The 72,089-nt window shown below is 43.1% G+C and overlaps 1 protein-coding gene and 1 long non-coding RNA gene across 2 annotated transcripts in view; both read right to left on the reverse strand.

Moving 5' to 3' along the window:
- Window positions 1–5,831: 5,831 nt before the first annotated feature.
- Window positions 5,832–31,890, reverse strand: LOC147025450 (uncharacterized). The gene is made up of 4 exons (XR_015059535.1): window positions 31,626–31,890; window positions 7,962–8,081; window positions 7,792–7,851; window positions 5,832–6,355 (listed from the first exon to the last, which is right to left on the reverse strand). It is a non-coding gene; the product is annotated as an uncharacterized LOC147025450 (long non-coding RNA).
- A 23,493-nt stretch (window positions 31,891–55,383) lies between these two features.
- The window catches only part of LOC147025451 (uncharacterized), a 122,934-nt gene continuing 106,228 nt past the window's right edge, over window positions 55,384–72,089 (reverse strand). The window contains exons 22-25 of the mRNA XM_085886445.1: window positions 67,090–67,212; window positions 66,867–66,919; window positions 57,709–57,776; window positions 55,384–57,607 (exon numbers count right to left, since the gene is read on the reverse strand). Coding sequence (XP_085742571.1) covers window positions 66,869–66,919; window positions 67,090–67,212 — 174 coding nt within the window. The 3' untranslated portion in view covers window positions 55,384–57,607; window positions 57,709–57,776; window positions 66,867–66,868. The remainder of the gene's footprint in view (window positions 57,608–57,708; window positions 57,777–66,866; window positions 66,920–67,089; window positions 67,213–72,089) is intronic.

The following is a 72,089-nucleotide window of genomic DNA, read 5'->3' on the forward strand; positions in this document are numbered from 1 at the left end:
TGTGAACTTTGTACCCCAAATAACATATTTACAGTTTTAGTGAGGGTATACTTCAGATAACCTTCTGGTGACTTCCTAAAACATCACAGAAAATTACAAGTGGCCTTGGTTCTTAACAACTATTGGTGTATTGAGCTTCACAATGTTTTTCTTTGAGATAGAAAATGTGATCTCTTCCGTTTGACCATTTCCAGTTTGGTCTTGCAAGTTGCATTACTGAAACCTGGTCATCATTGTGATCACAATCAATGGCGACCACTTCTCCTGGGTACAGTGTCCCTTCATATTCCACTGCAAATCAGTCACTAACGTTTATAGTGGTGATATCACTTCCAGATTCAATGCTGTTGTGCCCATCCATATGGCGGATCCTTTCCATCCGTGATGAGATTGTATCCGCTGACAGTGAGACCATTTTCATCAATGTTAAGGTCATTTTCATTGATGGAGGGGTTCTTTCCATCTTCTGTGATGATGAATGATGCTACATCATCATTTATCACTTTCAAAAGATGTATATTGGCCATTCCACTGATTGGCTTTGCATTCTCAAATACAGTCTTCAGATCAAGTTCTGCATTTTTCAGGTCAATTTCCGTTGGCGGCAGCTCTGTGATCATCTGGATAGTGTTTTCAATTATCAGACAGCACACGATAAATCCACATGGAAAGATGCATACAGTCATGGCCAAAAATATTGGCACTCTTGCACGTTTTTCAAATAATGCACCATTTCTTCCATAAAATTGTTGAAATTTTTGAAAAAAAAACTTTTGGTATCCACATATGTATGTATTTCTTTGGTTTGCAGTGGAAGAAAACAAAAAAAGCTGAAACGATGACTAAATCTTATCTTATTTTGCACAGAAATCCCAAGATGGCTCAGACAATATAATTTTAACCTTTAAGAAGTTGTGAGAAATAATTGATTTCAAGCAGGTGATTCTCCTTTACTTTGGAATTGAACTCACCTGTGTTGAGTTGCAGATGACTAAAATATAAAAATCACTCATTCAACCAGTTTGATAAGATAAAATGAGTCATTCTGCTATTTTGTGTCACTGTGTATACCGCAATGAGCATGGAGAAAAGAAAGAAAACCAGAGAATTGTCTGAGGAGGTTAGACACAAGATTTTCGCAAAGCATGGACAATTTCAAGGTTACAAGTCCATCTCCAGAGACCTTGATGTTCCTGTGTCCACCATACACAATGTTATCAGAAAGTTTAAGGCCCATGGCACTGGAGCCAACTTCCCTGGATGTGGCCGCAAGAGAAAACTTGGTCAAAGATTGCAGCGAAGGATTGTTCGAATGGTGGAGAAAGCACCTCGATCAACTGTCAAACAGATTCAAGCTGACCTTCAGACACAAGGTACGACAGTTTCATCTCACACCCTCTGTCGCCAACTCAATTAAAGGAGGGTCTATGGTAGGAGACAAAAGAGGACCACACTGCTGAGAGAGAGACAAAAGAAAGCTTGACTGGAGTTTGCGAAAACACATCTGAACAAGCCAAAATCCTTCTGGGAGAATGTCCTATGGACAGATGAGACAAATTAGAGCTTTTTGGTAAAGCACATCGTCTCTATGTTTTCAGAAAACAAAATGAAGCCTTCAAAGAAAAGAACACCTTCCCTAATCAAACATGGAGGAGGTTCAGTGATGTTTTGAGGTTGCTGTGCTGCCTCTGGCACTGGGTGCCTTGAATGTGTGCATGGCATCATGAGATCAGAAGATTAACAAGGAATTTTGGAGCACAATGTTCAACAGCACTCTCTGAGGTTTGGAGACCGGATTGCAGCGAGCTCATGGTGGGTGGTTACACCTACTATTGGAAGAGTCATTCTGATGATAACCATATCCAAGGAGTTGCAGTAGCTGTGTCCACGAAGCCGATTCCAATGGTAATTGAGCTAACACCAGTCAACGAGCGTATTATGAGACGAAGGAGTCGTCAGTCCTTGGGTGTCATTTCTCTGGTCTCTGTATATGCTCCAACTGAGGCGAGTGACCTCACTGTGAAGGACACATTTATGCCACGTTCGAGCGAGTCTGTGGTTGATCAGTGCCCCAGGTGAGACAGCTCTTCTAGTCTTGGGGGATTTCAATGCATTGACTGGAACAGATCGGGATGGTTATGAGACATGTGTTGGACCACATGGGTCTGGAACTGTGAACCAGAAGAGCACTAAGTTCCTTGACTTTGCAAGAACTCTTGGACTTAGGGTGGCAGGTTCATGGTTTCAGTGCCCACAAGCTCATTGCAGGACTAGGTATGCCAACGCTGGTGGTGTGGCAAAGGAAATTGACCATGTACTCATTGATGGTCGCTGGAGGATGATCCAGAACTGCAGGGTCTACCGGAGTGCTCACTTCCTCAATACCGACCACAGGCTTGTTGTGGAAACTCTGAAGTTGCAGCTTAAATCTGGGAGAATGGTACCACCCCAGCGTAGGCTGGATGTTGACAAGCTCAAGGATGAGAGGGTAGCCGAGGAGTTTGCAAACAGGCTGAGTGGAGACTTGGGGATGGGGGGGGGGGTCTGGGTTCTTTGGGGAATCCTAAAGAGTTGTAGAGTGCCTTCAAGACCACCATCCTTGATGTTGCAGGTGGATGACTTGGAACTCACCGGAAGGTGAAGAAGAATTTTGCCTCTCAAGGGACACTGGATACCGTAGACCAGAGTTGCAGGGCCAGGCTAAATGGCAGAGCTGAGCTGTTCAGAGAGCTGAGGCGTAAAACTGTACGTGCGTTAAGGGTGGACAAAGAGGCCTAGGGTAGAGGAATCTGTGAGGGGGTAGAGAATCACCTGTGGTCAGGTGATTCTCGTCCTGCTTTCAGGGGAATTTACACATTGCGTTCCTCCAAACCTATCCCTCGGTGTACTGCAGTTAGAGCAGACGGTGGTGGGCTCTTGACAGAGGAGACCGAAGTGAAGGCCCGCTGGGCCAGTTACTTTGAGTGGTTGCACCAGGCTGATCCACCAGCTGTCGAGTTGGATGTCAGGGGTGTTACTATCCCTATTGCTGACCCTCCAATAACTGTGATCCACCTTCGCTTGTGGAAACACAGGTTGTGGTGAACCGGTTGAAATGTGCTAAAGCTCCTGGGATCTGTGGCAGCCATGCTGAACTTCTCAAGGTTGGTAGAACTGCTGTGCTCGTGTCATTACACTCAGTTCTGTGCTCTGCATGGAACACAGGCATCATCCCAACTGACTGGAAGAAGAAGCTTGTTGTCCCTCTCTGGAAAGGGAAGGGTGATCGCCAGGACTGCATCAACTACCGAGGGATGACGTTGCTCTCAGTGCCGGGCAAGGTCTTAGCTCGGATAATTCTTGTTAGGGTTCGCCACCATCTGCTTGAGCACCAGCGTCCAGAGCAGTCAGGCTTTACACCAAAGAGGTCAACGATTGACCGTATCGTTGCTCTTCGGGTCCTCACCGAATGCAGACGAGAGTTTCGGCAGGGGCTGCTTGCAGCCCATGTTGATCTCTGCAAAGCATGCGATTCATTGATTAGGGATGCCCTCTGGAGGATTCTTGGTCTTCGTGGGGTGCCACCACAACTGCGGAATCTGATGTCTGAACTGTACTCTGGAACTGAGAGTGCTGTAAGATGTGGTGATACCATCTCTGACTGAGTTCCAGTTGTATCTGGAGTTCAACAGGAGTGTGTACTGGCCCCCACACTTTTCAGCACTTGTATGGACTGGATTCTGGGGAGGATGTCAGAGAGAAAAAGCTGCACTGCATCATTTGGAAATATCAAGACCTCTGACCTTGATTTTTCAGATGATGCAGTCATCATTGCGGACATGCTAGATATCCTTTTGCGGGCCCTTGAGATGCTGAATGAAGTGTCGGAGCCGCTGGGATTACGGGTTTTCTGGGTCAAAACTAAGATACAGACTTTCAATGACATCTTGGATGTTGCTATTTTGTCTGTATCTATTTGCCGCGAGGATGTTGAGGTCATGGAGAGATTCACTCAACTTGGAAGTATTATTCACGTCTCTGCTGGCTGTGAGCTCGAGAACAATTGACTTCTGGGTCGGGCCGGGGGAGTCATGGATTCACTGGATCATGGGGTTTGGCAGTGCCGGTACCTGTGCAGGAGGACGAAAGTCCGAGTCTTCAGGTCTTTGGTGCTTCCAGTCTTGCTCTACGGATGTGAGACTTGGACTCTGACCAGGGATCTGAGACGTCGACTTAATTTCTTTGGTACCTGGTTTCTTCGGAGAAAACTTGGCTATCGCTGGTCAGACTTTGTGTCCAACAAGCTGTTGTTGAGAGAGACTCAAATGAGATTTGTTTCCTGCATAGTCTGTGAGTGTCAGCTGTGGCAGTATGGACATGTGGCTCGTTTTCCTGATGCTGATCCTGCTTACCATATTCTCTCAGAAAGGGAGCCTTGTGAGTGGAGGAGTTCAATGGGCCGAACACGTTCCTTGTTGTTGCAGCAGGTTGATTGGTATCTCAATGAGATGGGGAGGGGCCAAGCATTTGCCTGGGGGATGGCCAGATGGAGGGTCCTGGAGTTCCGCCGGAAATTGAACACAGCAACACACTGCTCCAGCGCATGCTCCCATACCTCACCTGACCTGATTGTTCAACCCAGTGTCAGAAAGCTGGGTCTCCGTGGAAGGTCATGGGTGTTGCCACAGGACAATGACCCCAAACACTATTTAACAAGGACAAATCTGTCCAAGAGCCACGTCCTAAAGGTTTTGTCTTCACCAGAAGAAGAACAACAAGAATAAGAAGAGGAAGAAAAAAAAGAAAAAACCAACAACTTCCGATATTTCATCACGTGCCCTGACAGAGCCAATAGCGAGACCCGTCATGGACGATCGTCATTCGTGACAAGAAAATAGTGTATTTACGAAATTACAATACATTAAATGGAATAATCTTTAAATAGTAACGTAAACTTTTCGAAACTTAAAAGCAAATGTCCGAATATATTTAAAAGTTCATGATAGACGCTCTCAAAAGGCACCCTCAATGCGAGGATGTGTACAGGTGTTTAGTATTTAAGGAGATCCGGATCCTGTATATAAAAGAGCCGAGTCCTAAAGGTTTTGTCTTCACAAGAAGAAGAACAAGAAGAAGAACAACGCAGAGCTCCCTTAGAGCCACGTTCTCGCAACACAGGAAAGGTTCAAGCCAAAACGCTGGACTGTTCTGAAGTGGCCAGCAATGCGTCCAGATCTAAATCCCATTGAACATGTGTGGGGAAATCTGAAAACAGCAGTTGGGAGAAGGCACCCTTCAAATCTGGGAGAACTGGAGCAGTTTGCACAAGAAGAGTGGGTCAAATTGCCAGTAGAGAGGTGTAGGAAGCTCATTCATGGCTCCAGTTAGTGTTTGACTGCATTTATTTTGTCCACAGGCTGTGCTACCAAATATTAAGTCGAGGGTATCGATGCCATTTCTTTTTATTTTCTGATTTTAAAGGATATATTTCATTTTTAATCAAAAACAAAGGTTCTGTAATATTAACAGTGAAATAAAGAATTGTGGAGACCAAATAATTTCGTCAATTTCAACTTATTTTTGGAGAAAATTGTGAGTTATTTGAAAAAAGTGCAAGGATGCTTATATTTGTGGCCATGACTGGACATGGTCCATGCATCACTGCACTGCATAAAGGGTAACTTTGTGTTAATGTGTGATACTGCCTCTTGATATTCTGTTATACTGCCCTCTGTTGCAAGCTGATATTTTCTCACTGCTTACACCACAATAATACTATTTTCTATTTTATAGACATGATAAAGCATGGTTGCTCATATTACAATTTTCATTCCATCACCTCCATAATTGTTTGGGTGTACATGATTCCTCCACTTGTTTTCACAGTAAGGATGATATGTACAAACCATGTTACAATTGCTGGATTTTTAATCACAACAAATTTAACATTGGGAACAAATTACACATTTTTGGTTGCTCACATTACATTACTCACTATTGGCTTAAGCACTGCTTTACAAAAACATTGTTCAACTAAATATGCAAATATTATTTATTGACATTCAACATTAGTGGCATATGTATTAATGGAATCAACAAATCATTGGAGTATCACCTATTAAGTAACCAACAAGCCAAAAGCAATTTAACCAATAATTTTTGAACAATGTTTGAGTCAAAACATCATCCCACTTCATTGGACCATTTCTCCAAAAATTCCAATGAAAAAAAAAGAAAAGAGTATTGCATGTTTATGCCACAAACTTGGATGTGAAGAAAGCAAAATAAGACAAGTCTGGAGACGGCGATGGTTCACGAGCAATGTACACGGTTCACCTTTTTTTTTTTTGACCTTCGAGGGGACGCCATGGGCAAACTGGTGGGAATCGGGAAAAACGTAAATGATGAAAGTTGTAGTACTCGAAGAGCACTACTTGCATACCAACTTTCATTCGAAGCAGTTGAAAACCCTAGGAGCTCGATGCCCAATTTATTGATTTTTTTTCATTTTCTAAGATCGTGACCTTGTGACCTTGACCTTGGGACGAAAATGAAAAATCGAGCTCCGTGTGGCTATGCAGGTGCCACAGGGCTAACCAAATACCGAAACCCCTGCCAGATTTGATAAACCCCTTCGGAGAAGATGTAACTTGAAACTGGCTACCCCCTAAAAACACATGTTTTTTGGGCGTGGCTCAGCCCATAATGGGCTCACTACGCCCATTCTCCGGAAAACACAACTAGATCATGATACAAACCTCGCACCCTAATTTTATCAAGATCAGATCAAAACCCACGGAGCTATGCTCGGGACAGACAGGCAGACAGACACACACCCATAACAAATATAGTGGTCACTTACCGACTCGTGAACCAATTAGTGACTGGTTTCAATTTCAGACTTCATTTTTTAGGGACTTGTCGACTTTGTCATTTACTTGCCCCTCTGTGCTCTTGGAACAAGATTCTGTGCAAATGTGCACATAAGTATGGAATGCATGTATGTATGTCTGTGCGTGTGTTCACATACAGTATGCATGTAAGTAGGTGTGTACACGTGTGAATGTATGCGACAAGATACGATACACATAATCTTTGAAATAAATGACCATTTCGTGTGTATGAATAAGTGCACAAGTGAAGATTATCTTTGCAAATTAAGATCAACATTTCGATAGATCTGGTTGAAGTGGTATTCCATGTATCCCTTCCCTCTTCAAATCAGGTACTTCTTGATGTTTGACATTTATGCTTCTTCACAAGAGACATTCCGAAAACCTTTAAAAAAAAAAAATTCTCTTCTTCGTCTTCTTCAACTACCCTAACAACCAATACCTACTCATAAGGTTGGTCAGTGGGAACGGTTGTGGCCAAAGTCTTTCAAGAACTGGTTAACCAATCATTTTGTTGACTGCTAGGAATTTGAAATTTGTTCAGGGTACTGGCGATAACTCACCAACTCTTTGTAAGAGACATAATAGGATCTTTAACGCCAAACAAATCCCCCAATGCAAGCTGATGGTCCAACAGCCTTGTCCTTCAGTGGGATGGCACACACATCAATACCTGGCCTTTCATGCAAAACACCATGTTGACCGTTAATATCTGGATCGAGATTGCAATCCAAGTTAAACAACTCCGTGCAAGCACACCAAAGCAATCCTCCTGACCTGAAATCTTGAATCTATGGTACAAAAAAGAATTAAGGTGCAAAATGTGATCGAGATACGACAGGGCTGATATTAATTTCCTTGAAGGAATACCATTTCTATTGCTAGCAAATTTCATGTCATGATATTCCACCTTACTTACACGACATGTTCATCTTCGGGACGACTCTTCCCCTTCTTGTCACGTTTGCCGAACATTTTCCTTCGTTGAAAAAGATTGAAAAGTCAATTTCTTGCACATTTGTTGATGCAGATATTTGCAAACACAAGTTAAAAACAAAAAGTGAAGCAGGGGAAAATAAAATTATTTACTTTAGCCAGTTCCAAAAAGTGGTTTTCTTTGGACGTGTGGACGGCATTGACTGGTCCATGTGGGTGGGCTGGTTCAGAACAACGTTTTGTGAACCAGGAGACTTGTTGATGTTTGCTTCCCTAAAAAAGAACAGTTCTCGTAAATCCACAACTTTGTACATCTGTGCCAAACTGGGTGTCATATACATTCTCCATTTCAAGAGCTGACACTGCAATGCCCCCTCCAGAAAACCTCACATAAAATAAAACAATATCCAGAAAAATGTACAAAAAAACAAACAAAAAAAGGGCAAGGGAAGGGTCCCTTCAAATCTCGCTTTGCCTCACCAAGCATGATGTATATTTCCTATGAGCCGAGAGTTTGTCCGAATCTCGATGATCCCCAACGCAGAGAGTGAGCTCATCAAATTTGATTGGTCGAGATGTTGTAATATTTTGTCCAAGTACTGCTAAACTGGAGGGTTTTGGAAGTGTCAAAAAGCATTTTGGCATTCTCGTGTTCAAGATTCAAATGCAATTGAAACTACAGCGAAGTCAAAGTGTCAAAAAGGCATTTTGTTTTCTGCAGGGTTAAAATATATAATTCAATTGAAATAAAGTTTTAAACGTCACAGAAAGAAACCTTTTTACAGAAGTTTTCCCGCTGTTGATGCAGCATCTTTAATACCACCTTATTTAACAAGTTACATTAGTTATTTGTGCCTGGTGGTTGTGTCCTTTATGATGTCATTAAAAACAGTAAGTTTCCTGCTTGGAATGATTTTCAAATTATATTTTACTGACAGACAGACAGGCAGATGAAAACGATTACCTTACTCCTCTCTGCAATTCCACTGTTACTCACGTCACATGTTTCATGTATCGAGGCCCCTATTTGTATCATAATTTCCTTACTTAAAGTGTTTGAATCATTAGGTTTTCCACAGTAGTTACATTATGCCCAGACATAACTCAGCACAGGAGGAGAATTTCAGAAACTTCTTTGGTGTGAGTTACTTGTGCAAAAAACAGTCGGTGACTCAGGTTACATTTTTCAACACCCCAACAAGTGTCCTCTTACTGAATGATCATTGAAATAAGTGATATATTGTTCATTTTCCGAAACTATTGGAGCATTTACACCACCTTATTTAACTAACACATCGCATGAGTTATTTGTGCCAGGTGTTTGTTTACTTGATGACATCACTAAAAACAGCAGGTTTCCTGTTTGGAATGATTTTCAAATGATATTTAACTGATATGCAGGCAGACATCTGAAAATGATTACCTCACTCCTCTGTGCGCTCGAGGCGAGATTCTGTTCAATTTGCCAATTTCAGAGCCAAACTACTCCAAATCTACAGGTTCATGCTCCAATTCATTTTCTCGTCTCGAAAATTACGACATCAAATTGAAACAAGAAAACAAGACAAAGAGCAATCAGAGATTGCAGACCCTCGCCAGGAATTGTTTTGTGTGGCATTTATGTACTGTAATTAATAAGAGACATAATTAAAACTGCCACTTTATAACTGCAAGCAGTGATGACCGGGTTCCAAGATGTCCTGCTTTGATCAGACACCTGACCCTAGACACAACGGACCCAGGACATTTTTTATTATTATTCAATTGAATTCAGAATTGGATTAAAATAAATTCAATTCAAATCAAATGGAAAATCAAATCGGAATATTCCTGCATTAGAGTAATCAGAAGGAACCCAAAGAAGCAAAAAGCAAAGGATGAAGTCATCAGGAGGATCCTCAGGCCTCAGCCTCAGCGATGAGGCCTCAGCCTAAGATGGGGCCTCAGCGAAGGCCAAGCAGGCATTACGCCAGACACCCCTCTGCAGAAATCACAGCCTGCCAAACGCACGTGCAGCAGTAATTTCCACCCACTGAACAGAAAACACACCCAACACGACGACCACACTGCACGGAACACGTACCAAGGAGATGGAAGAAACGGCACCCTCAATGCTGACAACTTGCAAAGCACACACGGCCACGCCCTTTCCAACCCATTTTGACATTTAATAATTATATCTATTTTCTTCTTCAACTCAACCCTACATACAATAATTATATCCAATCCTTTCCCTCAATTCCCTGAGACAGACCAGGGCTGGCACCATGCATCCCACCGCCTTTGATAACCGCGAACACCATGCTCGATGGCGGGTGGACCCGCGTGCTGGCCATATGCTTAATGCCGGACTCTCGCGCAGCCATGATACTTTATCATCGTGCAGAATAAGGCACGAATAACACACATCTTTGGTCGGGTCTGCGCATGAGGTTACAATAACATCTTACCATCGGTCTTCGCTCACCATGACGGCAAAAATGTCTCCCGCTGACAGCAGACATCCTCCCGCACCTCCGCTTCAATGCAGCTGTTACCAAGCAGAGGCATGCTGTGCGGCCGGATCGCTCGGGCCATGTGGCACACCATGGAGCAGGCACATTGACCAGCGCCAAACCGCGGGTCGCTGGGGCATGGCAAGGGATTCAGTGCAAACTGATTCACATCACGGGGTTCGGTGCAAGGCGATTCATGTCACGGTGCTCGGAGCGAGACGATTCTGCAGCTTGGAACCATCTGGCCGGAAGTGAAGGAGAGCCGCTTACAGTCACGGCAGCCGGCCGGTGTGCTGGCCGGGGCCCAACCAGAGCACCCAATTTGGGTGACAACACATCGCTTCGGGTCGTCGCCCCCGCCACGCACCACCGGATATTTAAAAGGACAGGTCGCGGTGCAGGGGGAGAGTCGTCGTCGCTCCGAGTGTGCCGTTCCTGCTCGTCATTCCTGATGTGTAGTTCCAGAGTCGTCGTCGTTCCTGAGTCATTCAAGCATCGTTCCTTTCTTCATTCCAGTCAGCTCATTCTGTCTGGCTTGGGATCTACAACCTACCCATTTGCCTGCTGGCTCCACCCTTCTTTACCAATTCGCCTGCTGGCTCCGCCTCTCTCCCCACCCATTATCTTTTGGCTCGACCCAAGTCCCTCCCTTCACACCCGATGGCCATGTCTCATTCTCTGGACCGACGCTAGCTGCACAAAGTGCCACGAAGCAAGAGACGACACGCCAGCTGTCAGGGAGGTATCGCTCAGCAGAGTATCCCCCACCAAAACTTATTGGGGGCGCGATAGGGCAATCGTGCAAGGTATTGAGTGACCGTTAGCCTCATCTACTCACCTTTTTCTCTTCATCGACTCCTCTTCGTGTGTGTGTGTGTGTGTGTGTGTGTGTGTGTGTGTGTGTGTGTTTGTCATGGCACCTGTCCTCGTTTAAGTTAAGATTGCACAAGAATTATATCAGGATAACTCTGCTCTGTGTCTGCTTTTCTAAGTTGCTTGTATATTGCCGCACCTCTCACATTTATTCCTATTCCTGCTACAGACGACAATAAACAACATTCACTGTGCCCCATACCTTTCCTCGCCTGCCTGTTAATAAATCCTCTTGTAGAAATGTTCCGAGCTCGTTTTTGTCTGTTCTTTCATTGGTCCAGCATGGTCGTATCCTAACTTAGCCGGGACTTTATTCCCAACGATCCGTTCCTTTTAGCCGGTACATCCTCAGCAGTGTCGCTCGGCTGCATCTGATCCGGCAAAGTGATCCGGTTCGGACTAGGCGTACCGAGGGCATGTCCCCCCAGTAATTAGATCACGTGGTTATTTTTAGGTAACCGGATTAACTTGACGGAGGACCCTAAGTCATGTGGTTGAGTTATTGGCATTCACAGTCGGTTAGCGACCCGCCGCGTCTCGGAATTACCTGTGTGCGACGGCCTGCAATTCCGTGAAGTCTGGTGGGATCCTGAGATGGCTCCCCCCCCACCCCCTCCCCCCCCCAGTGGTCTTCTCACCCGACCCCGAGCCTGCAACAATATGTTTTCGGGTAAATCCAATATGGCTGCCAAACCATGCGACCTCTGACATATGTATGAACCTTTTTTTCTCATGGATAGGTGGTCTATATGCATAAAATTTCACCTCAATTTGTTCGGCCATTTCAGAGAAGATTTTGGAAGACTTTTTTGAAAAAAAAGCAATGTGGCTGTCGTATCACGTGACCAATGATGTCGTCAAAATTATTTTTGTGGACCATTTTAACTCTGTCTGTTTTTTTGTTCGTCTGTCTGTTTGTTTGTCTGTTACTTGCAAAATCAAAGATTTTTCAAGTGTATTGGTTGGTCGATTTTGTTATTCTGTTTGTTTGTTTGTCTGTCACCTACAGGTCAAAATTTTCAACCGATCTTCACAAAACTTCACTACATGATCGAATTTGGTATAAGGAAGAAGCCTAATGTTTTGGAGGTCAAAAGGTCAACATAGGCCCAAGGTCAACAACTAAGGTGGTATTTCTAAAATCCCAATTTTCATTCGATTGACCTGAAATTTGAAGAGGATTTATATTTCAGTTCACTGAATTCAACCAGCCAATTATTTTTGAGGTCAACATGAACCAAAAGGTCAACATAGGCCCAGGGTTGACAACTAAGGTGGTGTCTCGAAAATTCTTAATTTTCAACCCATTGACTTGAAATTTGAAGAGGATTTATATTTCAGGTCATTGAATTCAATTAGCCAATTATTTTTGAGGTCAACATGGACCAAAATGTCAACACGCCAAAGGTCAACAACTGAGGTGATATTTCTAACATCCTCAATTTTCATCCGATTGACTTGAAATTTGAGGAAGATTTGCATATCAGGTCACTGAATTCAACGAGTAATTATTCTTGAAGTCAAATTTGTTTTACGGATTTTGCAAGTATCGTGCTCTGAATGATGTCTTCTTCTTTTTGTCTGTTTGTTTGTCTGTCTGTTTCTCTGACTGTTGCCTCCAGGTCGCAATTTTAAACTGATCTTCATGAAACTTCACTACGTAGTAGAGTTTGTCACATGGAAGAAGCCTATTGTTTTTTTTTTCGCTCAAACGGTCAACATCGGCCAACGGTCAACATCTTAGATGAGGTTTCTAAAATCCTCAATTTTCATCCGATTGACTTGAAATTTGAAGAGGATTGATATTTCAGGTCACTGAATTCAGCCAACCAATTATTTGAGGTCAACATACACCAAAAGGTCAAGATAGGTCCAAGGTCAACAACTAAGGTGCTATTTCTAAACCCTCAATTTTCATCCAATTGACTTGAAATTTGAAGAGGAGTTGCATATCAGGTCATTGAATTCAACCACCAATTATTTTTGAGGTCAAATTTGTTTTATGGATGTTGCAAGTATCATGCTCTGCATGACGTCGTCTTCTTGTTTGTTTGTTTAACTGTGTACATGATATCTCAAAAAGTTGTGGACGGATCTGGATGAAATTTTGTGGACAAGTTCGATGTGTGACAAGGACGAACAGATTAGATTTTGGTGAAGATCTGGATCCGGATCTGACTACTAGAATTTTTTTAAAGTGATTCTTCGTCATTGAGAGACAGGGACAAAAACGATATATAGCACAATATCTCAACAAGTTGGGGACGGATTAGGAGAAACTTGGTTGACAGGTTGGGTGTGTGACCACGACAAAGTGATTCGATTTTGGTGAAGATCCAAATCCGAATCTGGATCTGATAATTTTTTAAGTGATTCTTCATCATTGAGAGATGGGGCTAAAAATGATACATAGCACAATATCTCAAAAACCTGTGGACGGATTCAGATAAAACTTGGTGGACAGGTTGGGTGTGTGACCTCGGCAGAAAACCACAATTTTTTTAATTTATAAAGCGATTCTTCACCATTGAGAGACTTGGCCCAAAACGAGATTTAGCATGATATTTCAAAAATGTATTGGGCCAGATATGTTCTCGTGGATCAGGCATTACAGGGCGGAGGTATGCACTCAACTCAGTGTCCTTCTAGTTTTACTTTTTAGATCACCCTTCCCTTGTGTCTCGTGGGTTTATGGGTCATATGCATTGCGTGGGATTTAGACAGGTCTTTATTCCCATCCTTTAGCCATTTCATTTACTTTCCTACACACAGGAGACTTCCCTTCACACATGCATTCACGCATTGCAACAGAGTAGCTCATTTGCATAAGTGTGTCATTTCGCGTTAAAACCACTATCATCAAACGGACACTTCACTTCAACCTTCTCCAGACTCAGACCACAATGCTGCAGCATTTCTCCAACCACAACACCTTCATAAAATACCCATAGCATCGGACCACAACATAGTCACATACTCTCGCCATTAACCACGACAACAATGACACCTCAACCACCACTATGCTCACTGCTGCACCACCATCACCACTGATACACACTGCCTTTTGGGACCAACAGGGAACAAGGCAGCGGCCCAGACTATTAGAGATACTAAGGTCTAGAACTTCTGTCGTCGAGCTCAGGGCGCGAGTGTGGGTCTCGGCTCAGTTCAACGTCATGTGGATAGCCTTAGCGTTCCGCTCATTTATGGCACTCATTGGGTGTCCGGCACGTGTTCGTGGCCGGATAGTGCAACCAAATACCCCGGCGCAATATTAACCTCAGAGTTCCATCAGGTGGCTGAGTTTGGGGTGAGTGAGGACATTTCCACTGCCAAGGCAACGCATGGGCAGAGCTAGCGCTGGGAACACCCATCGCTACGCCTGTTCTGCTCTCAGCAAAATGGAACAGAACGAGCTAATGAAGCATGGAACTAGCAGTATTAATCCAATAGCATTTACACATAGAGACCTCTTTACACTCATGGTTGTCTATCCTCTCACACATTATTTTCTTTGTTTCCAAACCCCCTGACCTGACATCTTTACACCTTCCTACCACATTTCACCACACTCCTCATTTTACACCTCCCTCCGACCACACACAATAGACACCCTCAGTTTTCCTCCTCCCTTTACCCCTCCTCAGCAACTGGAAAGCATTGGTCCATTGATCGTGCAAGGTAACAAAGAGGTCGCACACACCTCATTCTTTTCTATCTTTCTTTGCTCTCACCTTCCTTGGAATGATTCTGATAGCACCTGTCATGTTAGGACAAGAGAACAATGTGGAAGTACGAGATGGGTTAGCTCTGCACTGTGTTCTCTTTTGGAAGTATGTGTAATTTATTTTGCCGCACCACACCAATCCTTGCATTCTCCTGCTGTACATATCTCTGTGTATTAAAACCTTGGATTATTGTTCCACATACTTTTCCTCACCATTGATTGTAATAAATTGCTTATATTATAAATGTACCCAGTTTGTCATGTCTTTTCCTTCTTTGGTTCAGCATAGTCTGCACATAGTGTTAGCCGGGAAGTTTTACCCCACCGATTGGCTCTTGAAAGCTGGTGCGAACTCGTCACCTCCGCTTGGCTGCACCTGATACGGTAAGTTAACATGAGTACGCATCGAGGGCATGAGACCACCCCTTGGTCTGGACTTCCACAGGTTAGGTACCCACGCAAAGTAGTGAAACCCTGCCAATAATTGGCAGTACCAATCCACGTTCGTGGTTGTTGAACAACCTGCCAGAGCGTGGTGTTATCCGTGCTCGGTGGCCTCAGGACTGGGAATTCAGGAGGAAGTCCAGTGTTTCCCATCTGGGTGAGCCTTGAACCCTGGATAAGTAACAATATGATACAAATCACGCCAAATAAGTAAAACTTGCTTCAAATTAATCCAAACATCTGGGAAAATTGGAATTTTTTTCAGTTATATTTTAAAATAGAATCAGATTGAACCCTGTTTACCCAGGCGATGTATAAGGCAATCACTCCAGACTTTTCTTGATTTATTTGCTGTTGATAAATATTCCGCGATATCTTTGCTGTGAAGAAACATGATGATTTTGAATTTCACAATGTTCTCCAGAGCTACACTACCGGTCAAGAGTTTTATAACACCCCCATTTTTCCAGTTTTTACTGAAATTTAAGCAGTTCAAGTCCAGTGAATAACCTGAAATGGTACAAAGCTGAGCGGTAAACTGCCAGAGTTTAAAAAAAGTTGAGGTTACCAACAACTGAAAAATAATGCAAATTTCAGAATTCCCTTTTCAGGGAACAAGTAATGGGTTAGCAACTGCAGCTGTTCTGCAGCAATGGAAGTAAATTAAACCTTGAAAGTTGATGCAAACAATTCCTACAGGTGTCCAAATTTCTTTTGATTAGTTACAAACCCTCTGTCTGGATAAAAGCAGTGTTGGAACAGACTGTGTTGTTACACCCTCTGAAGTATTATTTTGACAATATTGCACTGCAGGAAGTAGTATATTGCCATCATAATGGCGAGAAAAATACAATTAACAAAGGAAGACAGACAGACCATTATAACCCTTGAAAGTGTCGGTCTTTCCTTTCGAGAAATTGCAAAGCAACCAAGGTGTCAGTGAGTACAGTTTCCTACACCATCAAAAGGCACTTAGAAACTGGAGGAAACTCTGACAGGAAGAGGTCTGGCAGACTCAAAGCCACAACACAATCAGAAGACAAGTTTCTGAGTCAACAGTTTGCGTGATAAGCGGCTCGCAGGACAGCAGCTTCAAGCACAGATTAACACTGGTCGAAGTTAGGAAGTCTCAGTTTCAACAGTGAAGAGAAGACTTCGAGCTGCAGGTTTGACAGGTCGAGTGGCAGTAAGAAAACAATTGCTAAGATGGCAAAATAAGAAAAAGAGGCTTGCCTGGGCCATGAAGCACCGCTAGTGGACTACTGAAAACTGGAAGAAGGTCTTATGGACCGATGAATCAAAATTTGAAATCTTCGGTTCATGGCGCAGGGTTTTTGTATGCGTCGAGTAGGTGAAAGGATCGTTCCTCAGTGTGTGACACCAACTGTCAAACATGGAGGAGGAAGCGTGATGATCTGGGGCTCTTTTGCTGGATCCAGAGTCGATGACTTGCACAGAGTGACTGGCACCCTGAATCAAAAGGGCTACCACAGCATTTTGCAGTGCCATGCAATACCCTCTGGTCCACGCCGAGTTGGTCAAGGTTTCATCCTACAGCAAGATAACGACCAAAACATACCTCCAGGCTATGTCAGAACAACCTTGAGAATAAAAGAACAAGACGGTAGGCTTCAAATCATGGAATGGCCAGCACAGTCTCCAGACTTAAACCCCATCGAGATGGTTTGAGATGAACTGGACACAAGGGTGAAAAGGTTCATACATACGCAAATAAGTGGATGGATGTACTCGATGAAAGGTGATTGATTGCAAATCAAAGGTCTAAATGGTCAACTTGTAAATGTGCAATGGTCAAAGGTCTGAAATGTTGAAAGGTCTGAAAAGGTCGAAATGGTCCAAAGTGTCGAAGGGGTCTCAAAAAGTCAAAGGGGTCTAAAGGGTATTGAAATGTCTGAAATGTGTGAAGGTTTAAAGCAGGGGTTCTTAACTGGGGGTATGGGAACTAAATGCTGGGGGTATGGGACTCGATCTCTGAATATTTGTATATATTTGATTTATTAATTTTATAGTTGGTTCGAATGTTAGATTGTAATAATGTAATAAAACTCAACTATAAGAAGTAAAGTTGCTGATTTATAATCTGAAATAGGTGAAACAAAGTTAAATTGTAAAATACTTGAAGCTCTTTGTATATTTGTAATTTCTCAGTTATTTTTTACTTATTTTTTTTGAAGATATTTATGATAAATGCTTATGATTGTCTTTCATGTTCTATTCCTAGCTCTCCATATCTTAAATAAATTCAAGCTATTGACATCTTTGGAATTCATACTGTCAACGAATAGGACTGGTGATGATGATGATGATTTCGGCAGTCAAGCGAAGGAGGTATGGGACCATGTTGGGCAATCCATTGGGGGTCCGGAATCATCAAAAGGTTAAGAACCCCTGGTTTAAAGGGTATAAAGGAGTCAAAGGGCTCTGAAGGGTGCAATGAGGTCTACAGGATCTTTGGGGTCTTCATGGTCCAAACGGTCTTAAAGTTTCTTAAAGGGTCTTTGAGGTTGGAAAGGGTTTTATGGGTCTTTGGATTCTTATGGTTCTTTGGGGTCTTTAAAGACTGAAGTGGTGGATGAAAATACCTTGAGGACAATCCCCGGGTTGGGACTTGGTCTGTGTGGCAAATGTGGTGGTTGTCGGCCTAGCTGTCTTGACAAAAAATACAAATATACACAGACAGACAGATGACAAATTTTATTTATGAGATTTTGAAGCAAAAGTTTCTGTTCTGAGCCAACCGCTGCCCAGCAGGCATTTCACAGATTATCCCCTTCACAAATCTGACGGCAGATTGCCAACACATTGTTGTGGATCCGGGGTTCGAAGTTCGCCATGAGGGGGACCACCGGGTCCCTCTCAAAGGCCCGGTCCTGAGGCCACCAAGCATGGATAACTCCACTTACCGGCGGCTTGATAATTATCCATGAACGATGTTTGGTACCACCAATACTGGCAGGGTTTCACTACGTCGAGTGGGTACCTTACCTGTGTATGGCCACACCAAGGGGGGGGGGGGTCTCGTACCCGCCATGCATAATTGCATTAATTTACCTGATCAGGTGCAGCCGAGCGGAGCTGCCAAGTACGCACTGACTAACAAGAGCCAATCGGTTCTTCCCGGCTTGCACTACGTGTGGATAATGCTGGACCAATGGAGGAAAAAACATGACGAGCTTGGTACATTTATAATATAAGCAATTTATTACAAGTGAGGGTGAGGAAAAGTTCCCATTTGTGGGGCTTGGGCATGCAGACCGCATCGCTGCTCGCTCTGTGTACCCTGGGCATTTGTGTGTCATGCTCAATGGTTGCGGTGCAGGTGATCTCTTTGCTGATGCCAGCACTCCGTGTGCCCTGGCAGAGATGAGAGAAAGTTTGAGGCGTTTGCGACCTCTGATTTACCAGGCGTGGTCGACAGACCAACGCAAGCCCAGTTGCTGAGGAGAGGGAAAGGAGGGAGGAAAACTGAAGGTATCTAATGGTGTGTAGTCAGAGCAGGTGTGATGAGGGATGTGGTGAGGGGTGGTGAAATGCAGAGGAAGGTGTAAAGATGTGAGTCAGGGGAGTTATAGAAACAAAGAAAATAACTTGTGAAAAGATAGGCCCAATATGGGTGTAAAGAGGTCTGTACGTGTAAGTGTTTAACGAGCAAAGGTGGCACTTGGTCTGGTGTCTCCTGCTCGCAGATGGACTCTGTTCCATTTCCTGCGTCAAGGTCCGTATGTTCCATCAATCTCCGCTACCCCAACAACAAGAAGAGCAGCCAGAGAACCCAGCACACCTTTATAATCCCCCCGGTAGGGGTGGTGCTTGAGAACGGAACAGGTGGAGCGAAGGGTGTTCTCCAGCGCCCTCATTGGTGCACGGACCATTATCCCAGCGCAAGCTCCATCCATGCAAGGATTTGGTAGCGGAAATGCCCTCATTTGCCCCGAACACGGCCACACAACTGAGCTCCGAGATTAACATGGTGCCGGGGCATTTGCTTGTGCTCTCCGGCCATGAACACGCACTAGACACCCAATGAGGGCCATAATTGAGCAGAAGGCTTGAGCTATCCTCATGACATTGAAAGGAACTCAGCGCAATCTTGCGCTTCAAACTAGATGCCAGAACGTCCAGAGCTGAGTATTTGTGATGGTGCGGGCCACTTTCTTGCTCCCTGTTGGTCCAAAGAGGTGGTTTTTGTCATCGGTGGTGATGGTGGTTGAGCGATGGCAGTAGCTGTGCAGTGGTGAGCATAGTACTGAACTTTCTCCATGGGGATTTGTGGTAGTGGTGGTCGTTCGTTGTGGTGTGAATGGTGAGTGCAGGCGAGCATGACTTGGAGTCCGATGGTGTGGGGAAATAATTATGAAGGTATTGTGGTGGTCGGAGGAATGTTGCGGCGTTCTGGTTCGAGTCTGGTGAAGGTTTGAGGTGAGTGTCTGTTGGCTAATGGCGCACGATTTAACTGTGAAATGGTGCACATATACTCATGAGCTGCTTGCATGAAGGAGAGGTTCATGGATGCAACAAAGTAAATAAAATAAAGGGTGGGAATAAAGACCTCCCTCAAGGCCACACAATGCATATGACCCAGAAACCCATGACACAAGAGGAAAGAGCTATCTGAAATGAACACATGAAATAACTGTCTCGGGACCGCTATATGTTGTGTGCCATTGCCACGGTTGAGCGCCGGCTTCGCAGAACCACAACAATAAGACAACAGAAATTGCAGTTACATGAATGCTAGATTTGTCAGTGTATGACTCAACAATAGTTTCATGTTCTAAATCACTTAAAGTGGCATTTGGACCAGCTTTGTGAACAATGTGTTGTGGCTGCGATGGAGACGATGTCAACCTGTGCTTTCAAAATGGTCACCAAGTTCAGACCCATTCACCTTGGTTCAGGGTCGAATGTCGAAATCTGTAACGTCAGTCTGTATTCTCTTTTATCCATTGCTGCTCTTCTTGAATAGCACTTGCTAATCTTGTGTTAGCTGTTGATGTCTGGATTGGTTTCAGAGCTTTCAGCGGATATCGAAGTTTGCGGCCTACCATCATTTCAGCGAGGGTACGTTGCATTAGAGGATGTGGTGTTGAGCGGTAAATCTGCAGAATGCTTCGAAGTACATCTCCAAGTGTTCTTATCTGTCAATTGAGTGGTGAGACCTTCCTTGATCACATGGGGTAACCTTTATACTCCACCATTGCATTGTGGGTTATAGCAGGTTGTGCGACGATGCTCTCTCCAAACCTCGGCGCCAGAATGTTGTATCTCGACGGATAAGCCACACCGACAACTTCCCGCAACATGTCTCGTATAAGTTTGAGACATTCTTGGAGCACAGCGCAATGATAAGAATGATAAGCCACAAAATTCACTATCTTCTGGAAGCTCTGCAACCAATCCAGACATCAATAGCAAACAAAGGATTAGCAAGTGCTATTCAAGAAGAGCAGGAACAGGTGAAAGGGTACACCACACTGATGTAGCAGATGGAGACACTCTACACTGACCCGAGGGGAATGGATCCAAACTAGGCAACCCTTTTTAAGCACAAACTGGCATCACCTCTATCACAGTCACAACGTATTGTTCGCAAAGCCGGTCCAGGTACTTTTGTTCTGGATGGTTCTCATTGGAATTCCTGACGATGTGTTAGGTCCCACCAGGATGGTCAACCCCATTTGAATTCAGATGGGAACTTTGACATTGTTAACCTGCCTGATACTTTTACTCCTCATGCAGACCTGACCAGACAAGCACCTCAACATCTGAGACGCAATGGACGTCCTCCATGGTACTTATCTGACTTTGTAACAATCTGAATAATATCAAGCTCAATTTGATTTGATGGAAACTTGAACAGGTTCCAAGACTTTATTTAATTCATTGCCATCGTTGATCATGTTTTGGTTTCTTGCTTGCTAAGCTCGTCACTGAGACCCTTATTACAGAGACTGTAATTTTTAACTTTTGGAGAAGAGGGAAAATATGTTGTTTGCATAGTCACGTGATACACAAGCAGATCGCAGGTAACATGACTTGTCTCGCCGGTATTGAGATTACGCCATGTTGGTTGCCGAACACGAGTGGTGTTCACTCTGGTTCCATGTGTTCCTGTGGTTTTTCCGTCGAGATTCAACAAGCAGCATTTACCACACGGAGAATGTAAAAACAATACCAACATTGACCACACGGAGAATGTTAAAACAATACCAATATTTACCACATTGAGAATGTAAAAAAAAAACATTTACCACACGGAGAATGTAAAAAAACCCAACATTTACCACACAGAGAATGTAAAAAAAGTACCAACATTTACCACACGGAGAATGTAAAAAAACACCAACATTTACCACACGGATAATGTAAAAACAATACCAACGTTTACCACACGGAGAATGTAAAAACAATTCCAACATTGACCACACGGAGAATGTTAAAACAATACCAATATTTACCACATTGAGAAGGTAAAAAAAAAAAATTTACCACACGGAGAATGTAAAAAAACCCAACATTTACCACACAGAGAATGTAAAAAAAGTACCAACATTTACCACACGGAGAATGTAAAAAAACACCAACATTTACCACACGGATAATGTAAAAACAATACCAACGTTTACCACACGGAGAATGTAAAAACAATACCAACATTGACCACACGGAGAATGTTAAAACAATACCAATATTTACCACATTGAGAAGGTAAAAAAAAAAACATTTACCACACGGAGAATGTAAAAAAACCCAACATTTACCACACGGAGAATGTAAAAAAGTACCAACATTTACCACACGGAGAATGTAAAAAAACACCAACATTTACCACACGGATAATGTAAAAACAATACCAACGTTTACCATATGGAGAATGTAAAAAAAAAACAACATTTACCACACGGATAATGAAAAACAATATCAAAGTTTACCACACGGAGAATGTAAAAAATACCAACATTTACCACACGGAGAATGTAAAAAATACCAACATTTACCACACGGAGAATGTAAAAAAAATACCAACATTTACCACATGGAGAATGTAAAAAATATCAACATTTACCACATTGAGAATGCAAAAACAATACCAACGTTTACCACACGGAGAATGTAAAAAAAAACCAACATTTACCACACGGATAATGAAAAACAATACCAACATTTACCACACGGAGAATGTAAAAAAATACCAACATTTACCACACGGAGAATGTAAAAAAAACCAACATTTACCACAAGGAGAATGTAAAAAATATACCAACAATTACCACAGGGAGAATGTAAAAACAACACTAACATTTACCACAAGGAGAATGTAAAAACAATACCAATATTTACCACACGGAGAATGTAAAAACAATACCAATATTTACCACACGGAGAATGTGAAAAATATACCAACATTTACCACACGGAGAATGTAAAAAAAAAAAACCAATATTTACCACATGGTGAATGTAAAAACAATACCAACATTTACCACACGGAGAATGTAAAAAACCCAACATTTACCACAAGGAGAATGTTAAAACAATACCAACAATTACCACAGGGAGAATGTAAAAACAATACCAACATTTACCACACAGAGAATGTAAAAACAACACCAAAATTTACCACAAGGAGAATGTAAAAACAATACCAACATTTACCACAAGGAGAATGTAAAAAATATACCAACAATTACCACAGGGAGAATGTAAAAACAACACCAACATTTACCACAAGGAGAATGTAAAAACAATACAAATATTTACCACACGGAGAATGTAAAAACAATACCAATATTTACCACACGGAGAATGTGAAAAATATACCAACATTTACCACACGGAGAATGTAAAAAAAAAACCAATATTTACCACATGGTGAATGTAAAAACAATACCAACATTTACCACACGGACAATGTAAAAAATACCAACATTTACCACAGGGAGAATGTAAAAACAATACCAATATTTACCACATTGAGAATGAAAAAAAATACCAACATTTACCACACGGAGAATGTAAAAACAATACCAACATTTACCACATCAAGAATGTAAAAACAATAACAATATTTACCACATTGAGAATGTCAAAAAATACGAACATTTACCACACGGATAATGTAAAAACAATACCAACATTTACCACACGTATAATGTAAAAACAATACCAACATTTATGACATGGAGAATGTAAAAACAATACCAATATTTACCACACGGAGAATGGAAAAAAAAACATTTACCACACGGAGAATGTAAAAAAAATACCTACATTTACCACACGGATAATGTAAAAACAATACCAACGTTTACGACACGGAGAATGTAAAAACAATACCAATATTTACCACAAGGAGAATGTAAAAAAATACCAACATTTACCACACGGAGAATGCAAAAAAATACCTACATTTACCACACGGATAATGTAAAAAAATATCAACATTTACCACAAGGAGAATGCATTAAAAAAACACCAACATTTACCACACGGAGAATGAAAAACAATATGAATATTTACCACACGGAGAATGTAAAAAAACACCAACATTTACCACAAGGAGAATGTAAAAGCAATACCAATATTTACCACAGGGAGAATGCAGAAAAACCCAATATTTACCACATCGAGAATGTAAAAAAACCCCAACATTTACCACATGGAGAATGTAAAAAAACCCCAACATTTACCACAAGGAGAATGTAAAAAAAAACAACATTTACCACAAGGAGAATGTAAAAACAATTCCAGCATTTACCACATGGAGAATGTAAAAAATACCAACATTTACCACACGGACAATGTAAAAAACCCCAACATTTACCACAAGGAGAATGTAAAAAAAACAACATTTACCACACTGAGAATGTAAAATAACAAATATACCATCAGAGATGGGGAATCCCCCGCCATTGAATGAAAAAGGTCATAAATGTTCCAGATAAAAAGAGGTGAATTGGAAACAAGACACCATTTGGTCATCATCTCAAAAAAGTTCCCCAGGGGTGAGGAATGTAGCAACCAAAAATAATTAAAATCAGAAAAACGGTTTTCCATTTATTCCAAAAAACATTTTTTTTCAAAATGGCCGCCCCAGTCGGCGATCTTGGATCCGGCCAAGCCCAAAATCAATGGGGTTCTTCATTTTCAGGTGGTTCATGTGTGAACCAAATTTCAAATCGATATGGCGAACAGTTAATGAGTTTTCGCACTCACAGCTATAAATGTTGACGCCTGGACGGACGTACGGACGGACAGACAGCCGGACGGACAGCCGGACGACCTGGGTGAAAAAACCAACATTTACCACACGGAGAATGTAAAAAAACCCCAACTTGTACCACACGGAGAATGCAAAAAAAATACCAACATTTACCACATGGAGAATGTAAAAAAATACCAACATTTACCACAAGGAGAATGTCAAAACAATATCAACATTTACCACATGGAGAATGTAAAAAACCCCAACATTTACATATGCAGAATGTAAAAAAAATACCAACATTTATCACACGGATAATGTAAAAACAATACCAACATTTACCACACGGAGAATGTAAAAACAATACCAACATTTACCACACGGACAATGTAAAAAAAATATCAACATTTATCACACGGAGAATGTAAAAACAATGCCAACATTTACCACACGGAGAATGTAAAATAACAAATTTACCATCAGAGATGGGGAATCCTTCGCCATTGAATGAAAAAGGTCATACATGTTCCAGATAAAGAGAGGTGAATTGGAAACAAGACACCATTTGGTCATCATCTCAAAAAAAGTTCCCCAGGGGTGAGGAACGTAGCAACCAAAAATAATTAAAATCACAAAAGCGGTTTTCCATTTCTTCCAAAAAACATTTTTTTTCAAAATGGCCGCCCCAGTCGGCGATCTTTGATCCGGCCAAGCCCAAAATCAATAGGGTTCTTCCTTTTCAGGTGGTTCATGTGTGAACCAAATTTAAAATCGATATGGCGAACAGTTAATGAGTTATCGCACTCACAGCTATAAATGTTGATGCCTGGGCGGACGTACGGACGGACAGACAGCCGGACGGAGAGCCGGACGACCTGGGTGAAAAAACCAACATTTACCACATGGAGAATGTAAAAAAACCCCAACTTGTACCACACGGAGAATGCAAGAAAAAAACTAACATTTACCACACGGAGAATGTAAAAAAACCCCAACTTGTACCACACGGAGAATGCAAAAAAAATACCAACATTTACCACAAGGAGAATGTCAAAACAATACCAACATTTACCACACGGAGAATGCAAAAAAAAATACCAACATTTACCACACGGAGAATGTAAAAAACCCCAACATTTACCACAAGGAGAATGTCAAAACAATACCAACATTTACCACACGGAGAATGTAAAAAACCCCAACATTTACATATGCAGAATGTAAAAAAATACCAACATTTACCACAAGGAGAATGTCAAAACAATACCAACATTTACCACACGGAGAATGTAAAAAACCCCAACATTTACCACATGGAGAATGTAAAAAAAATACCTACATTTACCACATGGATAATGTAAAAACAATACCAACGTTTACGACACGGAGAATGAAAAACAATATGAATATTTACCACACGGAGAATGTAAAAAAATACCAACATTTACCACAAGGAGAATGTAAAAGCAATACCAATATTTACCACAGGGAGAATGCAGAAAAACCCAATATTTACCACATCGAGAATGTAAAAAAAACCCCAACATTTACCACATGGAGAATGTAAAAAACCCCAACATTTACCACAAGGAGAATGTAAAAAAAAACAACATTTACCACAAGGAGAATGTAAAAACAATTCCAGCATTTACCACATGGAGAATGTAAAAAATACCAACATTTACCACACGGACAATGTAAAAAACCCCAACATTTACCACAAGGAGAATGTAAAAAAAAACAACATTTACCACACTGAGAATGTAAAATAACAAATATACCATCAGAGATGGGGAATCCCCCACCATTGAATGAAAAAGGTCATAAATGTTCCAGATAAAAAGAGGTGAATTGGAAACAAGACACCATTTGGTCATCATCTCAAAAAAGTTCCCCAGGGGTGAGGAATGTAGCAACCAAAAATAATTAAAATCAGAAAAACGGTTTTCCATTTATTCCAAAAAACATTTTTTTTCAAAATGGCCGCCCCATTCAGGAGATCTTGGATCCGGCCAAGCCCAAAATCAATGGGGTTCTTCATTTTCAGGTGGTTCATGTGTGAACCAAATTTCAAATCGATATGGCGAACAGTTAATGAGTTTTCGCACTCACAGCTATAAATGTTGACGCCTGGACGGACGTACGGACGGACAGACAGCCGGACGGACAGCCGGACGACCTGGGTGAAAAAAACCAACATTTACCACACGGAGAATGTAAAAAAAACCCCAACTTGTACCACACGGAGAATGCAAAAAAAATACCAACATTTACCACACGGAGAATGTAAAAAAATACCAACATTTACCACAAGGAGAATGTCAAAACAATATCAACATTTACCACATGGAGAATGTAAAAAACCCCAACATTTACATATGCAGAATGTAAAAAAAATACCAACATTTACCACACGGATAATGTAAAAACAATACCAACATTTACCACACGGACAATGTAAAAACAATACCAACATTTACCACACGGACAATGTAAAAAAAATATCAACATTTATCACACGGAGAATGTAAAAACAATGCCAACATTTACCACACGGAGAATGTAAAATAACAAATTTACCATCAGAGATGGGGAATCCTTCGCCATTGAATGAAAAAGGTCATACATGTTCCAGATAAAGAGAGGTGAATTGGAAACAAGACACCATTTGGTCATCATCTCAAAAAAGTTCCCCAGGGGTGAGGAACGTAGTAACCAAAAATAATTAAAATCACAAAAGCGGTTTTCCATTTCTTCCAAAAAACATTTTTTTTCAAAATGGCCGCCCCAGTCGGCGATCTTTGATCCGGCCAAGCCCAAAATCAATAGGGTTCTTCCTTTTCAGGTGGTTCATGTGTGAACCAAATTTAAAATCGATATGGCGAACAGTTAATGAGTTATCGCACTCACAGCTATAAATGTTGATGCCTGGGCGGACGTACGGACGGACAGACAGCCGGACGGAGAGCCGGACGACCTGGGTGAAAAAACCAACATTTACCACACGGAGAATGTAAAAAAACCCCAACTTGTACCACACGGAGAATGCAAAAAAAAACCAACATTTACCACAAGGAGAATGTCAAAACAATACCAACATTTACCACACGGAGAATGCAAAAAAATACCAACATTTACCACACGGAGAATGTAAAAAACCCCAACATTTACCACACGGAGAATGCAAGAAAAAAACTAACATTTACCACACGGAGAATGTAAAAAAACCCCAACATTTACCACATTGAGAATGTAAAAAAAACCAACATTTACCACATTGAGAATGTAAAAACAATACCAACATTTACCACACGGAGAATGTAAAAAAAATTCCAACATTTACCACACGGAGAACGTAAAAACAATACCAACATTTACCACACGGAGAATGTAAAAAACAATACCAATATTTACCACACGGAGAATGTAAAAAAAACCAATATTTACCACATGGTGAATGTAAAGACAATACCAACATTTACCACACGGAGAATGTAAAAAAAAAAACCAATATTTACGACATGGTGAATGTAAAAACAATACCAATATTTACCTCACGGATAATGTAAAAACCCAACATTTACCACACGGAGAATGTAAAAAAAAACCAACATTTACCACATGGTGAATGTAAAAACAATACCAACATTTACCACACGGAGAATGTAAAAAAAACCCAATATTTACCTCACGGATAATGTAAAAACCCAACATTTAACACACGGAGAATGTAAAAAAAAACCAACATTTACTACACGGAGAATGTAAAAAAAACCCCAATATTTACCACATGGTGAATGTAAAAACAATACCAATATTTACCTCACGGATAATGTAAAAACCCAACATTTACCACACGGAGAATGTAAAAAAAACCAACATTTACCACACGGAGAATGTAAAAAAATACCAACATTTACCACATGGAGAATGTAAAAAAATACCAACATTTACCACATGGAGAATGTAAAAAAATACCAACATTTACCACACAGACAATGTAAAAAAATACCAACATTTACCACATTGAGAATGTAAAAAAATACCAACATTTACCACATTGAGAATGTAAAAAGAATACCAACATTTACCACAAGGAGAATGTAAAAAAATACCAACATTTACCACATGGAGAATGTAAAAAAATACCAACATTTACCACACAGAAAATGTAAAAAAATACCAACATTTACCACACGGAGAATGTAAAAACAATACCAACATTTACCACAAGGAGAATGTAAAAACAATTCCAACATTTACCACATGGAGAATGTAAAAAAATACCAACATTTACCACAAGGAGAATGTAAAAAAAACCAACATTTACCACACGGAGAATATAAAAACAATACCAACATTTACCACATGGAGAATGTAAAAAAATACCAACATTTACCACATGGAGAATGTAAAAAAATACCAACATTTACCACACAGACAATGTAAAAAAATACCAACATTTACCACACGGAGAATGTAAAAACAATACCAACATTTACCACAAGGAGAATGTGAAAAATATACCAACATTTATCACACGGAGAATGTAAAAACAATACTAACATTTACCACATTGAGAATGTAAAAACAATACCAACATTTACCACAAGGAGAATGTGAAAAATATACCAACATTTACCACACGGAGAATGTGAAAAATATACCAACATTTACCACATGGAGAATGTAAAAACAATACCAACATTTACCACACGGAGAATGTGAAAAATATACCAACATTTACCACATGGAGAATGTAAAAACAATTCCAACATTTACCACATTGAGAATGTAAAAACAATACCAACATTTACCACACGGAGAATGTGAAAAATATACCAACATTTACCACACGGAGAATGTAAAAACAATACCAACATTTACCACATTGAGAATGTAAAAACAATCCCAACATTTACCACACGGAGAATGTAAAAACAATACCAACATTTACCACATTGAGAATGTAAAAACAATACCAACATTTACCACACGGAGAATGTAAAAACAATACCAATATTTACCACACGGAGAATGTAAAAAAAACCAATATTTACCACATGGTGAATGTCAAGACAATACCAACATTTACCACATGGAGAATGTGAAAAATATACCAACATTTACCACACGGAGAATGTAAAAACAATACCAACATTTACCACACGGAGAATGTGAAAAATATACCAACATTTACCACACGGAGAATGTAAAAACAATACCAACATTTACCACACGGAGAATGTAAAAACAATACCAATATTTACCACACGGAGAATGTAAAAAAACCAATATTTACCACATGGTGAATGTAAAGACAATACCAACATTTACCACACGGAGAATGTAAAAAAAAACCCAATATTTACGACATGGTGAATGTAAAAACAATACCAATATTTACCTCACGGATAATGTAAAAACCCAACATTTACCACACAGAGAATGTAAAAAAAAACCAACATTTACCACATGGTGAATGTAAAAACAATACCAACATTTACCACACGGAGAATGTAAAAAAAAACCAATATTTACCTCACGGATAATGTAAAAACCCAACATTTAACACACGGAGAATGTAAAAAAAACCAACATTTACTACACGGAGAATGTAAAAAAAACCCCAATATTTACCACATGGTGAATGTAAAAACAATACCAATATTTACCTCACGGATAATGTAAAAACCCAACATTTACCACATGGAGAATGTAAAAAAAACCAACATTTACCACACGGAGAATGTAAAAAAATACCAACATTTACCACATGGAGAATGTAAAAAAATACCAACATTTACCACATGGTGAATGTAAAAACCCAATATTTACCTCACGGAGAATGTAAAAAAAACCAACATTTACCACATGGTGAATGTAAAAACCCAATATTTACCTCACGGAGAATGTAAAAAAAACCAACATTTACCACATGGTGAATGTAAAAACCCAACATTTACCACACGGAGAATGTAAAAAAAACCAACATTTACCACATGGTGAATGTAAAAACCCAATATTTACCTCACGGATAATGTAAAAACCCAACATTTACCACACGGAGAATGTAAAAAAAAAACAATATTTACCACATGGTGAATGTAAAAACAATACCAACATTTACCACACGGAGAATGTAAAAAAAAATACCAACATTTACCACACGGAGAATGTAAAAACAATACCAACATTTACCACACGGAGAATGTAAAAAACAATACCAATATTTACCACACGGAGAATGTAAAAAAACCAATATTTACCACATGGTGAATGTAAAGACAATACCAACATTTACCACACGGAGAATGTAAAAAAAAAAAACCAATATTTACGACATGGTGAATGTAAAAACAATACCAATATTTACCTCACAGATAATGTAAAAACCCAACATTTACCACACGGAGAATGTAAAAAAAAACCAACATTTACCACATGGTGAATGTAAAAACAATACCAACATTTACCACACGGAGAATGTAAAAAAAAAACAATATTTACCTCACGGATAATGTAATAACCCAACATTTAACACACGGAGAATGTAAAAAAAAACCAACATTTACTACACGGAGAATGTAAAAAAAACCCCAATATTTACCACATGGTGAATGTAAAAACAATACCAATATTTACCTCACGGATAATGTAAAAACCCAACATTTACCACACGGAGAATGTAAAAAAAACCAACATTTACCACACGGAGAATGTAAAAAAAAAATACCAACATTTACCACACGGAGAATGTAAAAAAAACCCAACATTTACCACATGGTGAATGTAAAAACCCAATATTTACCTCACGGATAATGTAAAAACCAACATTTACCACACGGAGAATGTAAAAAAAACCCAATATTTACCACATGGTGAATGTAAAAACAATACCAACATTTACCACACGGAGAATGCAGAATGAGACACAAGACAAAAAACACCGGTCAGAGTGGAAGATGAGTGAAATCCCAAATCGGGGTCAACTTATACTCGACATAAAAAGATAAAATCGCTTGATGTTGTGAAAAACCGAGTGTGAGAAACCTTCGTTGGGTTTTCTTCCAAAACAGAGGCATCTTGGAAACGCCAATAAGGGTTTGAAGTAAAATCTCGAGTGAAAACACGTCCAGCACCGCGAGAGACGCACGTCGAACAGATCGATCGCTCAAGCGAGAAACGAATCACAACGAGCGCGATTGTGACGTTGCATTGTTACCACGTGACTTAGTAACAATGACGTCATCAAGTGAAGCTCCTCGGTTCTTCAACAACAAGGAGGTGAAGCGCGATCGGAATCATCGTTTCCAAGTCTTCATCGTCGTCGTTTATTAATTTTGAAATAAATAAATCGTTATTTATTATGGGGAAGAGTTGCCTTGCTGGGGTGTGTTCAGTGACGAAGTTTATTGCTGAGCGAAGCACTCCATTCGAAACGTTCGAGAAGGAACGACTGGCTTGGCAAGCGCTATCGAGCTGCTTGGTATCCTGAACACACGGCCTGGGAGAAAGTCCGTAACGACGCTGCTGCTGATTACATTGTCATGGAGTACAACACAGCTTAATTTTTTTAAATCTATTTTTAATCCCGAGTTATTATTCGCGAACCCGAACGTGACGGTCCAAGTCGAGATGAACAAGTATCAACAGAAACGTCATCACGACCGAAGGTCTGCATTCTGCAACTTCCAGGTCAATGATCCTTTTAACGTGTTGAGCTCCTGATGTGGAACCAAGTGGTTATCTGTGGCGTTGTTGTCGATAACGTCGGTGAAATGATGTTTCTTGTGAACTTGAGTGATGGTCGTCGGCCAACTCAGGTGACGTCATGAGGAGCCAAACATCGAACCGCCTCAAGTGCCTTTTGTCACACACTTTGTGATGAATTGAAGGATGTGACGCGTGATCACATGTCGCGTGGCTCGCACACGGGACAGATAAAACCGAGATTCCGCGCGGTCGGTGGGATTGTCCCTGGGGCATTGTCATTTACGGCGGTGGTTCACTTGGTGCTCGTTGAATGGTAAGAATTGAGAGTATACCGGACTCCGTGCTAATTGCTGATTTATTTTGTGGTGATCAACTGCACGTGTATACCTTGCTGCACATGTACTCCTTGCTGCACATGTATTTCTTGCTGCACATGTATTCCCTGATGTGTCTGTAGAAGCGGCTTCAATCAAGTGAATTTATGCCTACACTCCGAAGGTTTTTCCCTCGCATTCATTTCAATTTATTTCACTTGATCCCTTCGGCTCCCTCAACCGACGAGAGACAAGATCTACAAGCCGGAGAGGTTCGATGCAGACCCAAACGCCACTGACTCGGAAATGAAGTGGTCACATTGGTTCCGTTCCTTCTCACACTATCTGACCATTATTGAAGAGGGAGCCGACAAATTGGCCGCACTTGTAAAGCATGTCTCGCCCAGTGTATTCAGGCTCTTCTCGGAGTGTGACACCAACGACGCAGCGATCGACGTGCTGCGGGCGCTCTACGTGAAGCGCAAGAACGAGGTATACATACGACATCTTCTCAACACACGCAGGGAAGCAGCCGGGGAGACAATTGATCAGTTCCTGCAAGCTCTGAGGCAGTTGGGCAAAGACTGCAGTTTCCGGGCTGTAACCGCCGAGGAACACCGAGATGAAGCGACCAGAGAGGCGTTCATCCAAGGGCTCAGGTCAGCCCACATACGGCAACGCTTATTGGAGAAAGCACAACCCACACTTGAAATGGTAGCTGACCAGGCCCGAGCTATGGATACGGCTCAGCGGCAATCTGAGTCATATGGGACACCGGTGTTGCTAATGAACGCTGCTACGGCGGAAACTCAAGGAACCCCCCGGGACACCTCCGACACTGAGGATGGAGATAAACCCAAGGAATCGGATACCCAGACCTCGTCAAACTCCTCAGCAACTACTTCGGTTGGTAAATGCTTCTTTTGTGGGTATAAAAGACACCTCCGCAACAAATGCCCCGCCAGAGATGCCACATGCATGAACTGTGACAAGAAAGAGCATTATGCCAGGGAATGCAAATCTACTCTTAGAAGAAATAAACCCACTTCTGCGGCTCTCTACTCACAAAAGAAAGTAACAGCAGCTTCACCGGGGAATCTATCCAAAGTTATCATCAACGTACGAATTCACGGGTATGTGGCTGAGGCTCTGATTGATACCGGTAGCTCTGAAAGTTTCGTCAACAGCTCGCTAGTGAAGGGTAGGAAATGGAAGATCCACCCGACAGACAATACGGTATGCATGGCCTCCACATCACTGCAGTCCCGCGTGCGAGGGTACTGCAATGTTGAGTTGGACGTAAAAGGGTACACGCATTGGGATGTAAGGGTACTGGTGCTTCGTGATTTATGCGCTGATGTAATTCTGGGTCATAATGTCCTCAAGCAGCACGCGAGCGTCAAAATACCCTTTGGAGGAAGCAAACCTCGTCTAATTCTAAATGCTCTGACCACCGCAGAGGTATCGTCCCCCCTGCTGTTTGCTAACTTGTCGCCGGTCTGTAAACCGATAGCGATCAAATCGCGACGATATACCACTGCCGATATGAACTTCATCACTTCTGAGACCAAGCGATTACTGGAAGAAGGTATTATAGAACCGAGCAATTTGCCATGGCGCGCGCAGGTTTTGGTGACCACCAACCAGAACAATAAGAAACGAATGGTTGTCGATTCCTCTCAAATGGTCAATCGCTTCACCCAACTCGATGCCTACCCTTTGCCGCGCAGAGACGAGATGGTCGAACGTGTGGCCAATTACAAAATATTCAGCACCATCGATTTGCGAAGCGCCTATCATCAAATTCCCATTCGAGAGGAAGACAAACCTTACACTGCGTTCCAGGCAGGTAGACGCCTCTACCAATTCAGGAGGATTCCGTTCGGTGTCACGAATGGAGTAGCTTGCTTCCAACGAGTTATGGACGACATCATCTCGGATGAAAACCTCAAAGACACTTTTGTTTACGTGGACAATGTCAAGGTGTGCGGTAAGGATCGGGGGGAACATGATATGAATCTGGACAGATTCTTGAGCATTGCGAGAAAATATAATCTGACCCTCAACTACGAGAAATGCGTATTCTCGGCAAGGTCAATTAATCTTCTCGGCAACACAATAGCCGACGGCACGATAAAGCCCGATCCTGAACGATTGCGCCCACTTCGTTAGCTACCCCCACCTCATGACCTGCAGACAATGCATCGGGTGATCGGGATGTTTGCTTACTACGCAAGATGGATCCCCCAATACTCTGAAAAAATACATCCCCTGGTGCATTGCAAAAACTTCCCACCAGATGTCGCTGTTGTAAAAGCTTTCCACAGCCTCAAAGATGATATCAGTAATTCCGTGGTATTATCGATCGACAGCTCGGTGCCGTTCGTGGTGGAAACGGACGCTTCCAATCACGCGATCGCCGCGATGCTCAATCAGTCCGGCCGACCCGTCGCGTTCTTCTCGAGAACTCTCTCTGGAAGCGAGCAGAGACAGTTGGCGATAGAGAAGGAAGCGTACGCTATTGTCGAAGCCCTACGTAAATGGAGACATTATTTACTGGGCAACCACTTCACACTCGTCACGGACCAGCGATCCGTTGCCTTCATGTTTGATGGGAAAAATAACGGGAAAATTCAGAACGAGAAAACAATGAGATGGCGGATAGATCTATCTTGTTATAGTTACGACATTGTTTATCGGCCCGGGAGGGAAAACCCTGCTGCAGACACCTTCTCTCGGGTCTACTGTTCGGCGACAATCAGTCGGGCTTTGCAAGACCTTCATGGGTCTCTGTGCCACCCGGGGGTAACCAGAATGGCACATTTCGTGCGCAGACAAAACCTTCCCTATTCTATTGAAGATATTAAACAAATGAATGCTTCATATATACCTGGTGTTGGCTCAATGGTTAGGGTGGTGGCTTGGAATCCTCTGATCCTGAGTTCAAACCCCACTCCACTGTTGAATTCATACCAGGTGGGGTTGACTCTGCCTGTCATCCTTCCGAGGTCGGCAAAATGAGTGCCAGCATGCTGGTATACTGTGTCGGAGTGGCGACCCGTCCAGGATTGTGTCCAATAGCCAAGGAGACTGCTTAGGCAGCACCAACGCTCTGCATGGAGTATGGTCCCGATGGATGGATGGATGGAATGCTTCATGCCCTGCTTGTGCTGAACTAAAACCCAGATTCTATGGCGCCGCTCGCGGCAGATTGATCAAGGCCACTTCTCCCTTCGAGAGACTAAATATCGACTTCAAAGGACCCCTGCCGACCGAGACAGACAACAGATACATATTCACTGTTGTTGATGAATACTCAAGGTTCCCATTCGCATTCCCGTGCTCGGATATGATCTCGGGCACTGTCGTGAAATGTCTCTCTGACCTCTTCACCATGTTTGGGAAACCTTCATACATACATTCAGACAGAGGGCCGTGTTTCATGTCGGCCGGGCTAAAACAGTTCCTAATTGAGCACGGCAGAGCAACTAGTCGAACGACGGGTTGCAACCCACAGGGTAATGGGCAGGTGGAATGGTATAATGGAGTCATTTGGAAAGCCGGAACCCTGGCGCTGAAATTGAGAGGACTGGGCCCCGAGCGGTGGGAGGTTACCCTACTCGATGCTCTGAATTCCATACGCTCTTTGCTCTGTACGTCCACCAATGCTACTCCTCACGAACGAATGTTTACTCACCAACGACGTTATGTTGACGGCCAATCGGTGCCCAACTGGCTAACCTATCCCGGAACAGTGTTCATGAAGCGCCCGGTACGACAAAGCAAGTATGAACCAATGGTGGAATAGGTCGAACTCATCGATGCTAATCCTGAGTATGCTCATGTTAGACTTCCTGATGGCAGGGAGACCAGTGTCGGTTCGCCATCTGGCTCCCGCAGGTACTCCTCCATCTGGTACTCCTCCCTCTGACATTCCCTCCCCAGGTGTTTCCCCCCCAGGAACTCCACCCGGGAATGGTGGCGACGGGGCTGCCGCGTTCCACCCGAGAGCGATCGAGGAGTCATCCCCGGCACGAGTCGAGGCTCCCCAAGAGGACCGGAAGCCTCCTTCAAGTGAAACCACCATTTACTCCCGGGGAGGATGACGGATAAAACCCCCTCGCCGACTCGATCTGTTAAGGGGATTATCGTCATCCCTCGATGGCACCTTACCATGCTCCTATAACTCAAAATAATCCTCACTGCTTGGAATGTATGCTTATGTAGTTTAAATAGTTCGCGCTGCTTGAAATGTATACTCCTATAGCGTTGAAGTAATCATGGTGCGTTAGTCACCATGGTATCGTCAGGTCAGGTCAGGTTTGATCTTTGACCTGCTACAGGTACCATGTAAACCTGTACTAACCTGTTCCATGGTCGGGTTGTCGGCGACTAAACCGTTTCCCCCACCAGGTTTTCTGGTGAGGGGGTGTTTGGATATGGACACCCAGCAGGATTAAAAACAAAACCTGTCAAAGGGTGGAGGAGCTCCTTGTGAGCCAACGGCCATTCATATCTAGTGCCCAACTGTGTCTGCGGACGTCTTCCTGCAGTTGGGTTACTTTTTATCAGGAGGTTGGTTGCAGGATTTGCACTCCGGCCACCGTAAAACCCTTCATTCCGCAAAACGCAAAAACGCAAAAAAATCTGAAAACCCACTCCGTTGGAGTACCTCCTGCGCAGCTTCCCTTCGCAAGGCAGCTCACCGGATGACGGGATTGGGGCAAAGCCTTCGGGACCCCCAATCTTTGATGATAGGAGGGAAACCACGGGGTAACATCCCTGGGTCAGATTGCGGGAGAGTGTGTCGGAGAGGTGCTGAGGTGTCGTCCACCAGACGGCGGTCTCCTTGGGTTAACCTGAGGCGGTCCCTTCAGGTGGGTGCCTGGAATGTCCTATCCCGAAGAGAGGATGATCACTTGTCTCTGTTATCATCTGAGCTCAAGCGTTTGGACATCGGGATTGCAGCTCTCTATGAGGTTCGGAGACCGGATTGCGGCGAGATAATGGTGGGTGGTTACACCTACTATTGGTCTGGTCGCTCTGATGGTTACCATACCCAAGGAGTTGCTGTAGCTGTGTCCAATAAGCTGACCCCAATGATAATTGAGGTAACACCGGTCAACGAGCGTATTATGAGATTAAGGATTCGTCACTCCTTAGGTGTCATTTCCCTGGTCTCTGTTTATGCTCCGACTGAGGCGAGTGATCTCACCGTGAAGGATGCATTCTACACCACACTCGAGTCTGTGGTTGATCAGTGCCCCAGACGAGATACACTTCTAGTCTTGGGGGATTTCAATGCATCGACTGGAACTGATAGGGATGGTTATGAGGTGTGTGTTGGTCCCCATGGGTCAGGAACTATGAACCAGAATAGCACTAAGTTCCTTGACTTTGCAAGAAGTCATGGACTTAGGGTGGCTGGTTCATGGTTTCAGCGCCCACAAGCTCATCGCTGGACTTGGTATTCCAACGATGGCGGTGTGGCAAAGGAGATTGACCATGTCCTCATTGACGGTCGTTGGAGGATGATCCAGAACTGCAGGGTCTACCGGAGTGCTCAGTTCCTCAATACTGACCACAGGCTTGTTGTAGCAACTCTAAAGCTGCACCTTAAATCCTGGAGAATGGTACCATCCCAGCCTAGGCTGGATGTTGCCAAGCTCAGGGATGAGAGAGTAGCTGAGGAGTTTGCGAACAGGCTGAGTGGACACTTGGGGGGTCTGGGTGCTTTGGGGGGTCCTGAAGAGTTGTGGAGCGCCTTCAAGACCACCGTCCTTGATGTTGCCGCTGGATGCCTTGGAACTCACCGCAGGGCAAAGAAGAATTTTGTCTCTCAAGGGACACTGGATACCATTGACCAGAGTCGCAGGGCCAGGCTGAATGGCAGAGCTGAGCTGTTCAGGGAGCTGAGGCGTAAAACTGTACGTGCACTGAGGGTGGACAAGGAGGCCTATGTGCGAGGAATCTGTGAGGGGGTAGAGCATCACCTGTAGACAGGTGATTCTCGTCCTGCTTACAGGGGAATTCGCGCATTACGTTCATCCAAGCCCATCCCTCGGAGCACTGCAGTTCGAGCAGAGAGTGGTAAGCTCTTGACAGAGGAGTCTGAAGTGAAGGCCCGCTGGGCCGGTTACTTTGAGCGGTTGTACCAGGCTGATCCGCCAGCTGTCAAGTTGGACGTCAAGGGTGTTACAATCCCTGTTGCTGACCCTCGAATCAACTGTGGTCCACCTTCGCTTGTGGAAACACGGGCTGCGGTGAACCAGTTGAAACGGGGCAAAGCTCCAGGGATCTGTGGCATCCATGCTGAACTTCTCAAGGCTGGTGGAAATGCTGCACTCGTGTCGTTGCATGCAGTTTTGTGCTCTGCCTGGAACACAGGCATCATCCCAACTGACTGGAAGAGGGGCCTTGTTGTCCCTCTCTGGAAAGGGAAGGGTGATCGCCAAGACTGCAACAACTACCGAGGGGTTACGCTTCTCTCAGTGCCGGGCAAGGTCTTTGCTCGGATAATTCTTGATAGGGTTCGCCACCATCTGCTTGAGCACCAGCGTCCAGAGTAGTCAGGCTTTACACCAAAGAGGTCAACGATTGACCGTATCCTTGCACTTCGTGTCCTCATCGAACGCAGACGAGAGTTTCGGCAGGGGCTGCTTGCAGCCTATGTTGATCTCTGTAAAGCGTTCGATTCAGTGAATCGGGATGTCCTCTGGAGGATTCTTGGTCTTCGTGGGGTGCCACCAAAACTGATCGATCTGATGTCTGAACTCTACTCTGGTACTGAGAGTGCTGTGAAGTGTGGTGGTACCATCTCTGACTTATTTCCAGTTGTTACTGGAGTTCATCAGGGATGTGTACTTGCCCCCACACTTTTCAGCACTTGTATGGACTGGATTTTAGGGAGGATGTCGGAGAGATCAAGTTGTGGTGCATCGTTTGACAATGTCAAGATCTCGGACCTTGATTTTGCAGATGATGCAGTCATCTTTGCGGAGACTTTAGACATCCTCTTGGGGGCCCTCGAGGTGCTGAATGAGGAGTCGGAGCCGCTGGGATTACGGGTTTCTTGGGTCAAAACTAAGATCCAGGCTTTCGGTGACATCTTGGATACTGCTGTCCTGTCTGTGTCTGTTTGTGGTGAGGAAGTTGAGGTCGTGGAGAGATTCACTTACCTTGGCAGTGATATTCATGTCTCTGCTGGCTGCGAGTCAGAGGTCAATAGACGTCTGGGTCGGGCCTGGGGAGTCATGGATTCACTGGATCATGGGGTGTGGCGCTGCCGGTACCTGTGTGGGAGGACGAAAGTCCGAGTCTTCAGGTCCTTGGTACTTCCAGTCTTGCTCTATGGGTGCGAGACTTGGACTCTGACCAAGGATCTGAGACGGAGACTTAATTCCTTTGGTACCAGAGCTCTTCGGATAATCCTTGGTTATCGCTGGTCGGATTTTGTGCCCAACGAGCGGTTGCTGAGAGAGACTCGGATGAGATTTGTTACCTGCATAGTCCGTGAGCGTCAGTTGCGGCTGTATGGACATGTGGCTCGTTTTCCTGACGCTGATCCTGCTCACCAGATTCTCTCAGCGAGGGAGTCTCATGAGTGGAGGTGGCCAGTGGGCCGACCACGTGCCTCATGGTTGCAGCAGGTTGACCATCATCTCAAGGAGATGGGGATGGGCCTGGCATCTGCCTGGGGGATGGCCAGACGGAGGCCCCTGGAGTACCGGCGGAAAGTGGACGCAGCGACGCGCTGTTCTGGCACATGCTCCCATACCTGACCTGACCTGGTGCATTAGTTGAGCCTCGAGTTACATTTTAAAGACGGGGAGAATGTGATGAATTGAAGGATGTGACGCGTGATCACATGTCGCGTGGCTCGCACACGGGACAGATAAAACCGAGATTCCGCGCGGTCGGTGGGATTGTCCCTGGGGCATTGTCATTTACGGCGGTGGTTCACTTGGTGCTCGTTGAATGGTAAGAATTGAGAGTATACCAGACTCCGTGCTAATTGCTGATTTATTTTGCGGTGATCGACTGCACGTGTCTACCTTGCTGCACATGTACTCCTTGCTGCACATGTATTTCTTGCTGCACATGTATTCCCTGATGTGTCTGTAGAAGCGGCTTCAATCAAGTGAAATAAAGCCTACACTCTGAAGGTTTTTCCCTCGCATTCATTTCACACTTGTTGTATAAACACCACCTGTGTTTGAACCGAAGGTGTTTCCTCATGAAAGCTTTTCACCCATCAATGTACCTGAACTCCTTCACGACCCCATGTACCCCTTATTGAGAAACCCACAGCAGTTATGCAAGCAAGGACAGCCCTCCACGAGCCCTGAGATCAGCTCGTGTCTTTGAACCTCCTGAGCGTCTTGATTTGTATTAAAAAAAGAGAAAATGGAGGGAGATGAGATGTATCAGTAATTTATGATAATGCATGCACACATTGGTGCAAAGGGGCGTGGTTAAGCAGAGTCATGTCATGTGACCCACCCATGCCCCGAAGCTGTGCTACGCCATGCTGTGTTGTGCTGTGCTGTGCCCGTGTCCGAATTGATTCTGTTGTTCCCACTTCAGAGCCTTCGTCCCTGTTGATCGAGTACATAACAACTTGACACACAGATGATGAATGATGGCTCACATTATGCACGTCATAATTTATTTGAGATCAAATACAAGATGGCCGACCGAATGACCCAGTCGTACGTCATCTTCCATGGCACATAACCACTGACGTCAGTTACGCATGTGGTGAATCATAGCGGTCGCATAATTGCCCCCCACCCCACCTCCCACAGGGGGAAGGCCCTCTCGTGGACCAGCCCTCGCCACTCCGATGGTTGGCAGTGAGTTGTTCTCGAAGTTGCAGAGGAAAGAGAGAGTTGCATCTTTTTGTGGGAGAATTACATATCTAGTCTACAGGTTGCCCCAATAGTTCTGATGGCAGAGCACTTGTATCGTTTTCCAGTTTTCCAGAGGACCTGGGTTCAATTCCTGGTCTGAGAATGTGATTTTTCCCACATCTCATAAATAACATTCATCGGATGTCTGTTTGTTTGCGTTTTTTGCAAGGACCGCTGGACCGACAACCGCCAAATTTGGTACACAGATCAAGTCCGATCCAGGGATTGTACTCAGCTTATTTTCATCCACCACCTGAGCCTTTAAAGATCACTTTTCTGGCTTTTCATGAAAATGCATTCTCATTGGTTAAGAGATGTCACGTGACATTGAACACTGCCAAGGCCGGCACAGTCGAGTTGTGTTTTCCACCCATTGGCTCACTGCACAGCTGGCCTGATTCCACGCACGATTGGAACCGAACTGAATAAGTAATACGTTCACCGTTTTCATGCTGCCGCAAAGCCAAAGCTGTCTGTGACGGCAAGTGGTGTACAGTACGGTCCTCCACAATCACCACGCCATGCCCGTCCCGAGAAGATGTTTCTCCTCTAAATGGATGAGGTGCGTGCGCGTGCGTGTTTTGTATGAGGCAGACGTTTTGTCGATTAATTATGTACGTGCAATGAGATCACGTGACATTCATCAATTACACATGGTTCAAATGTACCTTTTAACGCTTTAGTTAGACTGCTGAGATTCCTTCGAACTTTGAAGACCCAAAAGTCCCTGAGGACCCAGAAGTCACCAAAGATCCCAAAAGACCCCAAAATCCCTGAAGACCCAAAAGTCCCCAATGACCTAAAAGTCCCAAAAGTCCCCGAGGACACAAAAGTCCCCAAGGACCCAAAAGTCCCAAAAATTCCTGAGGAGCTAAAAGTTCCCAAGGACTTAAAATTCCCGAGGATCCAAAGGTCCCAAGGATCCAAAGGTCCCGAGGATCCAAAGACTCGACGAAACCACACAAAAATCCATGAGAAGTCCCATGTTTTTAACGTACGACATGTTAAGGTATATAAAGCAGATGAATATGTCCTCCTCCCACGGCATGGCATTCATTCTAATTGCAAAATATAGAACAAAAACAATGCTAACATGACAACAAAGCATATATTAATTAACACGAATAACATTTCCAACAATAATAAGAATAGTTGTATCATATGGCAATAATAATAACAAACATATACAATCCCAGAGTTGGCCCCAAGCACATGTGATCTTGGTGAAAGGCCAGCCAATGCTCAAGCAGCACAGCAGGTGGGTATGCAAATAGGGCTGTGAAGAACAATGAAAATTTCGTGCAACGAGCCCACTCGTCCACAAAAATGGATGAGGTGTGTGTGTGTGTGTGTGTGTGTGTGTGTGTGTGTGTGTGTGTGTGTGTGTGTGTGTCTGTGTGTCTGTGTGTCATGTGTCGTGTGTCGCATACTTTTCGTGAATTATGTACATCCATTCATTAATTACACACTTAAATATACCGTTTGACCCTTTGGACTGCTGATACCACTTTGAACTTTGAAGACCCATTTATGACTCCCAAGACCCTTAAGATCACTAAACACCCTGAAGAACCAAAAGTCCCAAAAAGTCTCCAAGGAACCAAAAGTTACAAAAAGTTCCCGAGGACACAAAAGTCCCCAAAAGTCCCGGAGGACCTAAAAGTCCTAAAAAGTTCCCAAGGACCCAAAAAGACACTTGAAAACCCCGAATACCACAAATACCCTTTGGACCCCAAAGACAGTAAAAATACCGAAGACTATTGAAGACTCCGAAGACCCTTAAGAACTGTTAGACCCCAAAGACCTCAAAGACCCTTAACATGCCAATGACCTGTAAGAACCTCAAGATCTTGAATGAAGAACCTTACAACCTCAGACACTTAAGACCCTTGAAGACCCCTTTACCCACTGGCGTTCTGGCTCTCCTGCCCCCTACAAGTTTCCCCCCTCCCCCCCACCCTCACCCCGTTGGTTCTCCTGCCCCAGATCCACCTGCTTCATTCTCAGCCCTGCCGGCTTTCCTGCTTCTCCCACTTCTCAGTCCCACCACCCCACCTGAGACCTGAGACGCAAACCACGCATGCATGGGGTGGACAAGATGGACAGAGAAGGAAAGTCCACGGAGCGAAAACTGGAAAAGTTGAAAGGAGAAGGGATTTGGGTGGGGTTAGCAATGGTAGAAACAATCATGGTTTTGGATTGGAGATGATCTGAGGTGGTGAACAGCTGTCTTGAAGAGCTGGAGGGAATCATGAGATTGATGAGAATGTGGAAGTTGATTCCACAGGTGTGAAAAAAAGAGGAACAAATGAGTGGAGGTGAGCAGTGATCCCAGATTGAGGTAGTTTCACCAGAAGGAGGTTTATAGTGGATCGTGTGCACCCTCAGAAACCAGGGAGGTGGGGGGGGGGGGAGGAGACAAAGCACGGACAGAGCAGAGAGTGCAAGACCAGAAAGGAGGCGGTAGAATACAGAGTGACCATCGACCTGTCTGTGATGGCGAAGTAATAAGCCAAAAGACTCGGCTTCATTGTGAGAGATTCCAGCAATATTAAATGCCTTGTTTTCTGCAGCAACAAGCTGAGCAAGATGTGAGGCATGGGAGCCAGCCCAGAGTGAAGAGCAGTACTCCATGAGGCTGCGGGTGAAGGCCTTGTTGGGTGAATAGGAGTTCAGGTGTGCCAAGTAAGGACTTTGCATGAAAGAGGATGCACAGCCAGTGGCTGGCTTTGGAGACCAACTTTGAAATGTGGGTTGCCCAAGAAAGATCATGGCTCATAGCGAGACCCAGTGGTTTGAATGACGAAGCTTTCTCAAGAGGATTGGTGAGAAAGTAAATGGGAGAGGGCTTGCGAGATGGTCCTTTCGGAGAGATTTAGGGAGAGTGTGAGATTTATCAGGGTTGAAAGACATATTCCAAGTGTTTGCCAAGCTTGTGATTTTTTTCAAGGTCTGAAGATATGGAAGAGGCTGGAGCCTGCCTGTCTGAAGGATGATGTATGCCACAGCAGAGGATGTAGTCATCAGCAAATAGATAAAGAGGATTTTCCAGAGAGTCAGAGAGATCATTGATGACGATCAGGAATAGGAATAGGCCCAGAACACTGCCTTGGGGAACTCCAGCCTTGAGAAGGAAAGGAAGTAAAAGGATTCCATTGAGAGCCACATGTTTACTGTGAGAATCGAGGAAGTCAGTTAGCCATGTATGGAGTTCTCCTTGGATGCCAGAGGCAGAGGGTTTGGAGAGCAGGGCAAGATGCCAGACTGCATCAAAAGCTCGAGATTTGTCCAGAGAGAAGGCTTTGATCTCATATCTGACATTGAGGCCCTCCATCCATAGTTGGGTGAGTTGAAGCAGCATGTCCAAGGTGGAGTGACCTGTTCTGAAAGCAAATTAGTGATCTGAGATGAGGTTGTTGGAGAAAAAGGAAGACTTCATATCAACTGTGATGATGGATTCCATAACTTTGCTGATGATTGGGAGAAGGCTGATTGGTCTGTAGTTGCAAGGATCTGTTTTTGCACCTTTCTTATGCAGGGCGGTAATGTTCGCTCTTTTCCAAGCTGATGGCAGATGACCTTGAGCAATTGAGAGGGTGAATAGACCAGAGAGAGGGTGAGCAAGAGCACCAGCGCAGGTTTTTTGGACACGTGGGCTGATGCCATCTGGACTGGTTGCAGAATCAGAGTCGAGGTGTGATAGGAAGCTCTCCACCTTGTTTGGAGAAAAGGACACAGTCGAGGGACAGCTGTGTGCAACTGGGTAAGATGGGTACAGAAAGCGATGGGTTTGCGACACAAGATTTAGAAACAATCACAGAGTTTAGGCATTCAGGTTTTTCATGTGCAAAAACTAAAATGCCCACCAGTCGGCCATCCAAGGAACAAAATTGCCACCAGTCAACCATCTTGGACCTGATCTCAAAAAATAACATGCTTCTGCAAGCCATCATTCACACTTGAAGGGAACAAAATGGACACCAGTCGGCCATCTTTTATCGCATCTCGAAACAAAATGATGTGCATATGTACACAATCATGCGTTATCTTTGTGTCAAGTACGAATAAAATCGTTCTATACATCTTCAAGATATGGTTGTGGATGCACGCACGCATGCACACACACAAAATTCGAGACAAAATCCATGAGCCCCAATGTTGGACTCAGTCCAACTGGGGCTAATAAACCTCTGCACTTGAAACTCAAGTGAGTATCTGAGTTTTTATGATGTCGTTAAAATACCGAGGAAAAATGAGAGGTGTAGAAATTGTTTCACAAAAATAACCCAATGCACAAATCATGTGTCTTGCAGTTTCAGACAATTGCAACTTTGAGATGTTTCTTATGTTAGAGCAGGAATGTTCCTTGCTCACTTTTTCCAACCAACTTGGTGACCATAAACGTGTGGCTCAGCATGTCTATAAAAATGCTTCCGGATGGACGCACCTGATTTATCTCCACCAAGGGGCAGCAACGTATGGCACGTGTGCCATGAGTGGCATGCAAGATGCTTTTGAAAAGCACACGCAATAAAAGTGTAATTTAATGGTGAAGAATCCAAGTTGAAGAAAAACCCAATTAAAAGCAATGCTTGACTGCTTTGTCAATCTCTCAGAAAACAAAAAAGCAAGAGTATTCATTGGGGAGCATAATTTAGAATCGTCGTCATGGTACACAATGAATGCTCTTTGATGGAGAAAGAAAAACTATTCAGTTTGTGTATTTTGAGGAAAGAGGAATTGACATCAGAACAATATTTTCTGTGACAACAGACGGTGCCCCTGCGATGGTCGGAAAACAGAAGGGATTTGTAAAGATCATTGAGGATCAAATTGGCCACCCGACAGTAAATTTTCATTGTATTATTCATCAAGAAAATCTCTGTGCCAAGATTTATAATTTTGAGCTGAATAATGTGATGACTAACGACAGTATTGAAGATGGTGAATTTTCTGTTTGCTTGATCTGCCTTGAAGCACAGGCAGTTTCAAGCTATGCTTGAGGAGGTGTACAGTGCATACAAGGACATTCCGCCTCAGAGCAATGTTCGTTGGCTCAGCCATGCAAAGGCTTTGGCACGCTTTGTGGACTGTCTTGATGCAATCAGGATATTTTTGTCAGAAAAAGGTCAAAACTACCCCAAACTGGTTGATGACAAATGGATTATGCAACTAATGTTGCTTACTGACATCACCACACATCTAAACGAACTCAACCTCCGTCTGTAGAGTGCAGACCAAACTCTTCTGGGTCTTTTTGAAACATGGAAGGCATTTCTTGGGAAACTTGCCATTTTTTCTGAGGACATTGACACCTCAACTCTTCACTATTTCCATCATCTTAAATAACTATCGACACATCGCACCGTCAGTGTCATCGAGATTGGAATGTACATCGAAGAATTCACATCAGAATTTTCTTTCATATCTCAAGATTTCCAACATTTTGGCCTGTTTTCCTTTCTAATAAAACCAGCCAACTTTGATACCAGCAACATGGATTTGACAGTGTTTCAGTGGATGAGTGTTGAGGATTTCAAAATGCAGCTCATCGAGTTACAATGCTCAGGCTTATGGGTCTCAAAATATAAAGATCTGCAGTGCACACTTGAGGACACCGAGAGGACCTGACCTGTTGGAAGTCCCTGCCTGTGAAATTTGACTGTTTGAAGAAAGTGGCATTTTCACTGCTCTTAGCATTTGGATCTGAACAGATATTTTCACATATCAAGTCAGTTCTCTGTCCCTCCCGGAGCCAGTTAATAACTGAACACTCAGAGGCGAGTGTGCTGCTTAAAGTGTCAAACTAAGAACCTCAGATTGGAGAACTCATGGAAGCAAAAGGAAGGTAAAGAATCACACTGAACGGCAAGATCTGCCTTTTAATTTATTTATTAATAAATCTGCTAAAATTTAAATAGGACTATTTTGAAAAGTTAAAAATGTACAAATGGCATGCAGATCTGTAACCAAGAGTGAATGAGTCAACTCTTGGCACGCCACTTCTCAAAGGTTGCCGACCCCTGGTCGATACCATTGCCTCATGCTTGTCTTCGTGACTCATTAAACAAGTCGGGTAATTTGCTGTACACAAGCCAGTGGTTAAATTTTCAGAAGGAAATTCCCTGGACACGAGAATGATGCTTTATACGTGCATCAAAAGATTTCCATCGGCCTTCACTTCTCGAAGGTATTCCAATGTAATCTTGAGGCTGTTGTACAGGTCAACATCGTGTATATATGACTGACACCAACTGTCATCGTTCCATTCCTGCTTAAATGATGGTCAGGCAATCCTCACATATCTGTCTACATAATTCTTGAAAAATATGTGTAACCCAGCCCCATATATAAATGAAGTGATATGGTGTTTTGCCAAACATTCTTTCAGTACTTCATTGTTTTTTTTTCTTTTTCTGAGCATTGGCATTTATACTTTCAAAATTTTAAGTCAATACTGACCTCGACATCTCATGTTTGAACTGAAAACAACTTCACGAAGGATAAAGTGAAGATTCAATATTCAAACCTGTCAGAAAAATACAAGTTAAATGCATTTCAATGACGATAATTTAATATTTTGCTGTGGCAAGAGCACATATCACAGCTCAGATAACATGACATTCATATTCAGTGAAGAAGAGGAAAAAAACTTTTTTGAAATACAAATCGTCCAAGAATACTTTTTCAACAATAGAAATAGTAAAAACTCGATGTTATTCATAGAATACATACCCTGTGCAGTCTTGGTGTGAGTCAACTCTTGTTTTTTAAGGGTTTAAAAAAAATCTTTGATACAATCTGACTGGCAGACCATGTGACCGATGACTTCATATTTATCAAACAATATTTCCCATGGACAGTTGATCAATTTGTTAAATTTTGCATTGGTCGGTTAAGCGGTTTCTCCTACAAAGATTTTCAAAGATTTTCTTTAGATCCAATATGGCTGCCAGACCATGTGACACATGATGGTCATTTTTGTGCAAATCCTGTTCAAATTTCAAGTCAATCGGATGGAAATTGAGGATTTCAGAAATTTGGCCTATGTTGACCTCAAAAGAGTGACCGCGAGACCACATGGTCATGTAACATTTCGATGTACGCTCTTAACAAAATGCAAACACGACATACGCCATACATACATATGTTCGCGATCGCTTAACTCTGCTTTTCGCTTTGCGAGCGCAGGATAAATACAATGCAATTATTGTCATGATATCAGCTCTCGGCAGAGTCACAGAGGTCAAAATTACTTTCTGAAGGGATGATGGACCGAATCCCCAATGATTCAATAAACCTCGCAGGGATGCAATTATGATTAGGATAAGCCAGGCAAGAGTACAATTGACCTCCAGCTGGGCCCTAGCCATCCATATTTTTTATCTTAAATATCCACATATCTTAAATGCATCAACTCCAGGATAAGGGGGTCGAATTTTATTTGCCTGGCTCCTTTGCAAGTGTTCATATTTGGTATTGTGATGTATGCATGGGAGCCCAGCCATTTTATGAGTGGGGACCCCAGGATACATTCTCGATCTCAATGAGAGTTAGACATTGTCATGTGGATGAAGAGGCAAGAGGGTAGAACCTTTCACCGAATTCATCTGCTTTCAATGAGAAGTGAATTGAACATTTTCATGGATAAATTCGTGACTGGATCAAAGCAGGATGCAATTAGGCCCAAATCCATGTCTGAGCATGCTGTCAAGGGGCCAGAACATCAGGTATGATTCACTTCCTCTTGATATTGCCAAGGATGAGATGAAGCACCCTCGGTTACCTAATGATCCTGAAGATAGCAATGGACGACGCTTAAAAGCAGATTTGTATGGAAGGTACGATTGGCTGGAGTATTTTGTAGAGATGCTGCCTTCTGTTACCCTGTCAGGGTTTTGCTCTCCAACTTCGAGGCAAAATAACTTTAAGTGCCTTTTGAAAGCTCATGATCTTATCCCCAAAGCTTGAGCATGTGTTATTCTCTCCTTCATTGGACATACATTACACCGCATTCAGCACATTCTCAAGACTGCCAACATAACAGGATGCAATCGCTCGACACACAAGCTCGAATCTATTCTTCACATACGGAGAGAAGACCTCCGAACAACCACCCAGGCATTTACCGCATCCCTTATGAATGCAGTAAAGTTTTCATTGGTGAAACTGGTTGGACTCATTGGTGAAACCAGGACGTCATTGTTGTCATAGCTGACATGATAACCTAGTCTGTTGCCGCAGATGTCAAGTCAACCGATGTTACATTGTTCTCCATAATGGCAGATGGTAGCCGGAACAAAAGGAACATGGAAAGCATACCCGACACCCTTCAATACATAAAGAATGGGATGCCACACGAGTCGTTGATCAAAATGCCTCATCCAGCAAAGAGCCAGGATCCAAGCCAACATCAACTCCATGCAGGGTTCTGCAGTGGACAGTCCCAAGAAGTTTCACCGCTGCCATTCCTGGGAGATAGGCATCAAATCAACATCAGTCTGGCATATCCTCACGAAGGAAATGAAGTTTTTCCCATACATCATCTCTGTTGGGCATTAACTGAGTCAAGATGACATGAGGAGACTTGATTTGTGCAATTGGCTCAGTGACAGGATGGATAACAACTGCCCTGCCACACTGGATGATCTGAAGCAGGAGGTGTCAGACTCCAGGCAGCGCCACATGAGACCTACAGGAAAGTTGGACAGAACTTTGGAGTCAGGATCAATGCCTGTCTGAACCGCGGAGGGGCACACATCGAGAACGTCAATTACAAGGATTTTGCATAAATTCCAATTTCAGACCTTGGGCTTTCACCAACTCTCGCAGTGACTTTCTGCAAAAGCAATCAGTGCTAGAAAATACCATATCATAAGCTTTCAAGAAATGTTTGGTTCACGTTCCTGAGGTTTGTGGTTCTTTGTAAATAAACATTTAAAGTTGCATCGCTCTTTTTGAAACACCATGTATGCAATTTTTTTTTCTGCAAGCCTGAGGTGGGTGGTCTGTACGATGGTACAAGCATTTAAATGAGTGCTCGACACTCGATGGACAGGACATTTCGATGTTGTGAGTGCTGTTGTGAACAATTTTGAAGCAATTTTACAGATGATATATGAGATCGCAAATAGTCAAGATTTTGATGGTGAGACAGTCACACCAGACTAAGAGCGGTACTACGTGGTGAGAGTTTCAGGTACACGACCGTAGCCATGAAACAGAGTCTAGGCATGCTTGCTCCTGTGGATAAGTGCCTCCAATCCAGGGCGACTGACTTCCAGCAAGCAATGACTTTGATAGAAACTATCAAGAAACTATCTGACAACCATTGGTCTTCGTCTCACCAGTAAAATGCAGAAGAAAATGTTTCAACAAAACGTCTGGTTTCAAAAAATTATAGAAAAAGACTAATCCCAAACATCATAGATTTTATAAAATCATGTTTTCCTTTTTGCTGCCTTCCCTCCTGGGATACCAATTAAATATAAAAGTCAGTGCGAAACAAATGGTGGGATCACAACGATCACACAATGGCACCAACTACCGGATTCTCAGAATGAAGAACAAAGGGGCAAGTGAAGGCTTGTTGCACCCCGATCTATGTTGTGACTCATGGCAAAGAGGAGAAGTTTCAATGCCAGGGTGATGGTGTCTTCGGTCCCTGACACTGTGCGTCCGTCTTCGGTGACAAAACAGAGGAGGAGGAGGAGGAGGAGGAGGTGGAGGTGGAGGTGGAGGTGGAGGTGGAGGTGGAGGTGGAGGTGGAGGTGGAGGTGGAGGTGGAGGTGGAGGTGGAGGAGGAGGAGGAGAAGGAGAAGGAGAAGGAGAAGGAGAAGGAGAAGGAGAAGGAGAAGGAGAAGGAGAAGGAGAAGGAGAAGGAGAAGGAGAAGGAGAAGGAGAAGGAGAAGGAGAAGAGGAAGAAGAAGAAGAAGAAGAAGAAGAAGAAGAAGAAGAAGAAGAAGAAGAAAGGTGCGACCTCTTCAAGGACCAAGGCTGATCTGCATGCTCAAGCAGATTCACTGCCTTTGTAAACTTTGGGACCATCTTCATTGGAGGCAAGTCCCATCATTGGCTGCCCGCTGCCTGTGGGTGTCACCATCTTAAAGGCCATAGCGCCCGATGGGATGCCCCTGAACAAAAGTGCTCTGCCCACACCTCGAGCTCAATAGCATACTATGCCGCAATGGCTTGCGGCGTGCTCGCCAAAGAGCCCATGATGTTTTTCTTCAAAACACTTTCGGTGTGCCTTGCCAGATGCCACAAATCCTCGTCTGGCCTCACCTATTAAAGGAGGTTGTACATGGTACAACGTTAATATATTTTGCTCTAATAATGGATGCTCACTGCCTCCTCAGTGCACGTTTTACAAGACAAATTATCTTTGAGAAATAACCTGATTCAAGGGGAAATCTAACCTACTTGATCACATTCACATGGCCGATGCTATTCTGAAGACAATCTAGGTATGCCCACCCTCTTCCACATAACATTATAGACACAGAACAGAATGCATCGAGTCCCTCACAAAATAAACCACAGCAATTAAGAAAGGGCAATTCTTATGACAAACATAGATAAACTAACCCCCGGAAATATGTCACCAGAGACACACAATAGTGATGCACTCGACCCAAGCAAGTAATAGAGGAAAGAACTGGGTATAGAAGTCTAAGATGTTGTATAACTTGTATGTGCTGGTATCGAGGGTGGGTCCACACATCAGTTCAAAGAATCATAGTGACGCGACAAGGAGTGGAGCTTGGAGTTGTCCCACCAGAAAGAGCCTTTTCACAGTCCAATAGCTGTATTGCCGGTTTAACAGGAGAGAGCAAAGGGCAAGTACATGCTTTTATTTCCAGATTCCTCATCTCTACCAACTGATAGCACTAAAAAATCACGATGGATTTGGTTTCCTGTTAAACCGGCGATAGAATCCAGCAAGACTGGAAAAGAACAGAAAAACCTAACAGCTTGATGTCTAACAGCTTAATCTGCGATTAAGACAACAGGAACCCACGAGGGAAGGCAGCATGAGGGGAGGGAAAAAAAGGCAGCATGAGGAGAGGGTAAGGGAAGGCAGCATGAGAGGAGGGGAAGGGAAGGTAGTGTGAGGGGAGGGGAAGACAGCATGAGGGGAGGGGAAGAAGGCAGCATGAGGAGAGGGGAAGGGAAGGCAGCATGAGGGGAGGGGAAGGGAAGGCAGCATGAGGGGAGGGGAAGGGAAGGCAGTGTGAGGGGAGGGGAAGCGAAGACAGCATGAGGGGAGGAGAAGGAAAGGCAGCCTGAGGGGAGGGAAAGGGAATGCATCATGGGAGGACAGGAAGGGAAGGCAGCATGAGGGGAGGGGAAGGCAGCATGAGGGGAGGAGAAGCAAAAGCAGTGGGAAGGGAGCAGAAGGAAAGGCAGCATGAGGGGAGGGAAAGGGAATGCATCATGGGAGGACAGGAAGGTAAGACAGCATGAGGGGAGGGGAAGGCAGAATGAGGGGAGGGAAAAAGGCAGCATGAGGAGAGGGGAAGGGAAGGCAGCATGAGGGGAGGGGAAGGGAAGGCAGTGTGAGGGGAGGGGAGGGGAAGACAGCATGAGGGGAGGGGAAGAAGGCAGCATGAGGGGAGAGGAAGGGAAGGGAAGGCACCAGGAGGAGAGGGGAAGGGAAGGCAGTGTGAGGGGAGGGGAAGGGAGGACAACGTGAGGGGAGGGGAAGAAGGCAGCATGAGGGGAGGGGAAGAAGGCAGCATGAGGGGAGGGGAAGAAGGCAGCGTGAGGGAAGGGAAAGGCAGTGTGAGGAGAGGGGAAGGCAGAGTAAGGAGAACTAAGACAGCATAAAGGAAGGAAGCATGAGGGGAGGGGAAGGGAGCAAGAGAAAGAAGCGTGAGGGAAGGGGGAGGGAAGGCAGCTTTAGGGCATGGGAAGGAAGTGTGAGGCGAGGGTCGGCAGTGTACCAGGGCATTTCTGGGGCAATGAAACGTGTCCAAACAGCAAAGTTTTGTTTTTAGCCATCATGCTCCATGTAAAATTGGGAGGGAGCAATTAAAAACTAAAAGCCTTGCAATCTCCCCAGCAAAGGCCTGCCCGCATGCATGCATGCCAAAACCCATACGCATTCCTCCAACCTGCTCACATACAGGCATGCACAAACCTCCCACGTCCAATCTCCGTGTTTTATTATTTATATTAATATTTAGATAATTTATATTCATATTTTGTCATGAAAGCAGAACGCACAAAACAGGGAAAAAGCAAACTGTATGCAATTGCCGGAAAAAAAGGATCCCTGTTGACTATCGTCATGGATTGTAAAAGCAGGTTAGAGAACATGGAGTTGTGCCAAATGAAGTTCCACTTTCTGCACACTCCTTAATCTTTTCTTCACAAAATATAATCGGCTGAACAGGGAGAAAAAATTAAGCATCATGTGAATTTTTATTCTGTTTTTTTTTAATAGCAATTACGCAAAGATTGGTATTTCCATCAGCAAAGCGACAGGTCTTACTTCTCGTTGTTTTGAAATGAACAACCAAGCAGCTTGGTGAGTGCTCGCTAAGTAGCTTAAGCACTCAAGCAAGCATTCCAACGGAATGTTTGGCTTCACAAGAGATTACCCATTGCTGTGGGTCAGATAAACCCATGCACCCGTAAACGCCCAAGCAATGTCCGAATTAGACAAATGAACACTTTTTTTAGGAGTCGGAACTGCTGCCAAGTTAAATTCTGGAACTTAAATTTTGTAATCTGGTTTACTTTAAGAAATTCTCAAGGTTATGACTTGTGTGGAAATGAAATAAAGCCATGAATGCTGGCATCTCCAGGCGCTTATAAGCATTGCAATGTACCCAGCAATTTGTAGCTATGATGAACAGGCATTCGATAATATGAGTGAGGAAAATGGAAAAAAGAACACACAAAAAACTTTATCGTTCCGAAATCATTGCGGCCTGTTCCAAGTCAAGGCATGGTTGAGAAAGCCAAAAAATATGGTGGCATCAGACCCCAGCGAGGTAACCCAGCATATGCCTGAAGACCCCAGAGAGAGAAGTGGCTGAGGATGATAAAGGGTATAATTATATAAGGCTGTTAATTATCTTCAAAAGGGGTGTTTTAATTAACCCAAACACCCAATCTTCGCTCATATCCTTCCTTGGAGTTTCCTTAGTATGCATGCAGTTTCAGGTGGCTTGGTTTCATGGTTTTGGAGTAAGGGAGGAGACACACAATGCTATGTCTTTCAATCCTGACAAATCTAAAAACTTACGATCTCTCTCCGAAAGGACTGCCTGGCAAACCCTCCCATCTACTTTCTTAACAATCCTCTTGAGGAAGTTCAGTCATTTAATCTCCTGGTTCTCACAATCAGCCATGATCTTTATTGGGCAAATCACATTTCAAAATTGGCCTCCAAAGCCAGCCTCCATCATACAACGTCCTTCCTTGGCACAGCTGAACTCATACCCACCTAAAAGTCTTCCCTCCAGGTCTTCAAGAAAGCTGTTCACCAACATCTTGGATCATCCTCAATCCTTAACGATCATGTTTTATATCCTTGATCACTGAACACAAATACATCCTCCTTCAATTTTCCAGTTTTCCCTCCTTGGAGTTTCCTTCTGTATCCATTTTGTCCATCCCATGCATGCATGTTTTGCATTCTGTTTTAGGCTGTTACGTTCTGATCCGTTCACTGTACGAGCACATCCACGAGCGTTGACTATGCACACAAAAAAAGTCCATTCTCCTCAATTAGGAGACATTTATGCCAACACAATACATTAAGTAAATGTAATAATAATTCAGCATAGTTTCCACGTAATGACCACAAGATTGTCACATTGTGACAAATGATGACATCGCTTCTAAAATTATATCCAGTCTTGCAGTTTATTTTGGTAAAGTACACCGCAAAATTAAAGCTTGCAAATGGGGAGGAACAACAGATAATAATCAACAGGTCAAAACAGAGTGGCTTTAAAATGAATGTCCCTCTGCTTTTAACTCCACATCTGGGGTGACCATCCCAACTAGGGCGACCACCGCAGCACTCGGGTGAAGTATTGTCGGACCCCGCTATTCGTGAGGGATACGTTCCTGGAAAATGCCGGAAATAGCGAATCTGCAAATAGCGAGGCATTGTTTCAATGGAAAAAATGGGGGTTGGGGGGGGGAGGTAGGTTCCCGGCGGTTCGTGATTCATGAGGGAAAATCAAAAATCCCGTGAAAAAAATAAAACACAAAAAAACTGTGAATACGCACAGCATAAAAATCCCCACAAAAACACTAAAAAACAAAAACATGAATACGCGAAGCACAGGACTGCGAATGTGGCTGTGAAAAAAAGAAAACACGAAAAACCGTGAAGGTGCACAGAAAAAAAAATCGTGAAAATACGAAAAAAAACCCCAAAACAAAACAAATACACGAAGCACAGGGCCATGAATGTCGAAGCAGGATGCATTTTATAAACTGCTGATATGCGGCGAAGAGCGAATCCATGATTGGCGGGGTCCAACAGTACACAATTGCCGGGCAGACCTGTTTAACCCTCCGGGGATCTTTGCCTGGTCGAGGGTTAACCATGACCATCACCGCCGCGCCTCAGCACAATGCACCATTTCCTGTGTGTTTTATATTTCACGGCGATGGCCCCGTTTCACACAGGGGTGACAAAGGCTTCATTGGCTTGAGTCGTGACCTCCTGGACTACAATGGGAGGACGGCTGACTGAACAACAACACAATGACTGGGAAATCTCAGGTATGAGAGGACTGAAAAATCCAAAGCACTGAACCAACCCAAAAGATTTACCAAACTAAATAGATGGAATAGAATAGATATAGATAGGAAAGGTCAGATAGGATGGAAGTGGTTTAGATGATTGGCATTCTAGGTCAGCAGCTGTGGAGTCATTTATTGGAGTTACCTGGAAAGTAGAGCAATATTATCAGATATTTGAGAGGAAAAGACAGGTCACATTGAGGAGACATTCGTCTGAAAGCCACCAGCCTGCATCATGGCAGCCCTCAAAGAACAACTTGGAAAAGAACAGAAAAACAGCAGCAGATAGGATTCAAGAAGTTTGGATGATTGGATGTTCTGAGTCAGCAATCATGGAGTCATCTATTGGAGTTAATGGAAAGTAGAGCAATCGTCAGACATTTGAGAGGGGACACGACAGGACACATTGAAGAGCTATTCCTCTGAAGGCTGCCAGCCTACATCATGGTGACCCTTAAATAACCACCTGGAGAAGAACAGACAGAAATGTAAAAAGTTTTGATGATTAGAGTTGAATTGCAGCAAAATGGAGTGAATAATTTTTGAACCACCTGGAAAGTAAGGAAAGATTGTCCAATGTTTCTCCACCTGAAAAGAGAACATCACACACTGGAAAACGTTTCCCGTTATAAAGGGGACAGGTATGGGGCAGTTGTGAGAAGGAACTTGGTTAGGGGTTGGGTTCAGGTTTGGATTAGATGCCCACAACATACCTAAGAATTGCACTCCAACCATTATGACGTGTTTGTTTGGGGAAGCATTCCATTGCTGTACACCTGAATGATTTCCAGATGAAACTTTCTCAACAACCAGTTGTGTAGTTAAGTCACACTTTTCTTTAACCCAACACATTTCCTGTCAACTCAGGGGCTTTTCTAGGGAATCCAAATCCCGTCCCACTTTTTTCTTCTTCCTCCTCTTCTTCTTCTGCTTCTTCTTCTTCTTCTTCTTCTTCTTCTTCTTCTTCTTCTTCTTCTTCTTCTTCTTCTTCTTCTTCTTCTTCTTCTTCTTCTTCTTCTTCTTCTTCTTTTGTTCTTCACCCATTGTGTATACCCTGCTGGGCTATAAAGCTGAGGCCAATTCTATTCCATTTCAATGCGTGAAATTGCTTGAAGAGATCCCATGGACCCGAAATCAAAGCCTGTGGTCGGGATCCCAAGTGGTCGCGTGATCCATAATGAGTTTCCGGGGCACGAAACAGATTCTCCAGGAGGCCGGGCATGTCCACCGATACAAATTCACATGAGCCTTTAAGAGCAAGACTCACTCTTCTTTCTTTATTCCAATCTGGGTGGTGCATATACTCAAAAACAGAAGGCATCTGGAAGGAAGAGATCAAAAACATTACAAAATGGAGACTGATTGTGATTGCTAAAATTTTACAATTTCCTAGTTCAATGCTGAAAACCTCCTTCAGCTCACCTGCGCTATTAGAGGCCACACCTCTTCAGAATACTTCTCCCCCAAAGCAAGTTTGTAATCGAGTGAAACTGCACACAGAACAGAAACATATGTGCAAGGCAATGAGATCTTTCATCTTTGAGAAAACATGAGCAGAGGAAAAGTTGGTTTGTTTTTGAAGATATGAATGCTTTATCTATATGTATAAGGTGTTGCAAAAAGACCTGGACAACTTTGGTTGTTATATTTAGTAACAAAAATGATAACAATACCCTTTGTTTTATTTGATGCAGAAACTCATGAAGTTTTCTCTATTTGTGGTACAAGCAGTTTAAGGAGCCTGGAAGTAGTCAAAAACAGAAAAGTACCGGTCGACCAAGCGCAAATGCAGCAGACGTTGAACGAGTGCGTGAATCATTTCGCCAAAGTCCCATAAAATCAATTTGACGTGAATCCAGAGAGCTGGGACTACCAACCACTACTGTATAGAGGATTTTGCAGAAAAGACTGAAGCTGAAATATCCACTTACTTATGCGCGCGCACACGTGCGCACGCACACTCGCGCGCACGCACGCACACTCGCGCGCACGCACGCACACTCGCGCGCACGCACGCTCGCACGCACGCTCGCACGCATGCACACACACACACACAGACACACACACACACACACACACACACACACACACACACACACACACACACAACACTCCAGACATGTCTTGTGCCGACATTGTAATCACGTGGTAAACAATCCCAGAAATAATTGTGCACTTTGAAACATCACTTTGTAAAATATATTTGTTTTTGGTGTACAATGTCGAGGCTCGAATAAGAGCTAACGTACAGAACGTACAACAAGAGGTCAGGTCAGGTATGGGAGCATGTGCCAGAACAGCGCGTCGCTGCGTCCACTTTCCGCCGGTACTCCAGGGGCCTCCGTCTGGCCATCCCCCAGGCAGATGCCAGGCCCATCCCCATCTCCTTGAGATGATGGTCAACCTGCTGCAACCATGAGGCACGTGGTCGGCCCACTGTCCTCCTCCACTCATGAGACTCCCTCGCTGAGAGAATCTGGTGAGCAGGATCAGCATCAGGAAAACGAGCCACATGTCCATACAGCCGCAACTGACGCTCACGGACTATGCAGGTAACAAATCTCATCCGAGTCTCTCTCAGCAACCGCTCGTTGGACACAAAATCCGACCAGCGATAGCCAAGGATTCTCCGAAGACACCTGGTACCAAAGGAATTAAGTCTCCGTCTCAGATCCTTGGTCAGAGTCCAAGTCTCGCACCCATAGAGGAAGACTGGAAGTACCAAGGACCTGAAGACTCGGACTTTCGTCCTCCCGCACAGGTACCGGCAGCGCCACACCCCATGATCCAGTGAATCCATGACTCCCCAGGCCCGACCCAGACGTCTATTGACCTCTGACTCGCAGCCAGCAGAGACATGAATATCACTGCCAAGGTAAGTGAATCTCTCCACGACCTCAACATCCTCACCACAAACAGACACAGACAGGACAGCAGCATCCAAGATGTCACCGAAAGCCTGGATCTTAGTTTTGACCCAAGAAACCCGTAATCCCAGCGGCTCCGACTCCTCATTCAGCACTTCGAGGGCCCCCAAAAGGATGTCTAAAGTCTCCGCAAAGATGACTGCCTCGTCTGCAAAATCAAGGTCCGAGATCTTGACATTCCCAAACGATGCACCGCAACTTGATCTCTCCGACATCCTCCCTAAAATCCAGTCCATACAAGTGCTGAAAAGTGTGGGGGCAAGTACACATCCCTGACGAACTCCAGTAACAACTGGAAATAAGTCAGAGATGGTACCACCACACTTCACAGCACTGTCAGTACCAGAGTAGAGTTCAGACATCAGATCGATCAGTTTTGGTGTCACCCCACGAAGACCAAGAATCCTCCAGAGGACATCCCGATTCACTGAATCGAACGCTTTACAGAGATCAACATAGGCTGCAAGCAGCCCCTGCCGAAACTCTCATCTGCGTTCGGTGAGGACACGAAGGGCAAGGATACGGTCAATCGTTGACCTCTTTGGTGTAAAGCCTGACTGCTCTGGACGCTGGTGCTCAAGCAGATGGTGGCGAACCCTATCAAGAATTATCCGAGCAAAGACCTTGCCCGGCACTGAGAGCAGCGTCACCCCTTGGTAGTTGTTGCAGTCTTGGCGATCACCCTTCCCTTTCCAGAGAGGGACAACAAGGCCCCTCTTCCAGTCAGTTGGGATGATGCCTGTGTTCCAGGCAGAGCACAAAACTGCATGCAACAACACGAGTGCAGCATTTCCACCAGCCTTGAGAAGTTCGGCATGGATGCCACAAATCCCTGGAGCTTTGCCCCGTTTCAACCGGTTCACCGCAGCCCGTGTTTCCACAAGCGAAGGTGGACCACAGTTGATTCGTGGGTCAGCAACAGGGATTGTAACACCCTTGACGTCCAACTCGAGAGCTGGGGGATCAGCCCCGTACAACCGCTCAAAGTAACCGGCCCAGCGGGCCTTCACTTCAGACACCTCTGTCAAGAGCCTACCACTCTCTGCTCGAACTGCAGTGCTCCGAGGGATGGGCTTGGATGAACGTAATGCGCGAATTCCCCTGTAAGCGGGACGAGAATCACCTGTCCACAGGTGATGCTCTACACCCTCACAGATTCCTCGCACATAGGCCTCCTTGTCCACCCTCAGTGCACGTACAGTTTTACGCCTCAGCTCTCTGAACAGCTCAGCTCTGCCATTCAGCCTGGCCCTGCGACTCTGGTCAATGGTATCCAATGTCCCTTGAGAGACAAAATTCTTCTTTGCCCTGCGGTGAGTTCCAAGACATCCACCGGCAACATCAAGGACGGTGGTCTTGAAGGTGCTCCACAACTCTTCAGGACCCCCCAAAGCACCCAGACCCCCCAAGTGTCCACTCAACCCAGACCCCCCAAGAGCACTACAACAAGAGGAGCAGGAGACAAGAGGGGCAGGAGAGGAAAGCACAAAACAGTGGGGAACACAAACATTTGGAGAACTGCAGAAGGGAGAGGGATGGGATTGGGTGCACGAGGTAAACAAGATGGACACCACAGGGAATTTCAGGTCCTTACCCTGCAGGGACTTTGAGGGAGGTTGGTTTGGGGTGGATTAACGGGGGTAGAAAAGATCATGGTTTTGGATGGAGGAAGACAAGAGATGGTGGAGAACAGCTGTTTTGAAGACTTGGAGGGAAGAGTGGGATTAAAGAGAATGTGGGAGTTTGTTCCAAAAGTGAGAAAAGAGAGGGATGAAAGAGTGAAGGTGGGCAGCGATTGTTGATTTTGGCAGTTTTACCAGAATAGGTTTCTGGGCAGACCTTGAGCACCCTGCAGAAATATGGGGGGGGGGGGACAATGCGCAGACAGAGCGGGGGGGGGGGCAAGGCCGGAGAGGAGATGGTAGAAGACAGAAAGACAGAAAGACCACCGAACTGCTTGTGGTGAGACAGTGAGCGACCCAAAGACTCAGCCTCATCGCGAGAGATACCAATGATACTAAATGCTTTGGTTTCCACAGCGTGAAGCCAAGAAACATGGGTGGCAGGAGTAACAGCCTAGAGGGTAGAGCAGTACTCCATAAGAATGTGGATGAAATCTTTATATGTGGTCAGGAGCTCAGGTATGCCAAGGAAGGACTTTGCACGATAGAGGATGCCCAGTAGGTAACTAGCTTTGGAGGCCAGCTTGGAAATGTGGCTCTCCTGGGAAAGATCATGGCAGACAGTGAGACCCAGAAACTTGAATGAAAGAACTTCATCAAGAGGATTGTTAAGAAAGTAGATGGGGTTTTTTTTCCAGAAGGTCCTTTTGGAGAGACATCATGAGAGTGTGAGATTTGTCAGGATTGAAAGACATATTCCAAGTGTTGGACCAGCTTGTGATATTATCCAGATCTGCAGAGAGTGAAGAGGCTGCTGCTTGCCAATCTGACGGATGGCAGATGGTACGGCAGAGGGTGGTGTCATCAGCAAAGTGATAAAGAGGATTTTCCAGAGTCAGAGAGATCATTGATGAAAATCAGAAAAAGCACAGAGCCCAGAACACTGCCTTGTGGAACTCCAGCCTGGACAGGAAGAGGGGATGATAGAACTCCATTAAAGGCCACACGTTGGCTGCGACAGGAGAGGAAGTTTGAGAGCCATGAGTGGAGATGTCCTTGGATACCATGGGAAGAGAGTTTGGTGAGCAGGGTGGTGTGCCAGACCATATTGAAAGCACGTGATATGTCTCGCGAGATGGCTTTGATCTCATGACTGGCATTGAGGATTTCCATCCATTGTTTAGAAAGCAGAAGCAGCATGCCCAGCGTAGAGTGACCAAGTCTGAATCCAAATTGATGATTGGAAATCAAGCCATTGGAGAAGAGGAAGGATTTAATGTCTGAAGCGAAGATGGATTCCATAACCTTGCTGATGATTGGGAGAAGGCTGATTGGTCTGTCATTGCAGGGATCCATTTTGGCAACTTTTCATGCAGCAGTAATGTTTGCTGATTTCCAAGCACGTGAGACTCAGCATGACATTATAACATGTCAGATCGGGTCACTGAAAGGATCAGACCGTGCATGACATTACAACGTGTTCGATGAGGTCACTGAAAGATTGCAGATGACAAAAGATGGCAGCAAATGAGAGGGTGAATAGAACAGAGAAAGGGTGAGCAAGAACAGAGAGAGGGTGAGCAAGAGCAGCAGAGCAGGTTTTTAGGATACGTGGGCTGATGCCATTTGTACCGGTTGCAAAATCAGTCGAGGTTTGACAGCAAAATCTCCACCTTGCTGGGAGAAAAGGACACAGAGACAAGCAACAGCTGGGTTTCAAAGCAAACCTGGAGTTTAGGCGTTCAGCCTTTTCACGTGCAGTTTCAGCTGTGTGGCTATTTGAAGTAAGGGAGGTGATGGAGGGGGAACATACACCAGAAACAGACTTAACTAGGTGCCACCAGGATTTGGAGGAGGGAGACAGGTTGGGGTGTTCAGACTTGAGATTAGAAAGATGTTGTTTCCTGGCTCTCCTGAGGGAAGACACACACTTGGTCCAAGCTTTGTGGAAAGAACTGAGATTGCTTTCAGTTGGATTTGCCTTCCATGAGGCGAAGGTAAGTTGTTTCAGGACAACTGCCTCACCACAAGCTTCAGTGTACCATGGGTCGGAGGAAGGATATGTCAACTGAAGATGAGATGGGATAAATCTGTGGATGAGAGAGTATATTTCTTTGAAAAAATTCCGAGGATGAGTTGATGTCAGAAAACGTAGAGATGGGGAGATTTAGATTAGATTAAATTTTGTTCAACAAAACGATTCCATGATTTCTTTTTTTATCTGCGATTGTTTATTTGTTCTGTGCTTTAATTTCAGAGTACATTAAAACATTAAACTGATTAGATTTCAGTAAAAACTGGAAAATGGGGGTGTTCTAAAACGTTTGACTGGTCGTGTGTACATATAAATGAAGACCACAAGGGGAAAACCAGAGATGTCATTTTTTATAAATTTCAGGGTTATTGCACCTGCCAATAGTTGGTAACATCAGGTTTCCTCTCACAATATTACTTTAACAAATAACCAGGGGTGTCACATAATTTATATGGTATAAAGTTTAGCCGTGCAATGAAAAAACAAGTGTTGTCAAAGCTGAACAAGTAGAAACCCAGAGTTGTCAGTACTTTACTCCTGGTTATCTCCCTTTCATTCATGTTAACTGTTCCACCATAATATTCAGAGTTGAGAAACTAAAAAATGAAAGGTTGTAAAACTTTGACAGCATAAACTCTGAGCACTACAATGGCCTATTTGGTTATATCATGAGCTCCGTAGTTGGTGCATATAGTGGTTCAAGCCTGGTCAAACCTTTATTGTGACTTTTATGGGACCCACGCGTGGCTTAATGGTTAGCGCGTCTGAGTACCCATCCTCATTCGATGTACCCACCGCCCAATCAACCTGCTTAGGTATACGAGCGAGTCACATGAGGTGACTTCGGCTATCGCGGGGGTGGTTTATCCTTGGTTTACTCCCGGTTTTCCATCATATTAAGTAGTACGAAGTAACAAATGGAGAATCCGTCGTCATATAAGCGAAATACCCTTGAGTATGGCGTTGAACACCAATCAAACAAAAAAACAATGACCGTTTAATGTTGAAAAAAATAATCTGTGATCACCAAAGTCAGGTAATGTATGCTAATAACCAAGAAGCATGAATTTGCTACACATCCTGGGTTAAAATTGCATGGCAATTATTAAACAAGGGAATAACCAGTGATGTCAGTTTGCAACATTGATTCGTTCTTTGCTCTGAAATGAAATAACACAGAAGCTTGGCAAATGCTTCATGCTTAATTTGATCGGCCAATGATCACTCTTCCTTGTACTGGAAAAGAAATCTATATGACAGTAATGAAACAGTCCACCAAAGTCTTGAAACTTTGTTTTTCAGTTTCTTAAAAATTGACTTATCCTGACATCTCTGGTTTTCCCCTTGTGGTCTTCATATATATATATATATATATATATATATATATATATATATATATATATATATATATATATATATATATATATATATATATATATATATATATATATATATATATATATATATATATATACGGAGTGAATGCATATATATAGAATGCATACATATGGTGAATATATAGTGAATATACTTATATACATTTATAGAATGCCAATCATCTAAACCCACAACAAACGGAGTGAAAATTTGAGGACATGGAAACAGGTATATCGCTATTATAATACCAAGCTTGCACACTAAAAACTCGGCTCGCCGTCACACGATCCCTATGAAATTGCTGTGGCACTTAGCGGACATGCCGACAATGTTTGGGAAGTCTTGGCGTTCCATAGTACCACTTGCATTTTGCATAATGCGTATTTTGTCATTCCCCGTGTACGGTCTGTCGTCTGCGACCAGCTATGTTGTACTGCTATCCCATGCATGTGCACGGGTATCGCTAGTATATATATATATATATATATATATATATATATATATATATATATATATATATATATATATATATATATATATATATATATATATATATATATATATATATATATATATATATATATATACATATATATATACATGTATACATATATATATATATATATATATATATATATATATATATATATATACATGTATATATATATGTATATATATATATATATATATATATATATATACATATATATATACATGTATATATATATATATATATATATATATATATATATATATATATATATATATATATATATATATATATATATATATATATATACATAAAAAACCTGGTGTTGGCGCAGTGGTTAGGGCAGCAGCTTGGGATCCAAAAGGTCCCGAGTTCAAGCCCCGTTGGGCCACTGAATTAATACACCAGGGGTTGACTCAGCCTGTCATCCTTCCGAGGTCGGCGAAATGAGTACCAGTGTACTGGGCCGGTGTATACCCCGGTTAAAATAGGTGTACCATATCCCTGTGTCAAAAGAGACGACCAGGGTTGCGTCAGGAAGGGCATCCGGCGTAAAACATGTGCCAAATCACTATGCGGATCATGCGGATGATTCGCTGTGGCGACCCAAAAAGGGAGCAGCCGAAAGAAGAAGAAGATATATATATACATATATATATATATATATATATATACATATATATATATATATATATATATATATATACATATATATATATATATATATATACATATATATATATATACATATATATATATATATATATACATATATATATATATATACATATATATATATATATATATATATATATATATATATATATATATATATATATATATATATATATATATATATATATATATATATATATATATATATATATATATATATATATATATATATATATATATATATATATATATATATATATATATATATATATATATATATATATATATATATATATATATATATATATATATATATATATATATATATATATATATATATATATATATATATATATATATATATATATATATATATATATATATATATATATATATATATATATATATACATATACATATATATATACACATATATACACATATATACATATATATATATATATATATATATATATATATATGTATATATATATGTATATATATATATATATATATATATATATATATATATATATATATATATATATATATATATATATATATATATACGTCTTCGGCTGCTCCCGTTAGGGGTCGCCACAGCGGATCATCCGTATGATCCGCATAGTGATTTGGCACACGTTTTACGCCAGATGCCCTTCCTGACACAACCCTGGTCGCCTCTTACGACACAGGGATAAGGTACACCTATTTTAACCAGGGTATACACCGGCCCAGTATACTGGGACTCATTTCGCCGACCTCGGAAGGATGACAGGCTGAGTCAACCCCCTGGTGTATTAATTCAGTGACCCAACGGGGCTTGAACTCAGGACCTTTTGGATCCCAAGCCACTGCCCTAACCACTGCGCCAACACCAGGCTATATATATATATATATATATATATATATATATATATATATATATATATATATATATATATATATATATATATATATATATATATATATATATATATATATATATACACACACACACACACACATTTATATATACATTTATACACATATACATATATATGTCCTCATATTTTCACTCTGTTTGTTGTGACAAAAATTGAAAATTTTTCATTGATGTCTGTCTCATTTGGTTGTATTTTGTCTGTGAGTGTGATAGACCACAATAAAACATCAATAAACAATTAAAAAAATTGTGTGAAAACAGATCACAACAAAGGCAAGAAAAGATAATAGAGACACACAACTTAGCTGTTCTGAAAACTTAGCTTTGATAACTGGAACGAGACACTGCACAATCTAAGGCTAAGACACTCAGACCCAGAACCGGAAGTTCATGTTTATTTTGTCCAAAAGTTGCCCTGCTGCCCAGTTCATGCTGGACATCACCTTGCTCTCCACGAGGTTCCATCTTGTCCAGAAACACCAAGAACATAATTTTTTTTTTTAAAGAATGCAGGAGGAGGGCTGGTTACCTTCAAAATTCATTTGTGGGATGTTGTTTGAACCACGGGTGCTTTCCAATCTCCTGCAAAACCATGTACGTGTTGGAATCAAATAAACACGATCAAGAAACCCTTCACTCATGAGCAATAGCATTTAGCTCCACAACAACAGGAGTTCAGCAACCCCAGCATGAGTGAGGATTCCTGTTCTTGTTCATGTGAATAAAATAGTTCAAAACGGTATCAACCTCACCTGCATTGTGGGTCTCTCCATTGGATCCTTCTGAAGCATCGCAGTCAGAAGGGAAGCCAATGGTTCATTTTTAACGGTTGGTGGACTGTGTCCCTCATTGATGTTGGTGTTGTCATGTGACATCTGCAATAAAGCAAAACAAAGGTATTTGTGACATAATCTTAACCAATCATCAGTAATGAATACTTGCATCTACAAAATAAGGATTGTCCAACATGCACTCACTGATGCAATAATCAAGACTTCACTCTGGACTCATAAAATAAATTTTGATTCAGCAAGTTAGTTATGGTGTACAATACAATAGCTTTTTCTTTGTTATCCAAAAAAACAAACTCCCTCAACTCAATTACTGGATACAAAGTATATGGGTTTATTAAAATAATGCGACCGTTGGACAAAATTTTCATTGGTCTTCACAGTCTCGTTGCATACCTGCCTGCTGTGCTGCTTGAGCATGAGCTTGTCTTTAACCAAACCCAGATGTGCTTGGCCAGTGTGGGGATTACATATTCGATATTATTATTGCCACTTTTACTTCTATTATTATTGTTGTTGTAAATATGATTAGTATTAATGAATGTGCTTTGTTGCAATGTTATCATTGTTTTAATTTATTTTATAATTTGAATGCCACACCATAGTGGAAGGATGTATTAAGCTGCTTTATATACCTCAACATGGCATGCGTTTAAAACATGGGAATTCTAATGGCTTTTTTGCAGTTAATTTACCTAATAAACCCAAGAGGTCATGAAGATCATTTGGGTGTATTACATTCCACATCAGAATGCTCCAGTGGAACTCCACAAAAAAACATGCCATTTATAGTGGGCTTAAAGTGTCTTCACTCTGCAGGGTCTTGTGGTTCTTTTGGCTCTTATTAAAGCTAAAGTCTTTTGGGTCATCTGGGTATTTTGGGTCTTCAGGGACTTTGGTTATCTGGGTCTTTTTTATGCCTGGTGTTGGCTTAATGGTTTGGGTGGTTGGCTTGGGACCCCAGGATCCTGAGTTCAAATCCCATTCGGCTGTTGAATTAATACCAAGTGGGGTTGACTCTGACTGTCATCCTTCCGAGGTAGGCAAAATGAGTGCCAGCTTGCTGGTATCCTGTGTCGTAGTGGCGACCCGTCCATGATTGTGCTCAATAGCCAAGGAGACTAATTCGGCAGCACCAAAACTCTGCACAGAGTATGGTCCGATGGATGGATGAGTCTTTTGTGTCATTGCTCTTTTGGGTCCTCAGGGATTTTTGGGTCTTAAAAGGTTGAAGGGGTCTCAGTAGTCTCAGCAATAAAAAAAAAATCGGTTCCAAACAAGAATGAAAAAAGAGCAAATAAGACAATAATCTCCTCCTATCAATCTGAGTTGGGACATACTCAAGAAATTTTGTGGAGAAAATCAGCCCATCTTAACCTTTACAAACACATACAGTCCCTTCAGAAAGTATTCACATTCACATTCCTTGACTTTTATCACATTTTGTGTTGCAGTATTAATTTAAAATGGATTTTTTTTGTCACCGATCCACACAAAATACCCCACAATGACAGTTAAAACATGTTTTTGGAATTTTTTACAAATTAATGAAAAATGAAAAGCTCAAATGTCTTTCGTCAATAAGTATTCAACCACCTAAGTCAATACTTTGTAGAGCGAATTTGACAGCGATTCCAGCTAAGAATATTCTTGGGTATGTCTGTATCAGTTTTGCACATCTGGATTTGTGGATTTTCTCTCATTCTTCCTTGTAGATTTGCTCAAGCTCTGTCAAGTTGGATGGGGAGTGTCAGTGAACAGCAATCTTCAAGTCTTTCTTCAGATTCTCAATGGGATTCAAGTCTGAGCTTTGGCTGGGCCACTAAAGGACTTTCACGTTCTTGTTCTGAAGCCAATCCAGTATTGCTTTGACTGCATGCTTGGGGTCATTTTCCTGTTGGAACATAGATATTCACCACAGTCAAAGGAATTTTGCACTCTGAAGCAGGTTCTCAAGGATTTGCCTGTATTTGGCTCCATTCCTGTTCCCTCTATCCTTCCAAGTCTCCCAGTGCCTGCCACTGAAAAGCATCCCCATAGCATGATGCTGCCACCACCATGATTAATTGTTGGGAGTGTGTTGGATGGGTGATGAGGTGTGCTTGGTTTCTGCCAGATGTAGCGCTTTGCATTCAGGCTAACGAGTTTAAATTTCATCTCATCAGACCACAGAATCTTTTGTCTCATGCTCTCAAAATCATTCACATGACTTTTTTCAAAGTCCAGGTGTGCTGTCATGTGCCTTTTTCTCAGGAGTGGCTTCTGTCTGACCACTCTCCAATAAAGCTTAGATTTCGATAAAGTGCTGCAGAGGGAGAGGTGTGAGGGAGAGGGAGAAGTGTGAGGGAGAGGTGTGAGGGAGAGGTGCGAGGGAGAGGGAGAGGGAGAGGTGTGAGGGAGAGGGAGAGGTGAGAGGGAGAGGTGTGAGAGAGAGTTGTGAGAAAGGGGGCGAGGAAGAGGGAGAGGTGTGAGGGAGAGGTGTGAGAAAGAGGGAGAGGGAGAGGGAGAGGTGGAGGGAGAGGTGTGAGAAGAGGTATGAGGTGTGGAGGAAGTCAGTAATCCAAGAGTGGATTTGGCCTTGGATTCCAGAGGCAGACAGTTTGGAGAGCAGGGCAGGATGCTCGACTGTATCAAAAGCACGAGATATGTCCAGAGACTGCTCTAATTTCATTTATGAGGTTCAGGGCCTCATCCATTGTTGGAAGAGTACAAGCAGCTTATCCAGGGTAGAGTGACCTGGTAATAATCCAAATTGATGATCTGTTATGAAGCTGTTGGAGAAAAGGAATGATTTTATGTCAACTGCAATGATAGATTCCATGACCTTGATGAATGGAAGCAAGTGAATTGGTCTGCAGTTGAGGAAATCCATTTTTTTCACTTTTATTTGATGTCATGCTGTGATGTTGGCTGATTTCAAAGCATATGGAAGATGACCTGTGGTAAATGACAGAATGAAAAGGGCAGAGAGAAGAAGTGCAAGTGCAGTGGAAAGGGTTTTAAGGACACATGAGCTGATGCTGTCCAGTCCAATTGGAGAGTCAGAGTCGAGGGTTGCCAGAAACTTGCCAACCTTTTCAGGTGCAAAAGAATCAGTTGGGTATGACTGGGACGAGTGGATATGGAGAGAGAGTGGTTAGGGCCACAACATTTGGAAGCAAACATAGAACTGAGGCATTCAGCCTTCTCATGAGTGGAGCCAGCTGTGGTGCCATTTCAAGTGAGGGACATGGAAGGGGATCATACACTCGAGACAGAGTTGACAAGGCACCACCAGGTTTTAGAGGAGTGAGACAGGTTTGAAAGTTCATTATTGAGATTGGACAGACATTGTTTTCTGGCTCTCCTGAGTGTGGACACACACTTGTGGGCTTTGTGAAATGATTTGAGGTTGCCTTTGGTTGAATTTGCCTTCCAGGAGGAGAATGCTTTTTTTTTTTTAAGGCAACTGCCTCATGATAGGATTCAGAGTACCAAGAGCAGGAGGATGGGTAAGATAATTGAAGACGAGTTGGAATTAATCTGAGCATAAAAGAGAGCAGTTTCTGTGGAAGAAATCGCAGGCTGAATTGATATTAGCGGCGGTGGATATAGGAGACCAGTCCTGAAGTGTGATGGCTACTTGCAGTCCCTGCCAGATTGCTTGAATGAACTGCCAGAGTTACCAGTGCAGAGGCTGTTCTCTGAGAATAACCAGAGAGATGTTGACGTTCACAAGCTCAGAAGAGCCAATTTGGGCAGAGGACGAGCAAGATACATTGGAGTGGAAGTTGTTCATCACCATATCCAGGAGGGCAGATTCACCATTTGGGGAAATCCGGGTGGGAAAGTTCACAGATTGAGTACATAGATATTGAGAAATTGAGTTTTTGATGTAAAGCGCACCTGCTCCACCAAGACAGGGGTTCAGGTTGATCAAACTGGAGGAGACAATAGCCAGGGAGAAACACGAATGAGTCAGGGACATCCTGTGGAGGAAATATTCAGTTAAGTAGATGATGTATGGTTTATTGCAGCTTTCAGTTTGGAATGGACGCCTCAGGTCTGTCAGGTTGGAAAGGAGGCCTCGGTGCACACAGTTAGGGATGTGGGAGAGGAGCAAGGAGAGGGAGTAGGGTGGGGGGAGGCCAGGGGGGACAAGGTTGAAGCTGGGAGGGAGAGGAGCAAGGGAAGGGCATGGCAGAGGGAAGATGAGAGGGGGCAGGATGAGGTGGAGGTAGAGAGGGGAGAGGGGGCAGGATGACTTGGGAGCAGATGGGGGTGGGGGGACAACTGTCACGGAGGGTTTTGACACCATGAATGGACATGAGGGGAAAATTATTGTCGTGTGCACACAGCCTTTGCAAAATTAACGCCTCAGGATTCCCAGACAGGATAACCTGCGAAAGGCTTCATCGGTGGGGTGGTGGTGTTTTTGGTTGAAGGCACGGAGGAAAATTCAGTTGTAAGTGAAAGCAGAGGCTGGTTGAACTAGGCATTTAGGATTGAGGAGGTTTTGCAAAATAAGCCTTGTCAAATAGAAAAGGAAGAGATTTGTTGAAGAAAAATAAAAGGGTTGTTCATGATGGAGTAATAAGCAGAGTGAGGTACTTTCAGATATATTTTGGAAGTGTTTTATTGAAAGTATTTTTTTGAATGTTGTGAATGGGTTTTAAGGAAGAGAAAAGTTTCTTTACATTTGGTGATATTGCAAAGGAAGGATAGGAAAATGAGAGTGGAGTTTCAAAAACAAAAAAGATCCCATTGTTGTTGTTGATGGGTTTTCCCCAAACCACCCCGCAAGAGTTTGTTCTTGTTTTTTCTGGGTGAAGAATGAGCGATATTTTGTTTTAACTTTTGAGAGTGGAGGGGAAAAGGATTGAGCTGAAGGTTCAGAAATTACAATGGAACAAAGAAGCAAAAACGAGGCAGAAAACGAAGGGAAAGCACACACTCAACTACCACAAGGAGGCCCGACTGAA

Source organism: Eptatretus burgeri, chromosome 6 (assembly GCF_056783735.1).
Source record: "Eptatretus burgeri isolate ZD-2024b chromosome 6, Ebu_testis_v1, whole genome shotgun sequence".
Lineage (NCBI taxonomy): Eukaryota > Metazoa > Chordata > Myxini > Myxiniformes > Myxinidae > Eptatretus > Eptatretus burgeri.